General features: G+C 42.1%; 2 protein-coding genes across 2 annotated transcripts; both read right to left on the bottom strand.

Moving 5' to 3' along the window:
- Window positions 1-17,401: 17,401 nt before the first annotated feature.
- Window positions 17,402-17,909, bottom strand: LOC122050580. Its single transcript, XM_042611477.1, has 2 exons — window positions 17,516-17,909; window positions 17,402-17,412 (listed from the first exon to the last, which is right to left on the bottom strand). Exons 1-2 carry the CDS (start codon window positions 17,907-17,909, stop codon window positions 17,402-17,404), a joined length of 405 nt encoding a protein of 134 aa, XP_042467411.1.
- Window positions 17,910-65,761: 47,852 nt separating this feature from the next.
- LOC122052276 (RING-H2 finger protein ATL80-like) lies at window positions 65,762-66,523 on the bottom strand. Its single transcript, XM_042613727.1, has one exon. It carries the CDS (start codon window positions 66,471-66,473, stop codon window positions 65,943-65,945), a length of 531 nt encoding a protein of 176 aa, XP_042469661.1. The 5' UTR covers window positions 66,474-66,523; the 3' UTR covers window positions 65,762-65,942.
- Window positions 66,524-72,089: the final 5,566 nt, after the last annotated feature.

The raw sequence follows: 72,089 nt of genomic DNA, 5'->3' as shown, positions 1-72,089 counted from the left end.
TGGGTTGTCATGGGCAGCAGCTCAGCTCGATCAATTTGCAGTTGATCGAATGCCTTCTTGAATATGATATTGACCGAGCTTCCTGTGTCAATAAAAACGCGGTGAATAGTGTAATTGGCTATTACCACTTTGATGAGAAGAGCGTCGTCGTGGGGAACTTCAACCCCTTCCAAGTCCCTGGGCCTGAAACTAATTTCGGGTCCGCTAGCCCGTTCATGGCTGCAGCCGACCGCATGGATCTGGAGCTGCCGGACGCTCGCCTTCCTTGCTCGGTTGGAATCTCCTCCGGTCGGACCACCAGCTATGATGTTGATCTCGCCTCGGGAAGTATTACTTCTATTTTCTTCTTCTCGAGCGGACGGTCGGGGCCGTTCTCTAGACATCCGGAGATTCTCCCGCCTCGGAGAGCGATGCCGCTCGGGAGTCTGTTGTTGTCGCCTGTCAGCTTGCGTCTGATCGGCTTCATGAGTTCTCTGTCGCCTGTCGGATGATGGCGATCGACGACCGCCACTCCGGGGAACGGGATGAGCGATCAAGGGAAGACTTCGACAATCCCTTGTGTTGTGCGTGTCCGTCCGGTGGAAGGAGCAGAACATTGGGGTCTATTTCTTCTTTGGCTTGGGCCGCGCGGCAGTTACCTCTTGCATGTGGGACCTAGTATGGGGGGAGCGGATTGCTTCGGCACTCGGTCCTCTGGGTGGCTGATGAGCAGCGTGCGGCTTTCGCTCAGCAGGAGGAGCTCGATCGGTTGGAGTTTCTTTTTTCTGGGCCGCTTGGGCTTCCTCCACGTTGATGTATTCGTTGGCCCGGTGTAGCATGTGGTCGTAGTCTCGGGGCGGCTTCCGAATGAGTGATCGGAAGAAATCCCCATCCACGAGGCCTTGTGTGAAGGCATTCATCATAGTCTCCGAGGTGGCCGTTGGAATATCCATGGCCACTCTGTTGAATCGCTAGATGTAGGCTCGGAGTGATTCGCGGGCTTCCTGTTTGATGGCAAACAGGCTGACACTAGTCTTATGGTAGCGCCGACTGCTTGCGAAGTGGTGGAGGAAAGCCGTTCGGAAGTCTTTGAAACTTGAGATAGATCCGTCCGGCAGTCTCTGAAACCACCGTTGAGCCGATCCAGAGAGGGTGGTGAGGAAAACCCGACACTTCACCCCATCTGTGTATTGATGCAGGGTTGTCGTGTTATCAAACTTACCCAAATGATCATCCGGGTCGGTGGTGTTGGTTGCTACTCGGAAAACCTAGAGGTTCCACTGTACAAAAATTTTGTACAAAGGTCTGAACCTTTTCCTAGCTACCATGTGTTCTTTTAAATTAAATTTTGGATCGCCTGCGGAACTTAACACGTTTGATCCAAAACTTAATCTATTTGTTCTTTTAGGTTTTGACTTGGATCTCCTGCGGAACTTAACACGTTCGACCCAAATCACCTTAAGTTATTAATTCCATTAAATATTAATTTCCATAATTGGTTCCCAATACTGACATGACGAAGCACACGACCTTCTTGGATATGGGAGCAACCACCACCGACTAGACAAAACCTTTTATAGAAAGCTAATATTTAATTTCCTAAAATAACTTTAGGTTAACCGAAAAGAACAATCAAATCACAAGGAAAAGAAAAAACAAAAGAACACAACATCGAAAAACATATTCGAAATTCTAGAATCGTAAGCCTCTTGTATTTGGTATTATTTCCATAAATAACTATTATGATGCGGAAAGAAAAATTACTAGTTATACCTTGTAGAAAAACCTCTTGATCTTCTACCGTATTCCTCTTCTAACCTCGGACGTTGTGTGGGCAACGATCTTCCGAGATGAGAACCACCTAGCACCTTCTTCTTCCTTACAAGTTTCGGCCATCAAAACTTCTCCTAGGATGAAGAGGTTCGGCCACCACCACCATGCTCCAAGGGATGCTAGAAACAAAGCTTTCTTTCTCTCCTTCTTCTTCTTCTTCTCTAAACTTGATCCGGCCACCATATGAGTCTCCACAAGAAGGATGAGGTTCGGCCATCAAAGAGAAGAAAGGAGGAGAGGATGGCCGACCACACCAAGGAAGAAAAAGAGAGAGAAAATAGAATAGAGTTGTTAGCCTTGAAGCCTTCTCTACCCCTCTTTTATAATCCTTGGTCTTGGCAAATAAGGAAAATTTAATAAAAACTTCCTTAATTCTTTAGCCAATGAAAAGGAAAATTTATTTAATTAAAAAATAATTTTTCTTTTCAAAATTCAATGGCCGGCCACAACAATAAACTTCCAAGCAAATAAAATTTTAAACACCAATTAAAACTTCCTTATTTGCTTCCAGAAATTTATAAAATTTCTCCAATAATTTTTATCCCTTCATAATTGGTTTATAAAAAGGAAATTTAATAAATTAAAATCTTTCTTTTAACATGTGGATAAAAAGAAAGTTGTCTCTAAAAATTAAAATCTCTTTTAATCTACAAATAAGGAAAGATATCAAATCTTTTCTTAATCTTTTGTAGAAACTTATAAAAAAGAATATTTAATTTTAAACTCTCTTTTAAATCATGAACATGGTTAAAAAGGAAAGTTTTCTTAAAATTTAAATTCCTCCTTTAAACAACAAATAAGGAAAGATTTCAAATTTTAAACTCTCTTTTAAACATGTAGATGATTTACAAATAAGGAAAGTTTTTACCAAAAATTAAAACCATCCTTTTAAACTACAAATAAGGAAAGAGATTAATCTCTTCTCTTAATATTTTGTAGAAAGTTATAAAAGGAAATTTTTAATTTTTAAACTCTCTTTTAAAATCATGATATCCACATAAGAAATAATTTTAATAAAAATCCTTTTTAATATTCTAGTGGCCGGCCACCTAAGCTTGGGACCCAAGCTTTGGCCGGCCACCTACATGGCTCATCCACTTGGTCTTGGCCGGCCCCATTGGATGGGTAAGAAGGTGGGTATGCGGTGGGTATAAATCTCTATATACTAGAGGCTACGATAGGGACCGAGAGGAGGAATTGGTTTTGGTCTCCCGATGAAATTAAGCATCCCGTGTTCGCCCCGAACACACAACTTAATTTCATCAATAATAATTCATTCCACTAAAGAACTATTATTGAACTACCGCACCAATCCCAAATTACATTTTGGGCTCCTTCTTATTATGAGTGTGTTAGTCTCCCTGTGTTTAAGATAACAAATGCCCACTAATTAAGTAAGTTACTGACAACTCACTTAATTAATATCTAGCTCCAAGAGTAGTACCACTCAACTTCATTGTCATGTCGGACTAAGTCCACCTGCAGGGTTTAACATGACAATCCTTATGAGCTCCTCTTGGGGGCATTCTCAACCTAGATCACTAGGACACAGTTTTCTTCTATAATCAACAACACACACTATAAGTGATATCATTTCCCAACTTATCGGGCTTATTGATTTATCGAACTAAATCTCACCCATTGATAAATTAAAGAAATAAATATCAAATATATGTGCTTGTTATTATATTAGGATTAAGAGCACACACTTCCATAATAACTGAGATCTTTGTTCCTTTATAAAGTCAGTATAAAAGGAACGACCTCAAATGGTCCTACTCAATACACTCTAAGTGTACTAGTGTAATTATATTGTTAAGATAAACTAATACCTAATTACACTACGACCTTTCAATGGTTTGTTCCTTTCCATCTTGGTCGTGAGCTACTGTTTATAATTTATAAGGAACCGATAACATGATCTTCTGTGTGTGACACCACACACCATGTTATCTACAATATAAATTAATTGAGCAACTATATTTATCATAAATGTAGACATTTGACCAATGTGATTCTTATTTCTAGATAAATGTTTATACCAAAAGCTAGGCTTTTAGTATACACTCTAACAATCTCCCACTTATACTAAAAGACTAAGCTGCCATATCTGCTACCATACATCTGATTCCCATGCCTTTCAAAAAACTCTTGCCTTAAGGACCTTTTGTTATCATCTGATGCAATCTAGGCGGCAACAACTTCTCCTCGTTATACAATTTCTCGTATTGGGTAGTACTTGCGCTCTATTGTGTTTACTTTTCTTATAGACTCATGGTTTCTTTGAGTTTGTTACTGCACCATTATTATTACAATAAATTGTAATAATCTTTGGACAAACTAGAAATCATATCTAAGTCTATCTTGAGGTAATTAAGTCATTCAGCTTTTATGGCTACCTCAGAGGCTTGCCATATACTCAGCTTCTATAGTGGAGTCCAGAAAAACACCTATGCTTATCACTCTTCCATAGTTATGACTTTTCCTCCTAAAGTAAACACAAAACCCCGAGGTCGACTTATTATTGTCCCTATCCGATTGGAAGTCAAAATCCGTGTAACCCACAGGGACCAAATTAACTGCCTTGTAAGCTAGCATATAATCTCTAGCGCCTCTAAGGTACTTTAATATATGCTTTACTGTAGTCCAATGTCCTTGTCTAGGGTTACTTTGATATCTGTTAACTATGCCCTTGGCAAAACAGATTCCTGATCTCATGCATAGCATACATTAGGTTGTCTAACTGCCGAAGCATAAAGAACTGCCTATATGTCCTCAATCTCCTTTGATGTCATCGGAGACATCTCTTTAGATAAAGACACTCCATGCTTAAAAGGTAAGAAACCTTTCGAGGAGTTTTACATGCTTAAAATGAGCAAGGATTTTCCGATGTATCAAGCTTGGGATAAGTAAAATATATTTTTTCTTTCGATCCCTTATTACTTTGATCTCAAAAATATATACATTCTCCCAAGTCTTTTATATCGAATTATTTGGACAACCATACCCTTACTTCTGACAACATTTTGATATTGTTTCCAACTACCAAAAATGTTATCTACGTATAACACAAGAAATACCACCATGTTTCCATCACACCTTTTGTATACACAAGACTTATCCGTTTACTCAATAAATCCAAAGGTCTGGATTACTTTGATAAACCGGATGTTCCAAGACCTTGAAGCTTTGCCTCAGTCCATAGACTGATTGAGCTTGCACACAAGATGCTCTTAGCCCTTTGCAATGAACCCTTCTGGTTGCTTTATATGGATGCTTTCATCAAGACTTCCATTAAGGAATGCTGTCTTGACATCCACTTGCCAAATAGATAAAAGAATCCGGATAGACTTAAGCATGGCTACCAGTGAAAAAGTTTCCTTTTTCATCAAGCCTTGCTTTGAAAGTTACTACCTTCCTTTCTATCCCTCTTTTCCTATTATAGACCTTTTTACACCCAAAGGCTTTTATACCATTTGGTGGTTCTACAAGCTTCCAGATTTTATTAGAATACATATATTCTAATTCTGTTATTCATTACTCTTTGCCAAGATGTTGCATCTTTATCTTGGAGTGTTTCGTCATATGTCCGGAGATCAGGTTCATGTCCTCCAGGGATCGAGTCCAAAAACTCTCCCAAAACATGAATCTTTTTAGGTTGCCTAACAACCCTCCCACTACGACAAGACACTTTCTGCAATTGTGTATCATTTGTGATACGTGTTGCAGTTTCCTTGTGGTATCTCATCTTGTACAGTTGGTACTAGATTAGACATGTCTTTTATTACTTCCTTAAGAACAAATTTTCTTATGGGCACATGGTTTATTACATAGTCCTTTTCTAAAAATCGGTCATTGATGCTAACAATGACCTTCTGATTTTTAAGACTATAAACCTACTTTCATTTCACTAGGATAACCCACAAACAAGTGAATTCCTGTCCAACTTATCATTGTCTCTCTTCTGCATATGTGCTGGACTACCCGAATCCGAATATGCTTCAAAATAGGCTTACGCCTATTCAGCAATTCTATATGAGTAGAGAGTTTTGACTTTAGAAGGTACTATATTCACTCCCGTTTCCAGAGTACATCCTTAAAATGATTTTGATAATATTCTTAATAACTCATCAATCTACTTATTTCCATAAGAGTCCTATACCTTCCTTTTCCTATACCATTCTGTTGGGATGTACCAGGTGCAGTTAGTTGGGATTGAATCCCTACTTCTGATAAATGACTCCTAAATTCTCCCAAGAGGTACTTGCCACTACGATCTTACCGTAGTGTCTTGATACTTTTACTTTGTCGTTTCTCCACATCAACCTCGTACTCTTTGAACTAATCAAAGCACTTAGACTTGTGGCACATCAAGTAAATATATCCGTATCTCAAATAGTTGTCTATAAAATAGATGAAATATTTGAAACAACCTCTTGCCTGGATGCTCATAGGATCACATAAATCAGAATGAACCAATTCCAATATATCTTTGACTCCATACCCCTTAGACTTAAAAGCTTCTTGGTTATTTTTCCTTCCAAGTAAGACTCGTAGGTTGGAAAGATTTCCACTACTAATGAACCCAAAAGTTCATCAGCTACCAATGAATCCTACTCAAGTTAATATAACCTAGCCTTAGAAGCCAAAGATATAATTGGTTCATTTTCGAAGGTTACTTTCTCTTAAAGTTAGAAGATATGTTACTAATTTCCATTTGTTGCATCGTGAGAGTTATTGGATTTATAAATTGCCAACCAACGTATCAGAACAGATAACTTCCCTCTTTTTCTTAATAACAACTTTGTTATTAAAAGAGGCAGAATATCAAGTTCTTTGAATAGTTTAGAAACTGAAAACTAGTTCTTTCTAAACTTGGTGCGTAAAGACAATTACTCAAAAATCCATGTTTTATTCTTATCAAAAGATAAACATCTCTCACTGCAACAGCTACCATTTGTACAGTAGTGCCCATGTAGACGGTGTTTTAATTTTCATTTAGTTGCCGGGTTTCTTGGAACCCTGCAATGAATTGCGGACATGATTAATGGCATCTGTATCTACACTCCAGGTTCTGGTAGATAACACCACTAAACATGTTTCAACTAATTAATTAAATACACCTATATTGTTCTTAGTTCTAAGAAGACCGTCTACCTTAATGTCCAAGTCCTATTTCCAATATTTACAATTGGGATTACTAAGTCTTTCTTATAGTATGACTACTAGGGGATTGACAAACATTTTAAATCCTAAGAATCACAAAAATACTTGGTCAAGATCAACTCCTTAAAATCCCCATAAATTTTGTGTATACAAAATCGAAGAGGAGATTTTATTCATTAATTTTATTATCTCGTCAACTTTACTTTATGACGAATAAAATTAATAGTTGATCTGTCTTTGATCAAATATTTGGTCAAAAACTTTTGAATTTAAAAAATATTGATTCCTCAAACAATATTATTTAAATTCACCAACACCTCAAACACCGTGAATTTTGCATGCCACGTTAGTGTGGACGTATACAAATTCAACATTTGTAAAAGGAGGGTTTTAACCCATTAATTTTATTATCTTGTCAACCTAACTTTTTGACAAATAAAATTAATAGTTGGTATCATTTGGTCACACAAATAATAGCGTTGACTCTGATGGGAGGATACTATTAGATGTGTCTAAGTGTATACCATTACTTGACACTAAGTCCATTAATAAGATTATGCCCCTTCCGTTGGGGAAGATCACACGCTCTTAATTAACTTCCTATAGTCATCCAAAAATGGAAGTCTGTTCTAGTGATCCACAAACAAGCTCATCCGTTATGGAGGAAGGCACTCAGAGCCAACGCGCAAGCTTGTTTGCATCACTTACAAACCAGTAATGGAGACCATGGGATTTACTTAAAAATCCCTCTCCCACTTAGTTATTTATAAATGAGGAATTTTAACTATGCTAGCCTACTAAATATGTAAACTAACATGCACACACAGCACAATATAAAAGCAATAAATAGAAAATCTAATTTTCAACTATTATGACTTTTATCTCTTGTTGTCCTCCGTGTGTTGTCATCCCATGCTGCTGTTATATTTGGCCACTGCCACCGGGTCTAGCTGTCGCATCCATCTTGCTCCTAGTTCCGCTGCGCCTCTGGTCCTTAGAAGGTTCCACGCTTTGCAAGATTCGATCCGCGACATAAATAGAATTTTACATTTTGATCCTATATTCCTCGAAGGAATGTACATATAAACTAGACCGAACATAAAATAAAATTTACATCCATCGATCCTATATTCCATAAAAGGAATATACATGTAACTAGATCAAAAATAAAATCCTAATAAAACTAAATACAGCTCCTGCTGTATTTTATAATACAATCATGCACACACAATAAAATGCCCTTGACATGTCCAAGGGTCCAATCACACACATAATAACTATAAGCCATAATAGTTGGATCCTGCATCCACAAAGTTAGCACATCCTACTATTATCCTGCCTAAATTATGTATGACATGTGCATAATTAAACTAATACCAAATACACAGAGGCAAAACCCTAGCTCTGATACCAATTGTTGGTTGCTACTCGGAAAACCTAGAGGTTCCACTGTACAAAAATTTTGTACAAAGGTCTGAACCTTTTCCTAGCTACCATGTGTTCTTTTAAATTAAATTTTGGATCGCCTGCGGAACTTAACACGTTTGATCCAAAACTTAATCTATTTGTTCTTTTAGGTTTTGACTTGGATCTCCTGCAGAACTTAACACGTTCGACCCAAATCACCTTAAGTTATTAATTCCATTAAATATTAATTTCCATAATTGGTTCCCAGTACTGACATGGCGAGGCACACGACCTTCTTGGATATGGGAGCAACCACCACCGACTAGACAAAACCTTTTATAGAAAGCTAATATTTAATTTCCTAAAATAACTTTAGGTTAACCGAAAAGAACAATCAAATCACAAGGAAAAGAAAAAATAAAAGAACACAACATCGAAAAACATATTCGAAATTCTAGAATCGTAAGCCTCTTGTATTTGGTATTATTTCCATAAATAACTAGTATGATGCGGAAAGAAAAATTACTAGTTATACCTTGTAGAAAAACCTCTTGATCTTCTACCGTATTCCTCTTCTAACCTCGGACGTTGTGTGGGCAACGATCTTCCGAGATGAGAACCACCTAGCACCTTCTTCTTCCTTACAAGTTTCGGCCATCAAAACTTCTCCTAGGATGAAGAGGTTCGGCCACCACCACCATGCTCCAAGGGATGCTAGAAACAAAGCTTTCTTTCTCTCCTTCTTCTTCTTCTTCTCTAAACTTGATCCGGCCACCATATGAGTCTCCACAAGAAGGATGAGGTTCGGCCATCAAAGAGAAGAAAGGAGGAGAGGATGGCCAGCCACACCAAGGAAGAAAAAGAGAGAGGAAAAATAATAGAGTTGTTAGCCTTGAAGCCTTCTCTACCCCCTCTTTTATAATCCTTGGTCTTGGCAAATAAGGAAAATTTAATAAAAACTTCCTTAATTCTTTAGCCAATGAAAAGGAAAATTTATTTAATTAAAACAATTTTTTCTTTTCAAAATTCAATGGCCGGCCACAACAATAAACTTCCAAGCAAATAAAATTTTAAACACCAATTAAAACTTCCTTATTTGCTTCCGGAAATTTATAAAATTTCTCCAATAATTTTTATCCCTTCATAATTGGTTTATAAAAAGGAAATTTAATAAATTAAAATCTTTCTTTTAACATGTGGATAAAAAGAAAGTTGTCTTAAAAATTAAAATATCTTTTAATCTACAAATAAGGAAAGATATCAAATCTTTTCTTAATCTTTTGTAGAAACTTATAAAAGAGAATATTTAATTTTAAACTCTCTTTTAAATCATGAACATGGTTAAAAAGGAAAGTTTTCTTAAAATTTAAATTCCTCCTTTAAACAACAAATAAGGAAAAGATTTCAAATTTTAAACTCTCTTTTAAACATGTAGATGATTTACAAATAAGGAAAGTTTTTACCAAAAATTAAAACCATCCTTTTAAACTACAAATAAGGAAAGAGATTAATCTCTTCTCTTAATCTTTTGTAGAAAGTTATAAAAGGAAATTTTTAATTTTTAAACTCTCTTTTAAAATCATGATATCCACATAAGAAATAATTTTAATAAAAATCCTTTTTAATATTCTAGTGGCCGGCCACCTAAGCTTGGGACCCAAGCTTTGGCCGGCCACCTACATGGCTCATCCACTTGGTCTTGGCCAGCCCCATTGGATGGGTAAGAAGGTGGGTATGCGGTAGGTATAAATCTCTATATACTAGAGGCTACGATAGGGACCGAGAGGAGGGATTGGTTTTGGTCTCCCGATGAAATTAAGCATCCCGTGTTCTCCCCGAACACACAACTTAATTTCATCAATAATAATTCATTCCACTAAAGAACTATTATTGAACTACCGCACCAATCCCAAATTACATTTTGGGCTCCTTCTTATTATGAGTGTGTTAGTCTCCCTGTGTTTAAGATAACAAATGTCCACTAATTAAGTAAGTTACTGACAACTCACTTAATTAATATCTAGCTCCAAGAGTAGTACCACTCAACTTCATCGTCATGTCGGACTAAGTCCACCTGCAGGGTTTAACATGACAATCCTTATGAGCTCCTCTTGGGGACATTCTCAACCTAGATCACTAGGACACGGTTTCTTCTATAATCAACAACACACACTATAAGTGATATCATTTCCCAACTTATCGGGCTTATTGATTTATCGAACTAAATCTCACCCATTGATAAATTAAAGAAATAAATATCAAATATATGTGCTTGTTATTATATTAGGATTAAGTGCACACACTTCCATAATAACTGAAGTCTTTGTTCCTTTATAAAGTCAGTATAAAAGGAACGACCTCAAATGGTCCTACTCAATACACTCTAAGTGTACTAGTGTAATTATATAGTTAATATAAACTAATACCTAATTACACTACGACCTTTCAATGGTTTGTTCCTTTCCATCTTGGTCGTGAGCTACTGTTTATAATTTATAAGGAACCGATAACATGATCTTCTGTGTGTGACACCACACACCATGTTATCTACAATATAAATTAATTGAGCAACTACATTTATCATAAATGTAGACATTTGACCAATGTGATTCTTATTTCTAGATAAATGTTTATACCAAAAGCTAGGCTTTTAGTATACACTCTAACAGGTGGTTCCATTATATTCACCGATCGTCGGAGGCACATAGTGCTTGGGCAGAGGGTCTCGTAGAATAGCCTCTGAAAATTGGCGGTTGATCTGCTCGGGCGATGCGTCCGCTCGGGGGGCTTTCCCTTTTTTGTCGTCTCGTCTTGGCATTTCATCCGAAGAAGATCCCTGATCTCGATTAGTTGCTACGGCTTCAGGAGTGCGGAATAGGGCCCGATGGAATGCAACGGTGGCCTGAGGTTCTTCCGCTCGGCCTCCTGATGCTGATGTTGCTTGCTGCTCTACCCGCTCAGCTTGTGACTTTTGTCTCTGTTCCATAAGCTTGGCAGCTCTTGTCTCGATCAGAGCGTCGAGTTCCTCCGTGGAGAGCATCACCGAGTGCTGTCGTCCAGCTTCGTCCATTGCTTCCAATCGGATGCAGGAGCGTTCCCACAGACGGCGCCAAATTGATCCTGTCTGAAAGCTGAATCAACGGACGCTGGGCAAGTGGCGCTCTCCGAGTCGCTGACGTGGATCTCCGACCGGTCGTACGGTCCTCCGGCGAACCTCCAAGGAAGTCGGGCCGGGAAGGGGTTCCCGGCGACGAACCTCCGACGCTCAAGTCAGGCAAAGCTCAACAAGAAAGTGGCTCCAAGAATCGTAGAATGCGTACCTCCGGCGAAGGATGAGGGCCTTTATATAGGGCTGTGGAGAAGCGGGTGCACACATACCGAGGTGTACACGTGTCCTCAGCCCATACCCCAGTAAAGGCCTGTCAGTGAGCTTACCTGACCCCATACTGCTACAGTCCAAGCACGTCTTCGATGGGACAGCGGAACCCCCTGTCATAAGGTTTGGAGTACGGCCTAGTCCTAGAGCATGACAGCTGTCAGAAGATGTTCCTTGTCCTTCTCTCCCTACTCCATGCCGGGGCGTCCGGCCGGCCGGCACTCACATCACGTCCGGCCCTCCATATGCACTAGTATGCTTGGGAGATCCTCGATAATGTGCTATGTGGGGACTGTTTGCAGTATGCTACCTTATGTCTTCGACCGATCGTGCCATCCGCTCGGCCCTATGATTCTGTTCAGCGAGCGTCAGAACCCCGACTCCAGCCGGGGCACCTTTTGCCATCATTTAGACACCAGTCGCCCGACTGGGCATTCGACCCACCCATCTCAGGTCGGCCACCTAGCCCTTTGATTTCCACGTGGCGTTGACTCCCCAGAACGGGGGTCCCCTGTTCTTACCGCCGGATCAATAATTTTAAAAATCAAAGTTATATATAATCCTATGAATCAAGCATTCAAGTAATAGAAGAGAATTTGCAGAGAAGAAGATATAATTTTGAGAGAAGAAGAGAATTTGCAAAAAAATTTGAGATGGTACCTATTTAGAGAAAATTTTGAGATATATTTAAAATGGTACTTAAATGACCTAATAAATAGTCTAATTAGGTTATACTGGACCATAACAAATTCTCACATCAATGAAGAAGAAGGAAATCAAAGATGTTATAGGAGATCATGTAGAAGGCTCTATATAATTGACCGCTTAGTACCATAAAAACTTGATTGTTATGATTGTTGTATAGTTTATATAATCATAAAATGCATTTTCTTTATTTTTTACAGTAATTTTTTAAAAGAAAAAGTTCTTCATGATATAAATAATAAATAAAAAATAAAAAATAAAAAGGAGCTTTTTAGGTAGTTGTCATTCATATTTCCATTCACAGCATATTTTCAATGTTAAACTAAACTCACACTGATCCTGTTCGAATGTGAGTAGATGAATACTAGAAAAATGGTACTTACGTTGATTGAAGGTGATGCGGACCTCTGACGAGCTAAGCCTGCAACCACAAAGTCGTTAGTGTCGAGCCAGGGAGGTGTTCCCCGACGATGGCCCTCCAACGTTCAAGTCAGTCACGGGCAAGCGAATGAAGAATGAAGTAGAAAGAAGCAGTGTAACTGTAGCTACAGTGATCAAAACATACCTCTGTCGAAGTCTGGGAGTCCTTATATAGGGCTCTCGAGAGGCGCATGCACGCTCCCCAAGGCATGCACGCTTCTCAAAGCATACATGGAAAGGATATGTCAGAAAAGCGTGTCTGACGCCATACCTTAACAACCTAGCCATATTCCTGACGTGACAGTGAAAGCTTCCACCGTACGATTCTCTGTCTGACCATGCCGCCGACCACGCCGCCTGTCAATGACACTGATCCCCAGGAAGATATTATCACCTGCTTCCTTTGTCTGTTATTGGGTCGAGCGGGAGAGCCGCTCGGCCAGTCGACCGTCTGGGCGATGCAACGGCCGGGCCGAGCGTCCACTGGCCGATGAGCTGCTGCGGGCTACACCCCATCGAGCGACGGAGTCCTGCCTATCGGGTTAAGGTTGCATCCGCTGTTTGGCCGAGCGGGATGACCGCTCGACCTTTGTGCCTCCCTGGTTGAGCTTCATGAACGTCAGAAGCTCGATGTCTGACCGAGCTGTCGAAGTGTCGGATCGACTACTCTTCCTGCTGACCATGGAGGTAATTCGCCCGATCGGACGCCCGCCTAACGTTAACCACTTTGACCTTCTGTCGGTCGGGCCCTACCTTATCGTCATATCACATGCCTCCCCCTCAAGTCTAGTTGAAGGAGGTTGCAAGTATGACTAACTGAACATGTAGTCTGGTGACCAATTGGCTGATCAGCCAATGAGCCGGTTGGATCTCGATCGACCCGTGTAGGACTGGTCTTTCTCGGTCGATCGACGCTTTGAGCTTTGGTACTTGAATTTTTCCTCATCGTCCCCGGAGGGGCGTGAGCTGGGCGGTCAATACTGACGTTGCCCAAATCTCCTCGAAATACGTGTAAATCACCTCCATTAAGGCCGAGCACGCGCTCACACTCATTAAATGTTACTCTGTGGGAGGACGCCACGTGTCACCGGCGCAGGCACCGCACGTCCGAGGTGACAGCTGCTGATGTGACATTTGATTGTTCGAATTCAACGACCGGATGTGCGCTCCGAGTCCCGTGCCCTAGATCGGATGGCTCCGGTCGACCGCACCCATCTTTATAAAGCCTTAGCGTCGCCATTTCTTCCTCTGCGTTCTCTTTCTGCTCTTCGACAGTTTGCTCCGACGATTTTGCTTGCTTCCAGCGTTCTGGCGACTCTCAGCTTCCTCCTTTAGCGGCCTTTCTCTTTGTAAGCCTTTCGACCTTTCCCAATCTCTCCATTTGTGCGTAGTTTCCATAGCTTTCCAGTTTCCCGTGTCTGCCTGGTTTTTCTTGATCATCTTCTCCGTCGAACCTTCTGCCTTTTCATTTCCTGGCAATGGCGAGCTCCTCGCAGATGTCCGACCTCGCTCCCGGTCTCTGGTACACTACCATGGAGACTTGGTTCGACGCGGGCGACGCCGCGAGTCTCATAAACGTCTACGACATGCCCTCTGATCACAAAATAATTTTAGCCTCCCCGTCCGACCGGCTTGATGACCCACCAATCGACACAGTTTGTTTCTTTCGAGATCAGTTCGTGGCCGGTTTTCAATTTCCCATCCACCCCTTCATAACCGAAGTCTGCAATTACTTTCGCATCCCTCTCACCCAGCTTGTTCCCAACTCTTTCCGCTTGCTGTGCGGCGTGGTAGTGTTGTTCCGAGTGCACAACATCCCACTGACCCCTCAGGTCTTCCACTACTTCTACTATCCCAAGCAGTCTGAGCTGGGCACGTAACTTTTCCAATCTCGGATCGGTCTAGTCTTCTTCGACAAGATGCCCACCTCCAACAAGTACTGGAAGGAGTGCTTCTTCTATTTGAGACTTCCCGAGTGACCCTACTTCTGACCCAAGTGGCAGGTCGGGCTCCCTACTCAACGTAATCTGAAGAAATACAAGACCCGGCCGGATTACCTCCACGCTGCTAATATGCTGGCTGGCCTGAAGTTCAACATTCACAAGTTGTTGCCAAAGGGTGTGATGTACGCGTTCGGGCTAAGTCCGATCTGAACGAAGCTCCCGAGCAGCCTAGGTATGAAATTTCTCAATCCTCTTCCCTTAAGTCTAACTGATTCCTTTCTTCTTTTGTAGCCAACATCATGATGCGCGCTCGGGCAGCCGGGATAATGAAGGCCAAGCAGGTCGAGATTGAAGTAGTCGCGGCTAAGGAGATGGAACAGCTCGACCTAACCCCTGTTGGCTCACAGGAGGGCACAACTGGGGAAACAACAACTGCGGGTGACGGGACCGCTAAGCGGACGCCCAGCGCAGGAGGGGCGATCGACCCAGGATCGGTCCGAGAAGCGCCACCCGTCATCCCTACTAAGGGTTCGGGGTCCTCGGGCGATGAAGTACCGCTCTCTCGTGAGAGACGCCAAACGGATGTGCCTTCCCGCTCGGCCATCTCAGCCGTCCAAGCCTCTGCAGGGGGAGGCACCCAGTCTCCAGCCACTCCCGTAACGGTGGAGGCCACTTCCTCCGAGCAGACTCCATCCTTGGATGAGCTATCGGAGTCGCTCGCCATTCAACCGATCACATCTTTGCCACCAGCTAGCGGAAGATAACACGATCTATTGTCCCTCCCGTCCCCCCTGCCCAAACTTCAGGACCGAGCGCTTCTTCTCAATCAACGCCGAGTGGGCGACGATTCGTCACCGTCACTCTTCACCTGCCGACGGAGTAATTTCTTGCGCCAGGCGACCAACCCAGCTCTCCCCAGCATCAAGTCTATTTTCGTGGTTGGCTCGCTCGCATTTGGGAGGAAGCGAGGGCACGAACGACCATGAAACCCCCTGGCACGCTTGCTGATAGCCATATGGAGATGTCCATCGGGGTTAGTATTTTCAACAATCAATTCATAAGTTACCTCCGTTCGACACTAATATCTGCTTGCAGTACTGGGTGGAGAATATTACCATGTGCCAGTGGCTAGCACAAGTGGAGGACGAGCTGAAGAAGCTCAAAATTTCTGGAGAAGGCTCCTCCTCCCAGGGGCCATCGATCGCCCGTCTACCGGCCGAGCTGGCAAATGCCCAACAACTTCTGGCGGAGGAGCAGCAGAAGTCGGCCGAACAGGCCAGTAGGATGGGCCAGATCGAGGCTTAATTAAAGACCTATGATCATAAATTGAGTTGGCTACCAAAAGGAAACAACGAGCTATCGCCGACCTAGAGTAGAAAAACCAGGATACTCGGTAGTTGGCCGAGAAGCTGAAGAACACGGAGGGCCTGCTGACTACCGAGAGAGAGAGAGAGCCGCTCGACTAAAGAGGCTGAACTTAAAGACCAAGTGAAGCGCCTCGAAGAGGAGCTAAAGGCCTCCCGTGCTGCTCTGGCTGCCTATCAGGAGGTCGAGCCAGGTCGCTTCGCGGCCCTGAAGCAACAATAGCTCCACTCGGACCAATTCTTGGAGAAGGCGACCAACCGGATTATCCACTCGTTCGAGCTGGCCATTGATGCTACGCTCATCCAGCTTAAGGTGAATGACCATATTTCTGCAGCTCTGTCTGACAAGGACGTCGACTGCGTCCAGCTCCTCGAGTCCATTCCCGACGAAGCATTTGATTATATTGAGTGAGCGAGGGGCTTATAGAGAGCATATTTTTTGTAAGCTTTGCATGTACTCTTGCCGTTCGGCAATGTTTAACCTATCAATGAAATCTTTTTGTGCTCTCTCCTCATATGCTATCTTTTTGCTAGTATTTGGATGTATAGTTCCGATCGACTGTTACGACCGTACTTTCATTATTGAAATATTCATTGGGATCATACCTCCGAGGTTTATAGTTGCTGCTTGACTCTGGGTTTTACCGTCTCCGCTAGACGATCTTCTAAGGCAGGAGTTTAAGGTCGTCGCTCGACTGCCGATGGAGACATGGATTTAACGTCGCCGCTCGACGATTTGGTGAAGATCGAGGTTTAAGGTCACTGCTCGACCGTCGATGGAGACATGGATTTAACGTTGTCGCTCGACGATTTGGTGAAGATCGGGGTTTAAGGTCACCGCTCAACCGTCGATGGAGACATGGGTTTAATGTCGCCACTCGACGATTTGGAGAAGACCAGAGTTTAAGGTCGCTGCTCGACCATTGGTGGAGACATGGGTTTAACGTTGCCGCTCGACGATTTAGCGAAGACCGGGGTTTAAGGTCGCCGCTCGACCGTCGATGGAGACATGGATTTAACGTCATCGCTCGACGATTTGGTGAAGACCGGGGTTTAAGGTCGTCGCTCGACCGTCGATGGAGACATGAGTTTAACGTCGTCGCTCGACGATTTGGTGAAGACTGGGGTTTAAGGTCGCCACTCAACCGTCGATGGAGACATGGGTTTAACGTTGCTGCTCGATGAGTATTTGGGTAATCTTTCATTTTTCATTTCAGTCCTGCAATCAAAGGGCACAGGAAAAACGAAAGGTACATTTCAATTACATTGGCGCACCTTTCATCCAGCTCGGTACGGCTGGAGATGATTCGCGCTCCAATGACGTTTTAGTTGCCGTCTGTCTTCATCTTCTAGGTAGTAGGCGCCCGAGTGAAGCTTCTCTACGACTTTGAATGGTCCGACCCACGGAGCTTCTAGTTTAGTGACATCGCCGACCGACTTCACCTTTTTCCACACGAGGTCGTTGATCTGGAACGACCTCGGGATCACTCGTCGATTGTAGCTCTGCCTCATCCTTTGCCTATAAGCCGTCAGCCGAACGACTACTTTGTCATGCGTCTCATCCACGAAGTCCAGCTCCAAAAGCCTCCGCTTGGCGTTGACTTCGTCATAGTGTTGTATTCGATTGGACTCGACTCCCACTTCGACCGGGACGACTGCCTCATTACCATATACGAGGTGGAACGAGGTTACACCCGTGCCTTCCTTAGGGGCCATTCGGATTGCCCATAATACGCCGGGGAGCTCGTCCACCCAACTCCCTCCGATGTGGTCGAGCCGAACTCGCAAAATCCACAAGATCTCCCGATTGGCGACTTCAGCTTGTCCGTTGCTCTGAGGGTACGCTACGGAGATGAAGGCCTGCTGGATGCCATACTCCTCACACCACTCTTTGAGTTTCCGTCCAGCGAACTGGCTACCATTGTCTGAGATGATTCGACGCGGAATGCCGAACCGACAGATGATATGCTGCCAGATGAACTTTTGGACCATCTACTAGGTTATTTTAGCCAGTGGCTCGGTTTCGACCCACTTGGAGAAATAGTCCATTGCGACGAGCAAGAACTTTTGCTGTCCGGTCGCCATTGAGAAGGGTCCCACAATATCCATGCCCCATTGGTCGAACGGGTACGACACAGTGGAGGCCTTCATCTCTTCGGTCGGCCGATGGGAAAGATGGTGATACTTCTGGCAGGATATATAGTTGGCTACTGTCCGAGCGACATCTTCCTGTAGAGTCGGGCAGAAGTACTTGGCTAGCAGGATCTTTCTTGCTAGCGACCGACCGCTCGGATGCCCTCCACAGGAGCCTTGGTGTACTTCTTGCAGTATAGTCGGCATCCTCTGATCCGACGCATTTAAACAATGGCATGGAGAAGGCCTTCTTGTAGATCTAGTCCCCGACTAAGGTGAAGCGACCGACCCTTCTTCTCAATAAGCGAGCTTCCTCCCGATCGGAAGGCGAAGCTCCCGATCGCAGAAACTCTATTATGGTCGTTCTCCAATCGCTGGGGAAAGTGAGCCCCTCCATCCAACCGATGTGCGCCACCAAGGATACTTGCTTGATCGGTTGAGTAATGACGATCGGTGAGAGTGAGCTCGCCAATTTGGCCAGCTCGTCCGCCGCTTGGTTCTTCGCTCGGGGGATCTTCTGGATGATTACCTCCTGAAAGTTTGCCTTCAGCGTTTTGAAGGCTTCGGCGTACAACTTGAGCCGCGTGTTACTGATTTCGAATGCTCCAACCAGCTGCTGAGCGGCTAATTGAGAATCAGAGTGGATAAGAACTCTGCCTGCGCCGACGTACCGAGCGGCTTGTAAGCCGACTATAAGAGTCTCCTACTCGACTTCATTGTTAGTTGTCCGGTACTCTAGTCGAACGGATAACTGCACCCTCTCTTCTTGTGGGGAGATAAGCAGTATGCCGATCCCACTACCCTGCCAGGTGGACGACCATCCACATATATTTTCCCTACCAAGTCAGGCTCAGAGTTTTGCATCTCCGTGACAAAAATCGGCTAAGGCCTGCGCTTTGTTGGTCGTTCGGGGATGATATTAGATATCAAACTCGCTGAGTTCCATTGTCAATTTGATCAGCCGGCCGGATGCCTCTGGGTTAAGCAGGACTCTTCCCAGAGGGCTGTTGGTCATCACCATGATAGCGTGAGCAAGGAAATAAGGGCGAAGCTTCTGAGCGGCGAGTACCAAGGAAAATGCGAGCTTCTTAAGACTGGTGTAGTGAGATTCAGCATCCTTTAATATATGACTCAAGAAGTACACTGGTTGTTCTTTGCCGTTCTGCCAAACCAGCGGCGAGCCAACAGCGTGTTCAGTCGAAGACAGATAGATCCGAAGCGATTCACCGGCAGTAGGCTTAGCTAGTACAGGTAGTGAGTTCAAATATACTTTGAGTTCCTCGAAGGCCCGGTCACACTCCTCGTCCCACTGAAACTTGGTGGCTTGGCGTAAAATTTTGAAGGGAAGACTCCGGTCGGACGATTTGGAGATGAATCGTGACAATGCTGTTATCCGCCCGGTAAGGCATTGCGCTTCCTTCAAGTTTCTTGGTGGTGGCATATCCTGGAGTGCTTTTACCTTGCTGGGATTTGCCTAAATGCCCCACTCGGTGACGATATACCCCAGGAAGCGCCCGCTTCTAGCGTCGAATAAACACTTATGAGGATTTAACTTTATTCCGTACGTCTGAAGGGTCTGGCAGGTCCCCTTGATGTCTGCACAGAGATCGATGGCTCGGAGGGATTTAATTAATATGTCATTTGGTGTCAGCCTTTTTACATGTCACGAGGCACTCCAAATTAATAAAGATTGGAACTCATTTAAACTAAAGACAAGTATTGTAGTAAGGAGTCCCAAATCGTATTCTTTTCCAAGGGTAACTAGTAAACGTGTTTGAACTCTAGAATCAATACAAATTGAATTCGTGCATCTACATGGTCACTTAACTTTTCCATTTGATTCACATTGCAAATTGTCTTCATGTAATTAAATCAAGAATAGAGTCAAGGAAAAGAGTAATTTCATCTAAACAAGATTCTCTTCCATCTCATCAAGCTTGCAACAAGTAAATTCGGATTCAAAGCATCATTGAGATAATTGAGTCAATTACCAATTTCCAATTTACAATATCAGTAAGAACAAAACTCCTTTAGCCTAAACATATTTGTAGAAACCCATTTCACATCCAATTCTCAATAACAATCAAATTTAACAATAAACAACTAGTCTTCAATTCTTGATCTCATTCAACAGTGTTTAATAGAAGGTAACAAGGAAAAATTCAAGTTAAACATTCACATTTGTACTCCACCACATTCACAACAAACCAAGTGTATTGAACAAGTGTTTCTAAGTTTTTGAATTGAAACTATCTCTAACTTGTGAACCGAAACATTGAATTAAAAATTAGAATTAGATTTCAAACTAAGTTATCAGCTAAACACTAGTTAGAATTGTAAAAGTTCAAAGAAAATCAGAATTACAATTAGAAATCAGAACTGGGGTTTGCAAAGCAGTAAATCAGAATTAGGGACTGCAATAAACTGAAACAAGAAGCAATGATAAAGAAGATGAATCAGATCTGATGATCTGAGCTAGTTTGAGAACAAACTAAAGACAAAGATAAAGAAATAAAACCCTAACATTCCACAAACCAACACCCGAATCAAAATCTCTTCATTCTGCCAGAAACAGAGCCACCTCTGAGAAACACCCTTCGGGTGACCACCAGTGAAGAACAGAGCTTCCAGCTAATGCCACCTTTCGATCACAACCTCTGGGAAACACCCTTCGAGCTCACGGATCGGTTAGCACTCACGGCGTACGAAGAACAGTAGCTTGATTCTGGACTTGCGGACTCAAATTGATTGATCAGATCGATTCGAATGTCGCGGATGGAATGGTAGTCGGAGGAAGATCAGAGCTTCTGGGAAACACCCTTCGAGCTCCGGTGATGATGGAAATCGCGGACTGGGAACCGCCCTTGTCCGGATTGCGGAAGGAGATCAGAAACTCGGCTCACGGACTGGGGAAACACCCTCCGCTGCATCCTGACCTCGAACGACGAACAGCGGAAGCTAGGAGATCGCCGGCAATGAAGAAGGACTGCTCACAGATCTGGAATGTAGAAGGGAGCTGCGGCGTCACGGCGGAGAAGAAGACGCACACTGTAGAAAAATCGCGAGGAAGCCGAGCCCAACGAAGACACTGTAGCTTCTCAGGTTTTAAACATCTCCCTCTCTGATCGGACGGTCCACATGCTTCTGGGCTCAATCAATGGCTGGATGAACTCAGATCTGGATCAAAGTCTCTGGATCTTCATCAATGGCTCAGATCTACTCCTCATTAGGTTGGATAGACCAGATCTTCAACGGATGGCCCAGATCTGTTGATCTTCAATGGATGGCCCAAAATACTCCAAGGCTTGATCGCTTCGTTTAGCCCTAGATTTGAGCCCAAGTGTGGTCTGATCTGATCAGGTCAATGACCCTTTCGATGCCTACAAAATCATAATCAAATATTAGCATCAAAGACCATGAAAATAGGCTAATTTGTAATTAGGTCTAAGATAGAATGAAATTATGAAATATAGAGTAAATATGACTTTAGGCTATGAAAATATCATTAAAAACATGCATTTTGAATCAAGATAATATAGCCAAAATCATGGTTATCAAATCCCCCACACGTAGTCTTGGACGTCCCGTTCAAGTCAAGAAAAAACTAAAAATCATCTCCATAGTAATCCCCTAGCAATACCTAGAAGATCGTAAAAGGAATTTAATTAAGATCATCTAAAGATCACAAACAATCATGAATACAATCCAAACAATAATCAGTAAGTATGGTAGTTTCAATCCAATAGAAAAATTAAGCAAGTTGCAATCTCACAAGGTATTTACCTATTCTATCTCTCACACTCAAAAATTGCATATATGTGGAGCTCACTCAATGCAACTCACAACATTTCACTACCATAAGCTTGCTTATTTTCTACTTCTCCACTACCATAGAACATAGCATACATGAATCAAAAGGATTTTATCAACGAGAATTGAAATGGAATAAAAAAGAACAATGAAAGTGGATGAAATGGCAAAAGAAAAGGCATTAATGAAGAAAATGAGAAGATGAGAGTATTGGAGGAATATAATTGATGAGTTGACCATTTTGATGTGAAAAGAGATGAATACCATTTGTTTTTAACAATTCAAAAGATCAAACAAAACTCCCCTTCAATTTGATGGCTAACATAGAATCTTGATACTCAATCTCCAACTTTGATACTCTTTTGATTTGCCAATTTTTTTTACTATTTTTCTCTCTGTTTTCACTATTTTTCCACTTCAATTTTAGCTTTTTGAAACTCATGGAGAAGAATTCCCTAATCCCCCACACTTAAAATGTTGGTCGTCTCGGGCAATAAAACCACTCCTGCCATCCAATTACTTAACACCTTTTATCATTTTTTTTCCTCTCTGCTGCAGGTTTCTATTTACATTATTTCTCTGTTTCTATTCTTTTGGAACTCAAGTAACCAAGCTGCATTCTGAAACTTCCATCTTAGCAAAGATCCTCTGTTTAATGCTTTGGACAGTTTCCATCTTTTGATCAGTTTCAGCATTTCAGAAATATACTTTTTATTCACACTTATTCAATCCATCCTTCAGATTCTATTCCTTTTCTCCTTCTGTTATCAAACAAGTAGGGTGCAACATCAGTAGCAACAATATGGAATTTAGTCTCTCCATTTCTTAAAATTCAGCTAAAAAATTACTGCTAGGGCAGTACCACATCAAAACTCCAGTGATACTTCAATTTCAAAAATCTCACCAAGCATTCAATATATAAAGGACCAACTGTATTATGTAGTAATCCAGCTAATCCACTTTAAAACTGACTCGAATTATGATTTCAGATTTTAGTCTCATAGCTCGAATTCAAGGAGCTGTTGAAGGTTCTTAGATCTTCAAAGAAAATCCGAGTTCGGAAAACCTGCTAGAGAAGTTCAGAATTAAATCTGATAACTGAATTCTGGTTTCCATTACTAAATGCATTTGAATTTTAATTCTAATATCATGGAATTCACTTCATTCCTTGCATCAGATCAAAACTGGAATGAAAAATTGGCACAAAAATAGGGCTGATCTCCCTTCAAAATTCAAGCTCCATCATTTATCTATTCAATGAACTATCTCATCCATTTACTCATTTCAAGTTTGACCAAAATCGGTTCCAATTTGGAAACTCAGCTAAAACAAAACTAAAGAAATCCTAATGCTGTTCAGTTCCAGATTCTCCAATTCCAGAATTCTGTTTCCTGTTTTTGCTCCAGTTTTGCACTGCAATTTTCAAATGTAGATTGAGGATCATTCAGTTTTACACAAATTCCGGCCACCAAAAATTCCAGCATCATATTCATTTACATCAACATGTTTCTGTTCTGTTGCTTCTGCTCAGAATTACAACAACATATTTGATAACTCTGTCATGCATTTAGTAGAAGACATAAAAAGAATAGAACACCATTTGTTACTGAAAGTACAAGAGCTCCACTTGAGTTTTTCAATGACTTAGTGCTGCTCCAAAATTTTTGGTACTCATTTGATACACAAATTGTTCCAGCTTCCCAGCAGTGATCAGATGAATAAACCACCTCTGAAATCACTGCATTTCAGTTTCAGAAATCTGTCATTGTACAGATATTGCATGAACTCCATAAATCGCAAACCATAGCAACAATTTTGGAACTTGAAAATTTCCAATTCTGTATTTCCAAGTCCTGCTCTTGTTAACAACTTGGTTAATAGAAAGTTATACTTAAGAGGAATGAAATAACTTGAGCTTCCTTCAGACTTTCAGTACATAAGTATTCAGAATTGAATCTGAAAGCTCAGTTCTAGTTTTCAAACTCCACATTTGCATTTCTGTTTAAAGACTCAGCTCCTCAAACCAACTTGCATTCTGTTTAGTGCATATATCAGTTTCATTACTGCTTCTAGTTTCAAATGGTTGCAATTTCCTTCAAATTTTTAGAATTTATGTTACATTCTGAAGTGCTTCATGAGTTGAATAATACTCACCAATTGAATTTTGAATTCTGGCCTCAATGATCAGATTCCAGAATCTATCAAAGCTCACTTCTTGCAATATCAGAATTGAGTTACAATACAGTTCCAGAAACCTACATTGTGTTCGTCCAGAAATTCATTCCTGAACATCTTAATACTTCACAGGTCAATCAAAGTGTCATCAAACTTGTTTCCACCAGCATGTTGGTGCAATATTCCCTAGGTCAAGGTTGACCTGGTTGACTGAGCTTGAATTGGTTCAAGCTCGAGTCTTGATGTTTGGGTTTCGATGTTTAACAATACATGGAGACAAGACATGGAGATTGCAGGTGCAATTGTTCATGTGGTAGATTGTGAAGAAGAGTCGAGTAGGTCAAGGTTGACTGGATACTTGACTGGAAAATCCTGGTGAGTGAAGCCAGGTGAAAGACCTAGTGAGTGAAGCTAGGCAGAAGGAAAATCCTGGTAAGTGAAGTCAGGCAGTTAGTGAAAGTCCTAGTGAGTGAAGCTAGGCAGAAGGGAAATCCTGGTGAGTGAAGCCAGGTGAAAGTCCTGGTGAGTGAAGCTAGGAAGAAGGAAAGTCCTGGTGAGTGAAGTCAGGCAGTTAGTGAAAGTCCTAGTGAGTGAAGCTAGGCAGAAGGGAAATCCTGGTGAGTGAAGCCAGGTGAAAGACCTAGTGAGTGAAGCTAGACAGAAGGAAAGTCTTGGTGAGTGAAGCCAGACAGTTAGTGAAAGTTCTAGTGAGTGAAGCTAGGCAGAAGAGAAATCATGGTGAGTTAAGGCAGGTGAAAGACCTAGTGAGTGAAACTAGGCAGTATGGAAAGTCCTGGTAAGTGAAGCAAGACAAATGAGAAGTCCTTGTGAGTGAAGCCAGGCACAGGAAATCCAGATGGATCAAGGTTGATCAGACATCTGGTGCTGAGATAAGTCCAAGTGGGTTAAGGATGACCGGACACTTGGCACATGGAGAAAAGTCTAAGTGAGTCAAAGGGATTGACCGGACACTTGGTGAGGGGTTTCTAGCAGGTCAAGGGTGACCAGATGCTAGGCATGATGTACCAACAGGTCATGGTTGACCGGATGTTAGTTTAGGGGGTTTTGGACTTGATTTTGGGCGAAATCATGAGCTGGACCGATCAACCGATCGATTGGCTCATGCCCAATCGATCAGCTGATCAATTGGGTGAGTCTTTTCGACAAGCCACCTCCCAATCGATCAATGGATCGATTGGGAGAATCACGCAATCGCACAGAACAGCTCTGGATCGATCGGTGGATCGATCTAGAGCCTCCAATCGATCGGGTGATTGATTGGGAGGTTCTGTTTTCGCGCGATAAGGGTTGGATTGATCAGACGATCAATCCAAACAATTCCCAGAGCACAGAGGCGCTCTGGATCGATCGGTCGATCGATCCAAAGCCTCCCCAATCGATTGGGAGCAATCCAATCGATTGGGATTCGACCGTTGGCGCAGGATATAGCTGTTGGCGTGCGTTCGTCTTCGGCAGAGCTCACGATTTTATCTCAGATCTTCACAGCGCTTCTACAGCCTCTCTATAGAGTTCTCACCGCTAGTGCTTGAAGTTCTTGGAGGTTTTTCCAAGTCAAGAGGCGGATCTACAGCAAGAAGAAGAAAGCTAGGTTTAGGGTTTTCTTGTGCAAACTTGTAAGCTTTTGCTTATATTTTGTTTCCTTTCCCTTTCTTCTTGTAGTGTGAACTTGTAGGGCTTCTCCGCCTTCGGTAGTTACCGTAAAGGAGTGTTTTATTAGTGGAGGGTGCGTGAGTGTGTGGATCCTTGGATTAGTCACCTCTTGTGAGGTGGATACCAAGTAAATCCTCTTGTTAGCGTTGTATTTTGTTTCTTGTTTGTTTTCCGCTGCATATCTTTGAAAAAACAAGCAACGAAGAGCATGAGGAGCGCGCCGAGCTATTCACCCCCCCCTCTAGCTACATATTTGGTCCCAATAAGTGGTATCAGAGCGAGGTCGCTCTTCACTGGAATCATCGCTGGAAGGGGCAAAAAGCTAGAGGGTGAAGAAGTTGGAGAGAATTCATCAAGCCAAAGAATTCAAAAAGGCTCAACTTCAAGATGGAATTCCAAGACGGACTTGGATTCGATACGAGGGTGCCTCCACCATTTATAATGATGAGCTTCGATCTTTGGAGATCAAGGATCGAGAATTTCTTGATGGTGGAGATAGAGCAATGGTTTGCTCTAATGGAAGGCTTCGAAGCTCCAAAGAATTCAAAGGGAAAAATTTTCAAGAGGAGCAAGTGAAGCCAAGAACAAATCCAAAGATGTGAGGCCAATGACAAAGTGACCAAGCTTTTGGTCAATTTATTGCCAAGCAACATCTTGGAGCAAATTGGAGATTTTGAAGATGACAAAGAGCTATGGGGCAAATTGGCCAAGATTCATGAGATCCCCTCCACTGTACCAAATCAAGAAGAATCCAAAGAGGGTGATTCATTGAATCAAGATCAAAAGGAAGAAGAAGAGGGCTCCGAGCTTGAGAGGTGCTCAACATCGGAAGAATAAGTCCTAGAAGCTTCATCCTCAAAGGAGTGCAACCAAAAGAGTAAGGAAGGAGCATATTCCTTGTTTCATGTACAAGAGGATGAAGAAGAAGATCAAGCCTCCACCTCTAGGATTGAGGGGGAGTGTAGATCATTGACACCGGAGCAAGAAGAGGCCTCTACGTCCGGGTCGAGTGGAGAAGAAGATGATGCATCCTCCAAAAATCAAGAAACATCAAATGGAGGATCATGCGCCATCCCTACACATGAAGGTATAACTAGTTCAATTAAGAATAAAAATCATATTATATGTTTTGAGTGTAGGGAACATGGGCACTACAAAAGTAAGTGCCCAAAATTAGTCAAGAAGAAGAGCCAAGTGACACTAAAGGGCAAGTAGAAGTCCAAGGAAACCACTCCCAAAACAAAGAAGAGCAAGGAGCACATTGTGTGCTTCTTGTGCAATCAAAAAGGACATTATCAGAACTAATGTCCTAAAGGGAAGAAAGCGGTCAAAGTCAAAGGAGGAAGCACGAGTCAAGGGGGAGCTTCCAAGGTAAAACGTAAGGTATCATTTATTGAACCTATTCCTTTGACAAATGGTAAAAAGCATGCTAATTCAAATTTATATCATTTTAATGCTATTTACCATAAGAATAGGAAGCATGATAACATTAAATAAAAATATATGGCTCTCCATGCTAAGACTACCACACCTAGGGTTAGGAAGGTAGGTAAAAGTTTAGGTAATAACACTAAGGACCATAGTTATAAGTCTAGAAATAAAAATGCTCAAGGATTTAATGAAAAATTAAAATCTAGGGATTTATGGGAAGAAAATCAAGTCTTGAGGTCAAGGCTTGATAAAATGGAGAAGACTCTAAAAAGGATGGAAAATATCCTAAAATGGCAAAAAGAGCATAACCTAGGTCTAGAAGTACAAAAGTCATCCAATGGTTATAGAGGTTTGGGATACAAACCTAAGGCTAAGAGGGATGCAATTTCTTACCATAGGGTTCCATATAGCTATGGAACCAACTCTAAGTCTATGGATCAAGTCAAGGATACAAAGGAGGTTATTCCTAAGAGTATTTTTGCAACAAAAGTGACTAAGACTTCTAAGAAGTCCAAGAAAGTCACAAAGAAGGTCGCAAGGGAAGAAATCCCTAGGGTTGACTTAGAAAAAGTAACCAAGGCTTCTAAGAAGCCTAACAAGGTCACTAGGAAGGTATCTAGGGAAGTTATCCCTAGTGAATACCTAGAGCATCCAAGGAGCACCAATAGGTTTTGAGTTCCTAGGAACATTTTCTCTACCCCTTAGATGGGTTAGAGAGTGTCAACTCTAATTGAAAGGGTAGTTAACCCAATCATGATGAAGTTGACACTCTAAGAGCATTTTCAAGGTTATTATTAACTTTTGAAAATGAGAAGGATAAGGAGTTACTCTTGAAAAGAGTAAGAGGTGCCATAATTTGAGTATTTGTATATAATTATTATTGGCACAATAAATCATGTCTAAAGAAATGTCAAGTTGGGATTTTGACATTTCATTGGGAAGTTAAAGGCAAATCTAAGCCTTATTTTAAGTTGTCACTCTTGAAAAGAGTAATATGTGTCAAAAATTTGAGGAATATGCTTAATTTAAATTGGCACAAATTGGGAAAAGCAAAAGAAATGTCAAAATTAGATTTTGACATTTTCTTGGGAAATAGTGGGCAATCTAGGTTTTAAAATCTAAGTTAGCTAATGTTTAAGGATAGTTAGATATTTATTCTAGGTATTTTATTTATGCTAATTTGTCATGCTTTGTTTGCCCATCATATGCCATGGCATCATGCTTATGTATTCATGCTTTATTATGAAAAATATAAAAATATCATGTCATGTCATACATATAATGTAGTCATAGGAAATTTTCTTTTGAAAATTATTTATTTTTGATGTATGCCATAACATATGTCATGCATTATTTTTAACTCCTTGAAATTTAAGGATAAATATCATTCATTAACAAGTAACATCCTTGGTGGATGTTTATATTTCAAAATGCCTAGATAGACATGCATGATCCCTAGATTAGGGAAAAACCAAAGTTTACATCTCACTAAGAACTATAAGGTCACTTGTATGTGTTTTCATACACATTAGATGCAAGTGAGATGTTAGGATGATGAACAAAACTCAAGATGTTGATTTAGTGCATTCTTTTGAGTTTTAAGTTCATCAAAACACATAGTTATGTGTTTTCCAATCATTGGGAAAGCTAATGTACAAGTCATGTGCATTGAGCCCAAAGAACATGATTGGAAATTATTTTTGAAAATGATTTTAAAATGATTTTAGAAAATCATGGTGAATACTATCTTTTGATAGCAATCATCATTGAATAGTTGAGCACAAACTTGGAAGAAAACACTAAACTTTTTACAAGTTTCCAAGTTTGTGTCAATCTTTGAAAATAGAAAATATTTTCATAGAAAACTATTTTTCCTTGATAGTATATGCCCTAAGGAATGTCTACATGAATTTTCATGATTTTTCAAATTTTATAGAATTTTATAGGGGTTTCTGAAATTCACTGAAATTGAATTTCAGTTTTTCAGTGCCTCAATCAATCACCCGATCGATTGAAGTGCCTCAATCGATCGGGCGATCGATTGAGAGGAGTTTTCCCGCGAGCAGAAGCTCGCTGGATCGATCAGCCGATCGATCCACGCGGTCTGAATCGATCAGTGGATCGATTCAGCAGGGTTCAATCGACTGGGACCCAACTCCAATCGATTGGGAATGCTGATTTTGGTTGGGAAAGCTTGATTTCAGCATTCTGAACCACTTTTAGTCTAGGTAACCATTCCTTACCTCTCAAAACACATTTGTATACATTCAGGGGGAGTTTTCATGATGAAAACAAGGACGGATTGGTTAAGGGAGACTAAGTAGAGATTTAGGTTGAGGTTTGTTCTAATATTGAATTTTTGAATCTCAAAACTTCTAAATTTTGGGTTTCCTAAAGGTTTATGGATTCCAAGTCATTGTTGGTGCAATGACAGAAGTTATGTGCATGTCTTTAGGGGGAGTTACTCTTTAAGGATATGAAAATATATCTTTCATACACCTTGGAAGGTGGTTAACCTTCTTTAGCGAAAATACTCAAGGTTGGGCATTTGAATATAATGGAGAGTGGATATCTTCATTATTCAAGTGGCGTATGCTCAGGGATGAGCATTTGATGGCAATGAAGGGTATGAGACCTTCATTTGAATCATGTGTGAATATACTAAGTGGTATATGCTCAAGGATGAGCGTTAAGAATAATGAAGGGTATGAGACCTTCGTTATTGTGTTGTGAATAACGAGTGAAGTTGTAAACAATGTTGGGTAACTCTTCAGGGGGAGAGTTCTTGATGTGTGCCAATAGGGGGAGAATGTGTGGTTAAGTTAGGTCTTCATTACCTAAGAGGGAGTTTGCCCTCTAGAAAATGAGGATAATGAAGGAAACCATTCTTCTTACATTGGCATGAAGGGGAGTTGAGGCTATGAGATTAGCCTAACTTAAAGGATGTATTGTCAAACATCAAAAAGGGGGAGATTGTTGGTGCAATATTCCCTAGGTCAAGGTTGACCTGGTTGACTGAGCTTGAATTGGTTCAAGCTCGAGTCTTGATGTTTGAGTTTCGATGTTTGACAATACATGGAGACAAGACATGGAGATTGCAGGTGCAATTGTTCATGTGGTAGATTGTGAAGAAGAGTCGAGTAGGTCAAGCTTGACTGAATACTTGACTGGGAAATCCTGGTGAGTGAAGCCAGGTGAAAGACCTAGTGAGTGAAGTTAGACAGAAGGAAAGTCCTGGTGAGTGAAGCTAGGCAGTTAGTGAAAGTCCTAGTGAGTGAAGCTAGGCAGAAGGGAAATCCTGGTGAGTGAAGCTAGGTGAAAGTCCTGGTGAGTGAAGCTAGGCAGAAGGAAAGTCCTGGTGAGTGAAGCCAGGTAGTTAGTGAAAGTCCTAGTGAGTGAAGCTAGGTAGAAGGAAAATCCTGGTGAGTGAAGCCAGGTGAAAGACCTAGTGAGTGAAGCTAAGCAGATGGAAAGTCCTGGTGAGTGAAGCTAGGCAGTTAGTGAAAGTCCTAGTGAGTGAAGCTAGGCAGAAGGGAAATTCTAGTGAGTGAAGCCAGGTGAAAGACCTAGTGAGTGAAGCTATGCAGTATGGAAAGTCCTGGTAAGTGAAGCCTGGCAAATGAGAAGTCCTAGTGAGTGAAGTTAGGCAGAAGGAAAATCCTAGTGAGTGAAGATAGGTGAAAGTCCTGGTGAGTGAAGCCAGACACAGGAAATCCAGATGGATCAAGGTTGATCAGACATCTGGTGTTGAGATAAGTCCAAGTGGGTCAAGGATGACCGGACACTTGGCACATGGAGAAAAGTCCAAGTGGGTCAAAGGGATTGACCGGACACTTGGTGAGGGGTTTCTAGCAGGTCAAGGGTGACCAGATGCTAGGCATGATGTACCAACAGGTCATGGTTGACCGGATGTTGGTTTAGAGGGTTTCAGACTTGATTTTGGGCAAAATCATGAGCTGGATCAATCAGCCGATCGATTGGCTCATGCCCAATCGATCAGCTGATCGATTGGGTGAGTCTTTGTGACAAGCCCCCTCCCAATCGATCAATGGATCGATTGGGAGAATCGCGCAATCACACAAAACAGCTCTGGATCGATCAGTGGATCGATCTAGAGCCTCCAATCGATCGGGTGATCGATTGGGAGGTTCTATTTTTGCGCGATAAAAGCTGGATCGATCAACCGATCAATCTAGACAATTCCCAGAGCACAGAGGCTCTCTGGATCGATCGGTCGATCGATTCAAAGCCTCCCCGATCGATTGGGAGCAATCCAATCGATTGGGATTCGATCGTTGGTGCAGGATATAGCTCTTGGCATGCGTTCATCTTCGGCAGAGCTCACGATTTTATCTTAGATTTTCATAGCGCTTCTACAGCCTCTCTATAGAGTTCTCACCGCTAGTCCTTGATGTTCTTGGAGGTTTTCCAAGTCAAGAGGTGGATCTACAGCAAGAAGAAGAAAGCTAGGTTTAGGGTTTTCTTGTGCAAACTTGTAAGCTTTTGTTTATATTTTGTTTCCTTCCTCTTTCTTCTTGTAGTGTGAACTTGTAGGGCTTCTCCGCTTTCGGTAGTTATCATAAAGGAGTGTTTTATTAGTGGAGGGTGCGTGAGTGTGTGGATCCTTGGATTAGTCACCTCTTGTGAGATGGATACCAAGTAAATCCTCTTGTTAGCGTTGTATTTTGTTTCTTGTTTGTTTTCTGCTGCATATCTTTGAAGAAACAAGCAACGAAGAGCATGAGGAGCGCGCCGAGCTATTCACCGCCCCCCCCCCCCCCACCTCTAGCTACATATTTAGTCCCAATACAACACACTGTCTTCAACTACTTCCTCAATGAATTAAAATGTAAGCAATACTAAGTTGATACATAATTGTAAACTTCTGCTACTGCCCACAGCAGTGTGCAGGTTTGCCTTTCCTGCATTCCTGAGTATCCTCATCTTAGATGATCTCTCTTGTCCCCTTTCATTTCCTCAGCACTCAAGAATCAATTGAAACCAAATACATTTCAACTCCACTGGACAGCTCTCAGCCTTTGAAATCCTGCACAGTTACTAATTCTGAAACTCCCATCATAAACTGATCTACTTTGTACTCAGATTCATGTACAACCTTTTCACAATTGTTCCTCATTTACTCCTAGATCTTGGCACACCATTACTGCTGCATCTTCCTCTTACTGCAACCATTCACATTCTTGTAATCTGACTGATTTTTTTTTAATACTCTTTTGGCACAAAATTCTGCATTCACAGTGTTAAGGCTAACTTGAAAAGATGGAAACACCAATTGATACAATTAAGACATTCCAAAATAATTTCAAACTCATGCCATAGAATTCCAACAATGAATCACAAGATAATTTAGAAGAATGAAATACCACTTGTCTTTGAGTAATCAAGAACTTCACTTAGTCTTTCCACTTATCAGTAACTTGCCACAAAAGTTTGGCACGCAACTTGTCAAGGTTGATACTTCAATTACAGATTCACTGGCTATTCTTTTCTCCGTGTGTCATTTCAGATCTTAACTCAAGGATCTTGTTTCAATTTGAATTTTGTTTTTTTTTTTAACTTCTGATTCATGCATTTCTGCTTTAAGACTTAGCTCCACCTTGTGTATTGGCACCAAATTCTGCCTTGACAAACTCTGCTGACTAAGATAAAAAATCTATAGAACACCAACAACAACCTTGATCACAGTGAGTTTAATAATCTGGTTTTCTTTCTATTGAAGAGTTCATGGCTCGTAATAACTCATTTCCCAAAATTAGCCCAAAAACAGTGATCTACAGATTTCACAAGCATGCTAGACAGATTCTAGCTACACTTCCATGATCCTTCTTTTCTTTTCTGAAATTACAGATATTCCAACTCACTGATTTAAGCTCTGAAGTGCAGCTGGCCGATTCAGCAACTTTTGCATTTTGCAGTTCCAGCAAGCTCAAGAATTAGATTCAAGTATCAGATTTAAAGAAATTGCATATCCTCACAATTGCACCAAATCAGTAACTCTTCTCCTTTCCCACTCTTGTGACAATCTTTTCTCTTCCTCTTATTCCAACAGTTCAAAATCAGAACTGAAAACAGAACTAATGCTGATTTTTAATCCTGCTTCCCTTACAGCATGTGCTAGTGATCTTACTTACTGTCCTGAATTGTTATGATGCCTCCAACAGCTGCAAGAAAGCCCAGCAATTTAGAAATCTTCACTGGATCAGTTTCAATGAAATTACAAAATTAGGATTCTTCATTTATGAAACTCTTCTTATTGCTACCTTTATTGCATTTCAGCAGCCTTTCATATCTCTTTCAGCTTCTGCAAAGCCATCTAAACTTGTAATACTTTATAATATGCTTCTTAAATGGACTTGAAATTTATCTCTATCTGCTCTTTTCTGTTTGTGGCACTGAACTAATCAGTTATGTTGAAGAACAAACACTCCTGCATTTCCGATCCAATTCAGCTTCATAATATCAAATAAAATGTTTAATGCAATTCCAGAATTCCAAACAGATTCCTACACATTTCTGCCACTTGAAATTCAGTGATGTTCCTTAACTTCTGTTGTTCAGCTTTTAACAACTCCATTGATTCAAGAATTGCATCAACTTCATTTCCAGTTATGCTTCCATAATAACAGTTTGCAGCATTTTAAACAAATCTGCTGTACATATTTATCTTTTGGTAAAATTCTAGCAATTAGTTGTAAAAACTATTAGGATGTATACTAAAAGCCTAGCTTTTGGTATAAACATTTATCTAGAAATAAGAATCACATTGGTCAAATGTCTACATTTATAATAAATGTAATTGTTCAATTAATTTATATTGTAGATAATATGGTGTGTGGTGTCACACACAGAAGATCATGTTATCGGTTCCTTATAAATTATAAACAGTAGCTCACGACCAAAATGGAAAGGAACAAACCATTGGAAGGTCGTAGTGTAATTAGGTATTAGTTTATCTTAACTATATAATTACACTAGTACACTTAGAGTGTATTGAGTAGGACCATTTGAGGTCGTTCCTTTTATACTGACTTTATGAAGGAACAAAGACCTCAGTTATTATGGAAGTGTGTGCTCTTAATCCTAATATAATAACAAGCACATATATTTGATATTTATTTCTTTAATTTATCAATGGGTGAGATTTAGTTCGATAAATCAATAAGCCCGATAAGTTGGGAAATGATATTACTTATAGTGTGTGTTGTTGATTATAGAAGGAAACTGTATCCTAGTAATCTAGGTTGAGAATGTCCCCAAGAGGAGCTCATAAGGATTGTCATGTTAAACCCTGCAGGTGGACTTAGTCCGACATGACGATGAAGTTGAGTGGTACTACTCTTGGAGCTAGATATTAATTAAGTGAGTTGTCAGGAACTTACTTAATTAGTGGGCATTCGACATCTTAAACACAGGGAGACTAACACACTCATAATAAGAAGGAGCCCAAAATATAATTTGGGATTGGTGCGGTAGTTCAATAATAGTCCTCTAGTGGAATGAATTATTATTGATAAAATTAAGTTGTGTTCGGGGCGAACACGGGATGCTTAATTTTATCGGGAGACCAAAACCAATTCCTCCTCTCGGTCCCTATCGTATCCTCTTATTTATAGAGTACTATATCCACCTATACCCACCTTCTATACCCACCTAAAGGGGGCCGGCCAAGCTAGCTTGGGAATCAAGCTAGGGCCGGCCTAAGCATGGTTTATGGGTGGCCGGCCCTAGCTTGAACCCAAGCTAGAAGGGGCGGCCCTAATGAAATAAAAAAGAATTTTAATTTTAACTTTTTCTTATGTGGAAGATATAATTTATTGGAGAGAATTAAAATTAAAATATCTCTTCTACAAAAGATTAAAGAAAGAGATTAGATCACTTTCCTTATTTGTAGATTGGAAAGATATTTTATTTTTCTTCTTTATAAATTATTCACATGTTGAAAAATTAAAATTATAGAAATTTCTTTTTATCAACCATGAAGGGATTTTTGAAGAGAAATTTTATTTTAAAATTTCTGGAAACAAATTAGGAAGTTTTAATTTGTTGATTGAAACTCACCTAATTTGCCCCTTTTGATGTGGCCGGCCAAGACATGGAGTTTTAAGAAATTTTGTTTAATTTTTCTGAATTAATTCATGTCAAGGAAAATTAAGGAAATTTTATTGTAATTAAATTTCCTAATTTACCAAGGCTAAGGAATATAAAAGAGGGGGTTGGGGTGCCTTCATGAGAAAAACCTCTATTATTTTTCTCCCTCTCTTATTCCTTGGTGTGGCCGGCCATCCTCTCTTCCCCTCTTCCTCTTTGTGGTGGCCGAAACTCTCCTTGGCTTAGAGCTCTTGTGGTGGCCGGATACTACTTGGAGAAGAAGAAGAAGGAGGAGAGAAAGCTTGCATCCCTTGGAGCTTGGTTGGTGGTTTTTTCTTCATCCTTGGTGAAGCTCTTTTGTTTTGGCCGAACCTAGCTAGGAGGAGAAGAAGGTGCATTGGTGGTTTCTCATCTCGAAAGATCGTTGCCCACACAACGTCCGAGGTTAGAAGATGAATACGGTAGAAGATCAAGAGGTTTTTCTAAAGGTATAACTAGTATTTTTCCTTTCCGCATCATACTAGTTATTTTAGGAAATAATACCAAATACAAGAGGCATACGATTTTAGTATTTCGAATTTGCTTTCAATGTAGTGTTCTTTTGTTTATTCTTTTCCTTGTGATTTGATTGTTCTTTTCGGTTAACCTAAAGTTATTTTAGGAAATTAAATATTAGCTTTCCTTAAAAGGTTTTGTCTAATCAGTGGTGGTTGCTCCAATATCCAAGAAGGTCATGTGCCTCGCCACGTCAGTACTGGGAACCAATTATGGAAATTAATATTTAATGGAATTAATAACTTAGGTGTTTTGGATCGAACGTGTTAAGTTCCGCAGGAGATCCAAGTCAAAACCTAAAAGAACAAATAGATTAAATTTTGGATCAAACGTGTTAAGTTCCGCAGGCGATCCAAGTTTAATTTAAAAGAACACATGGTAGCTAGGAAAAAGGTTAAGACCTTTGTACAAAATTTTGTACAGTGGAACCATTAGGCTTTCCGAGTAGCAACCAACAATTGGTATCAGAGCTAGGGTTTTGCCTCTGTGTATTTGGTATTAGTTTAATTATGCACATGTCATACATAATTTTGGCAGGTTAATAATAGGATGTGCTAACTTTGTGGATGCAGGATCCAACTATTATGGCTTATAGTTTTTATGTGTGTGATTGGACCCTTGGACATGTCAAGGGCATTTATGTGTGTGCATGATTGTATTATAAAATACAGCAGGAGCTGTATTTAGTTTTATTAGGATTTTATTTTTGATCTAGTTACACGTACATTCCTTTTATGGAATATAGGATCGATGGATGTAAATTTTTATTTTATGTTCGATCTAGTTTACATGTACATTCCTTCGAGGAATATAGGATCGAAAAATGTAAAATTCTATTTATGTCGCGGATCGAATCTTGCAAGGCATGGAACCTTTTGAGGATCAGAGGCGCAGCGGAACAAGGAGCAAGATGGATGCAACAATTAGACCCGGTGGCGGTGGCCAAAGATGGCAGCAGCTAGGGTTGGCGACACACGGAGGACAGCAATAGATAAAAGCCATAGTAGTTGAAAATTAATTTTTCTATTTATTGCTTTTTATGTTGTGCTGTGTGTGCTTGTTAGTATGCATGCTAAGTAGGCTAGCATAGTCAAAATTCCTCACTTTAAATAACTAAGTGGGAGAGGGATTTATTTTTAAATAAATTCCACGGTCTCCATTACTGGTTTATAAGTGATGCAACAAGCTTGCGCGTTGGCTCTGAGTGCCTTCCTCCATATCGGATCAGCTTGTTTGCAGATCACTAGATTAAACTTCCATTTTGGATGACTATAGGAAGTTAATTAAGAGCGTGCGATCTTCCCCATCGGAAGGGGCACAATCTTATTAATGGACTTAGTGTCAAGTAATGGTATACACTTAGGCACATCTAATAGTATCCTCCCCATCGGAGTCACTGCTATTATTTGTGTGACCGAAGAAAACCAACTATTAATTTTTCAAATAAATAGGTTGATAAGATAATAAAATTAAAACCCCCTCTTACAAATGCTTGATTTTGTATACGTCCACACTATCGTGGCATACAAAATTCACGGTATTTGAGGTAATTTTATTTGTCATAAAGATTTATTGACAAGATAATTAATGGGTAAAACCCTCCTCTTACAAATGTTTAAATTTTGTATATGTCCACACTATCGTGGCATGCAAAATTCACGGTGTTTGAGGTGTTGGTGAATTTAAATAATATTATTTGAGGAATCAATGTTATTCTAAATTCAAAATGTTTTGACCAAATATTTGATCAAAGACAGATCAACTATTAATTTTATTCGTCATAAAGTAAAGTTGACGAGATAATAAATTAATGGATAAAATCTCTTTTTTGATTTTGTATACGTCCGCACTATCGTGACATACAAAATTCATAAGGATTTTAAAAGAATTGATCTTGACCAAATATTTTTTTGTGATTCTTAAGATTTAAAATGTTTGTCAATCCCCTAGTTGTTATACTATAGAAAAAACTTAGTAGTCCCAATTGTAATGATTGGAAATAGGGCTTGGACATTAAGGTAGACTGTCTTCTTAGAACTAAGAACAATTTAGGTGTATTTAATTCATTAGTTGAAACATGTCTAGTGGTGTTATTTACCAGAACCTGGAGTGTAGATACAGATGCCATTAATCATGTTTGCAATTCATTGCAGGGTTCCAGGAAACCCGACAACTAAATGAAAATAAAAACACCGTCCACATGGGCATTACTGCAAAAGTAGCAGCTGTTGCAGTGGGAGAGGTTTATTCTCTAATAGGAATAAAATATGGATTATTAGAAATTATCTTTACGTACTAAGTTTAGAAAGAACCTGATTTCAGTTTCTAAACTATTATAGAATAGATATTGTGTCTATTTTGATAACAAAGCTGTTATTAAGAAAAATAGAGAAGTTATCTATTCTGGTATGTTGGTTGACAATTTATAATCCAATAACTCCCACGATGCAATAAATGAAAATTATAACACATCTTCTAACTTTAAGAGAAAGCAACCTTCAGAAATGAACCAATTATATCTTTGGCATCTAAGGCTAGGTTATATTAACTTGAGTAGGATTCATTGGTAGCTGATAAACTTTTGGGTTCATTGGTAGTGGAAATCTTTCCAACCTGCGAGTCTTACTTGGAAGGAAAAATAACCAAGAAGCTTTTAAATCTAAGGGGTATAGAGCCAAAGATATGTTGGAATTATTTCATTCTGATTTGTGTGATCCTATGACTATCCAGACAAGAGGTAGTATCGAATATTTTATAGACAACTATTCAAGATACAAATACATTTACTTAATGTGCCGCAAGACTAAGTGCTTTGATTAGTTCAAAGAGTACAAGGCTGATGCAGAGAAACGTCAAAGTAAAAGTATCAAGATACTACGGTGAGATCGTAGTGGCAAGTACCTCTTGGAAGAATTTAGGAGTCACTTATCAGAAGTAGGGATTCAATCCTAACTAACTACACCTGGTACACCCCAACAGAATGGTGTAGAAAAAGGAAGGTATAGGACTCTTAAGTAGATTGATGATGAATTATTACCAAATTCATTTTAAGGATATACTCTGGAAACGGAAGTGAATATAGTACCTTCCAAAGTCAGAACTCTCTACTCATATAGAATTGCTGAATAAGCGTAAGCCTATTTTGAAGCATATTCGGATTCAAGTAGTCCAGCACATATGCTGAAGAGAGATAATGATAAGTTGGACAGAAATTCACTTGTTTGTGGGTTATCCTAGAGAAATGAAAGTAGGATTATAGTCTTAAAAATCAGAAGGTCATTGTTAGCATCAATGAACAATTTTTAGAAAATGACTATGTAATAAATCACGTGCCCATAAGTAAATTTGTTCTTAAGGAAATAATAAAGGACATGTCTAACCTAGTACCAACCGTACAAGATGAAATATCACAAGAAACTACAACACGTATCACAAATGATACACAATTGCAGAAAGTGTCTCGTCGTAGTGGGAGTGTTGTTAGACAACCTAAAAAGATTCATGTTCTGGGAGAGTTTTTGGACTCGATCCTTGGAGGACATGAACCTGATCTCCGGACATATGACGAAGTACTCCAAGATAAAGATGCAGCATCTTGGCAAAAAGTAATAGAATTAGAATATATGTATTCTAATAAAATCTGGAAGCTTGTAGAACCACCAAATGGTGTAAAAGCCTTTGGGTGTAAAAAGGTCTATAATAGGAAAAGAAGGATAGACAGGAAGGTAGAAACTTTCAAAGCAAAGCTTGATAAAAAGGAAACTTTTTCACTGGTAGTCATGTTTAAGTCTATCCAGATTCTTTTATCTATTTGGCAAGTGGATGTCAAGACAGCATTCCTTAATGGAAGTCTTGAAGAAAGCATCCATATAAAGCAACCAGAAGGGTTCATTGCAAAGGGCTAAGAGTATCTTGTGTGCAAGCTCAATCAGTCTATGGACTGAGGCAAAGCTTCAAGGTCTTGGAACATCCGGTTTATCAAAGTAATCCAGACTTATGGATTTATTTAGTAACCGGATAAGTCTTGTGTATACAAAAAAGTGTGATGGAAACGTGGTGGTATTTCTTATACTATACGTAGATAACATCTTTGGTAGTTGGAAACAATATCAAAATGTTGTCAGAAGTAAGGGTATGGTTGTCCAAACAATTCGATATGAAGGACTTGGGAGAATGTATATATTCTTGGGATCAAAGTAATAAGGGATCGCAAGAAAAGAATATTTTACTTATCCCAAGCTTCATATATCGAAAAAAAAAAATCCTTGCTCGTTTTAAGCATACAGAACTCTAAGAAAGGTTTCTTACCTTTTAGGCATAGAGTAGCTTTATCTAAAGAGATGTCTCCGAAGACATTAAAGGAGATAAAGGACATGAAGGCAGTTTCTTATGCTTCAGCTGTGGGAAGCCTAATGTATGCAATGCTGTGTACGAGACAAGATATCTGTTTTGCCGTGGGCATGGTTAGCCGATATCAAAGTAACCCTAGACAAGGATCTTAGTCTGCAGTAAAGCATATATTGAAGTACCTTAGAGGCACTAGAGATTATATGCTAGCTTACAAGGCAGTTATTTGGTCCCTGTGGGTTGCACGGATTTTGACTTCCAATCGGATAAGGACAATAATAAGTCAACCTCGGGGTTTTATGTTTACTTTAGGAGGTAAAGTCATAACTGTGGTAAAGTGATAAACATAGGTGTTTTTGTGGACTCCACCATAGAAGCTGAGTGATCCGGCGGTAAAAATCCGGAACCCCATAAGGAGTCAACGCTGAGGGGAGGTCAAAGGGTCCAGTGGCTCGCCGGAAAAGGGCGAGCCGACCGAACTCAGAAGAAAGGGAAATCTGGTAGTAAAAGGCACCCTGGTAGGGACCAGGGGTCCGACGCTCAAATAAAGCAGTGCGTAATAACCGAGCGGAAGGAGGTGCCGCCCGGACGGCGCAAAGAATCAAGGCCGTCCGACGGCTCATCGCCGGCGGGCTGTGCACCAGTCGCAACGTGGGTAAAAGATGGACATCTTCGACAACAAGTCGTATGGTCCGTGCATACTTAGTCCGACAACGGTGGTCTGCCGTCCCATCAAAGAACATGCTCGGACTATGGCAACATGGTGTCGTAAGCTCTCCGACAAGTGCATACCGTGGTATGGGTTGTCGACACGCACGCACCTCTGGGCGTGCATCGCCTTCTCCGTCTTATATAAAGAGGCTATTATCACCAAGGTACGCACGAATTTGGCGACCACTTTCTCCACCACTTACCGACTTGAGCGTCGGAGGACCGTCGGGACACCCCTCCGGCTCGGTTTTGTGCAGTTCGCCGAGCACTTGAGGATCCAGCGAGAGAGCACCGCTGCCCGGCGTCCACCGACTCTTGATTCGGACAGATCAAATTGGCGCGTCTGTGGGAACGCTCCGCATCCGATCGGAGACAATGGACGAGGTGGGACGACAACACACGGTGACGCTTTCAACGAAGAACTCGAGGCTCGTCGAGATGAGGGCCAAACTCATGGAGCAAAACAAAAGCATCCGCCGAGAAGCGTGAGCAACAAGCAACATTCTGCGTCGTGGTGGCCGGCGAAGCACCTCCAACCACCGTCGCATTCCATCGGCCTTATTTCGCACCTTCAAGCCATACCACCAAGAGATAGAGGATCTTCCTCGGATGAAATGCCAAGGCGGGATGACAGAAGGGAAAGCTCGAGCGACTCTCCCGAGCGGATCAATCGCCAATTTTCGGAGGTTATCCTATGAGACCTGCCCAAACACTACGTGCCTCCGACGATCGGCGAATACAATGGAACAACGGACCCGGATGATCATCCGGGTAAGTTCGATAACACAGCCCATCAGTATACAGATGGAGTAAAGTGTAGAGTTTTCCTTACCACCCTCTCGGGATCGGCTCAACGGTGGTTTCGGAGGTTGCCGGACGGATCCATCACGAGCTTCAAGGAATTCCGAACGGCCTTCCTCCACCACTTCGCCAGTAGTCGGCGTTATCAAAAGACAAGTGTCAGCTTATTCGCCATCAAGCAAGAGCCGAGAGAATCGCTTCGAGGCTATATTCAGCGATTCAACCAAGTGGCGATGGATATCCCAACGGCCACATCGGAGACGATGATGAATGCCTTCACGCAAGGCCTTGTGGATGGGGACTTCTTCCGGTCGCTCATCCGAAAGCCGCCCCGAGATTATGATCACATGCTACATCGGGCCAACGAATATATAAATGTGGAAGAAGCGCAAGCCGCTCGGAAAAAGGAAACTCCAGCCGAGCGCGCACCTGTTCATGCCGAGCGGAAACAGCACACCGCTCAGCAGCCACCCAGAGGACCGAGGGCCGAAGCAATTCGATCCCCTCACGCCAGACAAGAAGTGGCTGCCGCTCGGCCCAAGCCAAAGAAGAGGTGGACCCCTATGTTCTGCACCTTCCACCAGACGGATACGCACAACACGAGGGATTGCCGAAGCCTTCCCTTTGTGTCCAATCCTGTTCCCAGGAAAGCCGAACGACGGTCGCCTCCCATCGACAGGAGACGTAGGACTCATGAAGCTGACCGGACCCGCACCGAGGGGCGACATCAGCAGACACCCGATCGGCACCGATCCCCGAGGCAGGAGAATCGCCGGGCGTCCAGAGAACGGTCACGACCGTCCGCTCGGGAGGAGGAAAATAGGAGCAATACTTCCCGGGGCGAGATCAACGTTATTGCTGGTGGGCCGACCGGAGGAGACTCCAACCGAGCCAGAAAGGCGGGCGTCCGTCAGCTGCAGATCCACGCGGTCGGCTGCAGCCAAGAGCGGGCAAGTGGGCCGGAAATCACTTTCGGACCCGGGGACTTAGAAGGAGTTGAAGTGCCCCACGACGACGCGCTGCTCATTAAAGCGGTAATAGCAAATTACACCATTCACCGCATATTTGTTGACACAGGGAGCTCGGTCAACATCATATTCAAGAAGGCGTTCGATCAGCTGCAAATTGATCGAGCCGAGCTGCTGCCCATGACGACCCCGCTCTACGGGTTTACGGGCAACGAAGTTCAGCCGGTCGGACAAATCCGGCCACTGGGAGAAGAACCGCTCAAGAGGACCAGGACAATAAACTTCGTGGTGGTCGACTCTCCCTCATCCTACAACGTCATTTTGGGACGACCGGCGCTCGGCGAATTCCGAGCGGTTGTCTCAACCTTCCACCAGAAGATAAAGTTCCCCGTGGAGGACAAAGTAGGAGAAGTGCGGGGAGATCAGCTAGCAGCTCGGCGGTGCTATATAGAGATGATCCGAGCAGAAGCTTGTTCCGCTCGGAAGGCGCCCCGAATTGAGGTACACGCCATAACCGAGAAACCTCCTGCTTTAATTTATGATGAAAAGGAGGAAGTCCAGATCCATCCGACCCGATCGGAGGCCACGACTTTTATCGCCTCGATCGGGAAGAAGAGCAGAAGGAGAAGCAATGCCTCCAACGAAATCATGATGTCTTCGTTTGGTCAACACATGAGTTACCCGGAATTTCGCCGAGCCTAGCGCAGATGAATTGCATGTCCGACCGACGCCTACCGATGAAGGAGAAAAGGGACTTCAGCCACGAGAATGCCATTATCCCATGAGGTGGAAAACTTCAAGGTCGGCCACATACGCGAGGTGCAGACTCAAGTCGGCCGGCCAACGTAGTCTTGGTCTCCAAGCGGCAAGTGGAGGGTCCGATCGAATTTCAAGATTTAAACAAGGCATGCCCCAAGGATTTTTATCCTCCCCTGGATAGATCAGTTGGTGGACTCCACGGGCGAACTAATTTGCATGCTTGACGCTTACCAAGGATATCATCAAGTACCGCTCGCCCGAGAAGACCAAGAAAAGGTAAGCTTCGGCCGACGGCACATATTGTTACAATGTGATGCCGTTCGGATTGAAGAATGTCGGAGCCACCTATCAACGCTTGATGAACAAGGTGTTCAAGGAGCAGATCGGCGGAATCTGGAAGTTTATGTGGACGACATTCTTATCCCGTCCGAGCGGCCGATCTTTTCAAGGATATGGAAGAAACCTTCCGAACGCGCAAATATGGAGTCAAACTAAATCCCCAAAAGTGCCTGCTCGAGCCAAAGGAGGGCGCTCGGGTATATAGTGACCGAAGCGGGAATCAAGCAAATCCCAAGAAGATTAAAGCACGCAAGACATGCCGCCCCAAGAAATACAAGAGAAGTGCAAAGGTTGACCGGGGATAACCGCTCTATCGAGATTCATCTCCGGAATCCGACGAGCCTCGCCATTCTTCAAGATCTCGCGAAGGCTACTAAATTCGAGGATGAAGAATGTGACCGAGCATTTGAAGAGTTGAAGACATATCTTAATTCTCTATTAGCCAGCTGCCTTGGGGTGAGTCACTTTATATGTATCTGTCATCAATCGAGCATGTCAGAGGCTCAGACTTGTGAGGGCGAAGAACAAATGGTATTTTCTAAGCCACATTTTAAAAGATCTCAATCTCGTTACCGGGCTCGAAGTTGGCCTTTGCTTTAGTTCTAGTCGCCGCGCTACGCGACCGTATTTCTTGGCTCATACCATTATTGTCCGGACGAACAGTCCACTTGGAAGAGTCTTGAATCCAGAGCGTCCGGACGGCTTATCAAGTGGACGACGAATAAGTGAATTTGACATCCAATATCAGCCCCGCTCGGCGATTAAAGCCCAATCCTTGGCTGATTTTGTGACCGAAGTGCAAAGGCCAGAGCCGGAAGCTATGTGGAGAATATATGTGGATGGATCCTCCGCTCGGCTTGGAAGTGGGATCGGAATATTACTACTCTCACCTCAGGAAGAAAAGATGCACCTATCCGTCCGGCTAGATTACAAAGCTACTAACAATGAAGCAGAGTATGAGGCCCTCATAGCCGGATTGCAGGCAGCACGGCATGTGGGAGCAGGTCGGGTGACACTCTATTCTGATTCACAGTTGGCCGCTCAGCAACTTTCCGGCACCTTTGAAATCAACTGTGTTCGGCTCAAACTCTACGCTGAGGCCTTTGAAAAACTCAAAGCTACTTTCCGAGAGGTGCTTATTCAGAAGATCCCCCGAACGGAGAACCAGGCTGCCGATGAGTTAGCCAAACTAGCGAGCTCAATAACGTCGGTCGCCGTTCAGCAACCAATTGAAAAAACGCTGCTGGTGGCGCATGTCGACCGGATGCAAGGCCTCGCGTTTCCAAGTGACTGGAGGACACCTATTATAGAATTCCTCCGTTCGGGCACCACACCATCCGATGAATATGCAGCCCGGCTCCTCAGAAGAAGAGCCGGTCGGTTTACACTCATCGGAGATCAGCTTTACAAGAAAGCTTTCTCGCGCCCTTTGCTGAAATGTGTAAGCTCGGAGGACTCAGCTTACATCCTCCAGGAAGTACATCAAGGATCATGCGGGGGTCATCCGGGCGGACGCTCATTGGCCAAGAAGATCCTCTTGGCCGGATACTTTTGGCCAACTTTACAAACAGATGCCACTCGGACAGTATCTACATTCCTTTCATGCCAGAAGTATCACAACTTCTCCCACCGACCGGCAGAGGAGATGAAGGCATCAACCATCTCATGTCCGTTCGATCAATGGGGAATGGATATTGTGGGTCCATTTTCGATGGCGACCGGGCAGAGGAAATTTTTACTAGTGGCGGTAGACTATTTCTCCAAGTGGGTGGAGGCCGAGCCGCTGGCAAAGATCACTGAACAAATGGTTAAAAAATTCATCTGGCAACACATCATTTGTCGGTTCGGCATCCCTCGCCGACTAGTGTCCGACAACGGGCGGCAGTTCACAGGGAAGATGTTAGAGGATTGGTGCAAAAGCTACGGCATTGAGCAACATTTCACGTCCGTGGCCTATCCTCAGAGCAACGGTCAAGCTGAAGTCGCCAACCGGGAAATTCTTCGTATTCTGCGCGCTCGGCTCGACCATTTGGGAGGGAGTTGGCCGGATGAAGTGCCGAGCGTCTTGTGGGCCATCCGAACGACGCCAAAAGAAGGGACGGGAGTCACACCGTTCCATTTGGTATATGGCGGTGAGGCTGTCATACCGGTCGAAGTCGGCGTTGAGTCAGCCAGGATCCAGAGCTATGATGATGACAACGCCGAACGAAGAAACATGGAGCTGGACTTGGTAGAAGAGGAGAGGGCAAAGGCGTCCGTTCGGCTGATGGCATACCGTCAGCGGATGAAGCAAAACTACAACCGGCATGTAATTCCCAGATCGTTCCAAGTCGGCGATCTTGTCTGGAAGAAAGTCAAGCCGGTCGGCGACGTCGGCAAGCTTAAAGCTCCATGGGCAGGCCCTTTCAAAATCATCGAAAAGCTCCGCTCGGGCGCGTATTATCTGGAGGATGAGGACGGACGGAAGCTAGATAGGCCGTGGAGCGCGAACCACCTCCAGCCTTACCGGGCGGGGTGAAAGGTGTATCACTGTAAATCACCCTGTGTATTTCATTTTTCGACTAAATACTTGAAATGCAGAGATGAAAAGTCAAAAGAGCGAATATAAGGCATTATCATCGTAAACCGAAGGCCCCCGAGCCGATCGGGCGGGAGGTTTGTATCCGAGCCGGGAGCTCGAAACCGAAGGCCCCCGAGCCGATCGGGGGAGGTTTGATCCGAGCCGGAGCTCGAACTCAAGACCCTGTGCCGTTCGCCGGGCCGCGATAGAATATAAGCTGCTCAAATCAAGGCCCCGAGCCGATCGGTCCGGAGGTTTGTATCCGAGCCGGAGCTCGAATCAAGGCCCCGAGCCGATCGCCGAGGTTTGATCCGAGCCGGAGCTCGAACCAAGGCCCCGAGCCGATCGGCCGGAGGTTTGTATCCGAGCCGGAGCTCGAACCCGAAGACCCAGTGTTGCTTTCGCCGGGCTGCGATAGAATATAGCAGCTGAATCGAAGACCCCGAGCAGTTCGCGGCCGCATACTAGTGTGGCGAAGGAAACCAAAGCCTGCTACTGCTCGTGATGATAGAGGGAGGTTATTGCTCGAGCGAAGGCCTGAGCCGGTCGGGTATATGGTTTTCGAGCCAAGTGCTCGACAACGAAGGCTCGAACCGCTCGGAGGTATACGGATCAAATTGGCGCCAAACGCTCTAAAAACGGAAGCCCGTACCATTCGGACGGATATAAATTATCCGAGCCAAAATGCTCGACGCAGCAGACCCTGAGCCACGTTCTCCGTGGGTAAAAGGGGCATATGGATTATCCGAGCCAAGCACCCGAATAGTGAAAGCCTCCCTGCCGATCAGGTTCGCAAGCGAATGACCCGTGCTGTTCGGCCGGGCATAAATATTGTTCAAGCGCGGGATACGAAGGCCAAGGTCGCTCGACCTGGTAAGGAGTCAGCCTCGAAGGCCGTCTAGCCCAGACGTTAAACCGTAGAGACGAGCCGGCGTCTATAAACCCTCCGAGCGGAAGACCGACGAGCACCGTCGTTAAAGATCGAGAGCCGCGCCGATCGGCTATAAATATCCGCGCCGACGAGCACCGTCGTTAAAGATCGAGAGCCGCGCCGATCGGCTATAAATATCCGCGCCGTCTAGCCCAGACGTTAAACCGTAGAGACGAGCCGGCGTCTATAAACCCTCCGAGCGGAAGACCGACGAGCACCGTCGTTAAAGATCGAGAGCCGCGCCGATCGGCTATAAATATCCGCGCCGACGAGCACCGTCGTTAAAGATCGAGAGCCGCGCCGATCGGCTATAAATATCCGCGCCGACGAGCACCGTCGATAAAGATCGAGAGCCGCGCCGATCGGCTATAAATATCCGCGCCGTCTAGCCCAGACGTTAAACCGTAGAGACGAGCCGGCGTCTATAAACCCTCCGAGCGGAAGACCGACGAGCACCGTCGTTAAAGATCGAGAGCCGCGCCGATCGGCTATAAATAACCGCGCCGTCGACCACCGACGATAAATATCAAGAGACGAGCAAAGGATGGTTAATCGGAATTAAAGAGGCAAACAAGTTTGCGCGCTGAGCGGCTGATCAAGCGCGTAATGAGACATTAAAGATAATTCTCTTGTCTGGCATAGCGAGGTGCCGAGCGGAATGGTTATAAAGAATACTTAGTAAGTTCTTGCCACAATAAAAGGTGAAAGGAACAGAAGATCATCTACTACGCAAGCTAAAAAAGTCATTACAGAGATAGTCCGGGCCGAACGGCTGGAATACAAAAAAGTTTATAAAAACGCTCCTCAAACATCAAAATCAAAGAGAGCGTCGGGGATGGTGTCCATCACGCTCGCTATATCTTCGGGGGGGATGGTCAACTCGGCAGACAGGTGACCTTTGTTCTTCAGATATCCCACCGCCGCCTTGATCGCCTCCTAGAACGTGAGGGATATCTTGTCAGTGAACTTCTCTCCGAAGTCCTCCGAACAAAGGAACGCTTTCCTCACCTCGTCAGAGCGGGCCGACTCCCCCTCCTGGTATTCCTTGAGCGCGGCATGGGCGGCATCGCTGGTGGCTTGGAGCGCGGCCAAATCTCCGTCGAATCTTTGGAGATCCGCCGAGCGGCCCTCCTTCTCGGCGCCCAAGTCTTTGATGCGTTGTTCCAACCCCCTGATCTCCACCTTCATACGGTCCATATCATTGATGGCCTGTTGCTTCCGAGTGGTCGCCGTTTTGAGCTCCTTCTCTCGTTGCTTGATCATCGTTTCGAGCCGAACGACTTTGCTCGCCAAATCGTTAGCCCTTTTCCGTTCGGCATCCAGCGATTTTTTGGCCTTCGCCAGAGCGGCAGCCGACTGCCCGTTACCCCCAACGGTTTGTTTTTTCAACTCGTCCTCCAGCTCGGCCAATCGATTGCTAATAGCGATCTGCTCCACCCAGTTCTACCAACAAATGTCCACAGGTTAGAAACCTAATTCGAATATGCAAATAAAGAAAAGGAGAGCATACCCCGGTGGCCTGTTGAAGGTTGCTATCGCCGAGCTGCCCGGGAGTCATCGTGGCTATGCGACGCCGAGCATCTATCCAAGCTTGGGCAAGAGGGCCCGTCAGAGTAATCTGCTGCTCGGGGACCACTGGCCGATCAGCGGCAGCCATGTACGCCTCTGAGGGGAGGCGCAGAACGGTCTTTATCAAGTTTTGGCCGCTCGGCTCGCTCTGAGAAGCAGCGGCCTTATCGGACGGCCCACCGGCAGAAGAGGAGGGAAGCTCACCCATACGCCTGATACGGCGCAAAGTTCTGGAAGGGCTGGACGGCGGCACCTCCGAGCTGGCCCTCGGAGAGCCCTGAGGAGTTGGGGTACTCTCGAGCGAAACCGTCCCGGATAGCACCGGTGCGCCCGCGCTCCGCTCGGGCAGTGGCTCATCAAGGTTAGCGCTCCGCTCGGGCAGTGGCTCATCAAGGTTAGAGGCAGGGGCAGATTCTGGTCTTCGGCGCTTCCGAGTGCGTAGCGGCACATCATCGGCCGAACGGCCCCCTACCTCAGCCTCGGGAGGAGGTTCCAGGTCACCCGCGGCCTCATTGTGAAAGGCAGGGACATCTGAGGCTTCGGGGACAGTTGGTGCCCCCTCACTTTCTCCACCGGTCGGATCGGATGGAGCAAGGCCCCCACCTCCTCAATCTGAGCAGCTTTCAGTTTGAGCTTCTCGGTAGCCTTGGCACGCCACATGACTTCCGCTGCAGAAACAAAAAATAAATCAGTTAGAACAAAACAAATGAGAAGACAAGGAAACTTACTCATGCTGTAGGGCAGATCGGCGGGGATAGAAGACAAGCCGAATATATGCATTACTCCCGGAAGGAGCATCTCGTCAATATGATAGCGCTGACCGACTAGCCGCTCGGCTGCATGGAGATAGTCCGCGTCACCTCTAAACTTGCCGAGCTCCGGTTGCGCGGGCATAGCCGTCTGCCACTTGGTGCGGAAAGTCGGCCGCTCGGGAAAACGTATATAGAAAAAATGCTCCTTCCAATGTTTGTTGGAGCTCGGCATATGATCAAAAAGCACGAAGCCTATCCTAGACTGGAAAACAAAGGTACCCCACTCGGCTTGCTTGGGATAGTAAAAGTAGTGGAATATTTTTGGGTCCAAGGGGATGTTGTTCAGCTTAAACAAAACTATCACTCCGCTCAGCAGCCTAATAGAGTTGGGAACTACCTGGCCGAGCGGAATGCGGAAATAGTTGCAGACTTCTAAGAAAAATTTGTGAGGTGGAAAACGCAGTCCGGCCAGAAATTGGTCTCGGAAGAAAAGCACTGTGCCGGACGGCGGTTCATGAGGCCGAGCGGCTGGTGTGGCTAACACTATTTGGTGGTCGGTCGGCAGGTCATAAGTCCGGACGAGGCGCAAGGCGTCTTCCTCATCAAAACGGCTCTCCATGGTCGTGTACCACAGACCTGGAGCGCCGCCAGTCGACTGTGAAGTGCTAGTCATGGTTAAGGGACGAGAATATAGGATGCCGAGGGAAGGGGTGAGCAAAGAATGGAGCAGAAGCCGATTGAAGGAAACAGGTAACAAAAAGAAGAAAGCGCTGAGAACAAGAGAAAAGACCTTACAAACAAAGAAGATGATCGACGAAGGGCCGAGGTTTGCCGAAGAGTTGAGGGGCGAGAGTGCCGGAGGAGAATGAAGCAGCGAGGCGGCGGCGGAAGCGGAGCCGCAGGCTTTATATTGCCGCCCGGAAGCAACCTCCACCGTCCGATCCAGGTCGTTGATATTGAGGTTGTCATCTAGCCGTCCATTTCAACGGCGGCTGTCCCATCGGAAGTGACGCAACCGCCATACGCTGACAAATGCACGATCGCCACATGTCAGCCGGTTACTAGTCGCATTTAATGAGCTCCCCTTACCGTGCGCAGAGCACGTGATGGGTAGTGTGGGAGAACAACGGACATCGATTCCCGAAAATACAAGGCATGGACAAAGTGTCGCCGGACGGACAGATATCGCCGCACGGGTAAGCATCTTTATGCCTGGCCGAGCGGCCTAATGCGATGATCATGGCTCAGGCAGATCGGCAGTCCAGTCAGTCGGACTTTGCCTCCTTCGACTAGACTCGAGAGGAAGGCAAGTGATCCTGCGGTAAGAATCCGGAACCCCATAAGGAGGGGTCAACGCCACGGGGAGGTCAAAGGGTCCAGTGGCTCGCCGGAAAGGGACGAGCCGACCAGACTCGTAAGAAAGGGAAATCTGATAGTAAAAGGCACCCTGGTAGGGACCAGGGTTCCGACGCTCAAATGAAGCAGTACATAATGACCGAGCGGAAGGACGTGCCTCCCAGTCGGCTCAAGGAATTAAGGCCGTCCGGACGACGTTCATCGCCCGCTCGGCGGGCCAAGCACCCCAGTCAGACGGTGGGTAAAAGACGGGGACATCTTCTGACAGCCGTCAAGTCGTATGGCTGTGCCATACTTCTAGTCTGACAACGGGTGGTCCTGCCGTCCCATCAAAGAACATGCTCGGACTGTGGCAGCATGGTGTCAGGTAAGCTCTCTGACAAGTGCATACCGTGGTATGGGTTGCTGACACGTACACACCTCGGTGGGCGTGCATCAGTTCCTTCTCCGTCTTATATAAAGAGGCTATTACTTCGCCGAAGGTACGCAGAATACGAATTTGGCAGCCACTTTCTCCACCACTTACCTGACTTGAGCGTCGGAGGACCGTCGCCGGGACACCCCTCCCGGCTCGGTTTTGTTGCAGGTTCACCGGAGCACTTGAGGATCCAGCAGAGAGCGCCGCGTGCCCAGCGTCCACTGACTCTTGATTCGGACAGGATCACTGAGTATATGGTAAACCTTTGAGGTAGCCATAAAAGATGAATGACTCAATAACTTCAAGATAGACTTAGATATGATTTCTGGTTTGTCCAAAGATTATTACAATTGATTGTAATGATATTGGTGCAGTAGCAAACTCGAAGAAACCATAAGTCTATAAGGCAAGTAAACACAATAGAGCGTAAGTACCACCCAATACGAGAAATCGTATAAACGAGGAGAAGTTGTTGCCGCCTAGATTGCATCAGGTGATGACCTATAGATCCTTTCACTAAGGTCCTTAAAGCAAGAGCTTTTGATGGGCATGTTGAAGGTTTGGGAATTAGATGTATGGTAGCAGATATAGCAGCTTAGTCTTTTAGTATAAGTGGGAGATTGTTAGGATGTATACTAAAAGCCTAGCTTTTGGTATAAACATTTATCTAGAAATAAGAATCACATTGGTCAAATGTCTACATTTATGATAAATGTAATTGTTCAATTAATTTATATTGTAGATAACATGGTGTGTGGTGTCACACACAGAAGATCATGTTATCGGCTCCTTATAAATTATAAACAGTAGCTCACGACCAAAATGGAAAGGAACAAACCATTGGAAGGTCGTAGTGTAATTAGGTATTAATTTATCTTAACTATATAATTACACTAGTACACTTAGAGTGTATTGAGTAGGACCATTTGAGGTCGTTCCTTTTATACTGACTTTATGAAGGAACAAAGACCTCAGTTATTATGGAAGTGTGTGCTCTTAATCCTAATATAATAACAAGCACATATATTTGATATTTATTTCTTTAATTTATCAATGGGTGAGATTTAGTTCGATAAATCAATAAGCCCGATAAGTTGGGAAATGATATCACTTATAGTGTGTGTTATTGATTATAGAAGGAAACTGTGTCCTAGTAATCTAGGTTGAGAATGTCCCTAAGAGGAGCTCATAAGGATTGTCATGTTAAACCCTGCAGGTGGACTTAGTCCGACATGACGATGAAGTTGAGTGGTACTACTCTTGGAGCTAGATATTAATTAAGTGAGTTGTCAGTAACTTACTTAATTAGTGGGCATTCGACATCTTAAACACAGGGAGACTAACACACTCATAATAAGAAGGAGCCCAAAATATAATTTGGGATTGGTGCGGTAGTTCAATAATAGTCCTCTAGTGGAATGAATTATTATTGATAAAATTAAGTTGTGTGTTCGGGATGCTTAATTTTATCGGGAGACCAAAACCAATTCCTCCTCTCGGTCCCTATCGTAGCCTCTTATTTATAGAGTACTATATCCACCTATACCCACCTTCTATACCCACCTAAAGGGGGCCGACCAAGCTAGCTTGGGAATCAAGCTAGGGCCGGCCTAAGCATGGTTTATGGGTGGCCGGCCCTAGCTTGAACCCAAGCTAGAAGGGGCCGGCCCTAATGAAATAAAAAAGAATTTTAATTTTAATTTTTTCTTATGTGGAAGATATAATTTATTGGAGAGAATTAAAATTAAAATATCTCTTCTACAAAAGATTAAAGAAAGAGATTAGATCACTTTCCTTATTTGTAGATTGGAAAGATATTTTATTTTTCTTCTTTATAAATTATTCACATGTTGAAAAATTAAAATTATAGAAATTTCTTTTTATCAACCATGAAGGGATTTTTGAAGAGAAATTTTATTTTAAAATTTCTGGAAACAAATTAGGAAGTTTTAATTTGTTGATTGAAACTCACCTAATTTGCCTCTTTTGATGTGGCCGGCCAAGACATGGAGTTTTAAGAAATTTTGTTTAATTTTTCTGAATTAATTCATGTCAAGGAAAATTAAGGAAATTTTATTGTAATTAAATTTCCTAATTTACCAAGGCTAAGGAATATAAAAGAGGGGGTTGGGGTGCCTTCATGAGAAAAACCTCTATTATTTTTCTCCCTCTCTTATTCCTTGGTGTGGCCGGCCATCCTCTCTTCCCCTCTTCCTCTTTGTGGTGGCCGAAACTCTCCTTGGCTTGGAGCTCTTGTGGTGGCCGGATACTACTTGGAGAAGAAGAAGGAGGAGGAGAGAAAGCTTGCATCCCTTAGAGCTTGGTTGGTGGTTTTTTCTTCATCCTTGGTGAAGCTCTTTTGTTTTGGCCGAACCTAGCTAGGAGGAGAAGAAGGTGCATTGGTGGTTTCTCATCTCGGAAAATCGTTGCCCACACAACGTCCGAGGTTAGAAGAGGAATACGGTAGAAGATCAAGATGTTTTTCTAAAGGTATAACTAGTATTTTTCCTTTCTGCATCATACTAGTTATTTTAGGAAATAATACCAAATACAAGAGGCATACGATTTTAGTGTTTCGAATTTGCTTTCGATGTAGTGTTCTTTTCCTTGTGATTTGATTGTTCTTTTCGGTTGACCTAAAGTTATTTTAGGAAATTAAATATTAGCTTTCCTTAAAAGGTTTTGTCTAGTCGGTGGTGGTTGCTCCCATATCCAAGAAGGTCATGTGCCTCGCCACGTCAGTACTGGGAACCAATTATGGAAATTAATATTTAATGGAATTAATAACTTAGGTGTTTTGGATTGAACGTGTTAAGTTCCGCAGGAGATCCAAGTCAAAACCTAAAAGAACAAATAGATTAAATTTTGGATCAAACGTGTTAAGTTCCGCAGGCGATCCAAGTTTAATTTAAAAGAACACATGGTAGCTAGGAAAAAAGTTCAGACCTTTGTACAAAATTTTGTACAGTGGAACCATTAGGCTTTCCGAGTAGCAACCAACAAAAACAAGACCAGAACACTTCCATATCTCTACAAAAGATCATCATAGAATCCATTTCCAAATCATTTCCAAATTGTAAACTTCACGAAACATGCAACATCCATTCTAAACACTAACACTAACACTTCCCCCACACTTGCAACTTTGTCCATCATCAAACAATCTAACTCATCAAGATAGTCAACCAAAACTCTCAATAAAAGAATGACAAGCAAAGATTATCAAGAATTAAAATGCTAGATGAGAATGTATAAAGAAAATTGTGAGGAAAGGAATTGGAAAGTATGAAGGGAAACAAAATTGACAAAATCCTCAATTTTCGTGCATACCAATGTTATTGTGACTTTGAAAAGAAACTAAGCAAGTTCTAGAGTTTCAATTGCTATGAGTGCATGTCACACAAAGAAAATAATAGAGTGTAGGCTTAAAGTGGTCCTCTCTAGGTAATATTCATGCAAACAAGCTCAATTGATCAAAATTGAAATCCACTAACACACTAACCAATATCATGCAAGAAAAGCATCCAATCATGTCAAATACCTAAAATTGATGATCAAATTTAAGAGACTTTTACCATCTTAAAAATATTACTAGAAAATTCCATGGAGAATTTTATTCAAAATGAAAAGGCTATGTACTAACAAAATGTAAAGTATGGAAATAAAATGCAATTGCTAAGTATGAAACTAAAGAAATGTATGAAGCAAGAATTTATTAACAAAGCATGAATTAAAATGCTAAAGGAAGTGAAATTAGAACCAACTCCCCTCTCATTCCGGTGGTCGAAGAAGATTTAGCAAAAGAATCCACACCGGTAATGGAGTACTTTTGGTTGCAATCAATTTCTTTTTATTTACCGTTTTTCCATCAAAAGCTTTTTCTGGAGGTCGGAGGCGGTTCAGTTCAAGCATCCACTCTGGGAGCTTGTATTCTCCTACATAATCAACAAAGGAACGCACCTCCCACACACATGTGGGATGAAAAGTAAATAGGAGAATATCAGTTTGGGTAGAAAATTTGTCAATCGATGAATCACAACTAATAAAGTCAACTATTGGTACCTCAATTAGATTTTCTGAAAAATCACAAGAAATACTCACCTTTTCATGTTGGAAGGTACCTAGAGTGGTGATTATTACCTCCTCTTCATCAAGATATAGCTCAAGCTCTTATTCTGGTGAATGTACATCCTCATGTAGTGATTCTTGGGTGCTTGACTCCATAGCACAAGTCCCTACACTTACATCTTCAATTCTTGGTGATTCTTGAGGTAAGGCTTCTAATAAGCATTCCCCTACACTTAAATCATCTTCAAAAACATGTTCAGAACCTGAATCACTATCAACATCTTCAACAACAAAATCATTAGGATCAGAAATTTGCATAATTACATCATTATCACAAAAAATACTAGAAAAATCATGTGAAGTGATAGAAGTAGGGTCAGGCCTGACAGAATCACTACTTTCCATCTCTCCACTAGAGTTTTGTGCTTGCAGCTGATTGATGAATGATGCAATTTGGTCTAACTGTAACTGTAGGTTCTGTATCCTTGAGATTTGTTGCTCTTGATGCTCACTCATTTGTTGCATAATCTCCCTGAATTTCCATGTTGACTCATCCATCTGAGGGTCATTTTGTTGAAAAGGTTGTGGCATAAAAGATGTTGAAACTTCTTGGAACCCATATGAACTCTGGTAGGTTGGAAATGACTCAACAAATTGTCCTTGTGCACTTTCATACCTGAAACATGAATTATCCACCCAATTAGCATTAAAATCATTAGAAAATGATTCATACCTATTTTGTTGATTCATGCTTGGGTAAAACTGATACTCAGGTTGAAAACACTGATAACCCTCCATTCCACCTCCAAAATTCTGAAAATATGGATCCATGCTAAAGAAATCTCCTGTTCTTCACTACAACACTAAAAATCAAGATTAGAAGATTCAGAAGCATAAAGTTTCAAACACATGAAATTGTCAACAGTAAAGCACTTAAAAATTCAAAAACAAGTCAACATGAAAAAACAAAAAGAAATAAGCAATCAAATCAATCAAGAAAGATGCTAACAAAATAAAATCAATCAATGCACAATCTAAAATTAAACACACACTACTAGTTAGTTGTTCCCCGGCAACGACACCAAAATTTGGTGTCGACCTTTTTACATGTCATGAGGCACTCCAAATTAATAAAGATTGGAACTCATTTAAACTAAAGACAAGCATTGTAGTAAGGAGTCCCAAGTCGTATTTTTTTCCAAGGGTAACTAGTAAACATCTTTGAACTCTAGAATCAATACAAATTGAATTCGTGCATCTACATGGTCACTTAACTTTTCCATTTGATTCACATTGCAAATTGTCTTCATGTAATTAAATCAAGAATAGAGTCCAGGAAAAGAGTAATTTCATCTAAACAAGATTCTCTTCCATCTCATCAAGCTTGCAACAAGTAAATTCGGATTCAAAGTATCATTGAGATAATTGAGTCAATTACCAATTTCCAATTTACAATATCAGTAAGAACAAAACTCCTTTAGCCCAAACATATTTGTAGAAACCCATTTCACATCCAATTCTCAATAACAATCAAATTCAACAATCAAACTTAAACAACTAGTCTTCAATTCTTGATCTCATTCAACAGTGTTTAATAAAAGGTAACAAGGAAAAATTCAAGTTAAGCATTCACATTTGTACTCCACCACATTCACAACAAACCAAGTGCATTGAACAAGTGTTTTTAAGTTTTTGAATTGAAACTATCTCTAACTTGTGAACCGAAACATTGAATTAAAAATTAGAATTAGATTTCAAACTAAGTTATCAGCTAAACACTAGTTAGAATTGTAAAAGTTCAAAGAAAATCAGAATTACAATTAGAAATCAGAACTGGGGTTTGCAAAGCAGTAAATCAGAATTAGGGGCTGCAATAAACTGAAACAAGAAGCAATGATAAAGAAGATGAATCAGATCTGATGATCTGAGCTAGTTTGAGAACAAACTAAAGAAAAAGATAAAGAAAATAAAACCCTAACATTCCACAAACCAACACCCGGATCAAAACCTCTTCATTCTGCCAGAAACAGAGCCACCTCTGAGAAACACCCTTCGGGTGACCACCAGTGAAGAACAGAGCTTCCAGTTAATGCCACCTTTCGATCACAGCCTCTGGGAAACACCCTTCGAGCTCACAGATCGGTTAGCACTCACAGCGCACGAAGAACAGTAGCTTGATTCTGGAATTGCGGACTCAAATCGATTGATCAGATCGATTCGAATGTCGCGGATGGAATGGTAGTCGGAGGAAGATCGGAGCTTCTGGGAAACACCCTTTGAGCTCCGGTGATGATGGAAATCACGGGCTGAGAACCACCCTCGTCCGGATTACGGAAGGAGATCAGAAACTCGGCTCACGGACTGGGGAAACACCCTCCGCCGCTTCCTGACCTCGGATGGCGAACACCGGAAGCTAGGAGATCGCCGACGATGAAGAAGAACTGCTCACAGATCTGGAATGTGGAAGGGAGATGCGGCGTCACGGCGGAGAAGAAGGCGCACACTGTAGTAAAATCGCGAGGAAGCCGAGCCCAACGAAGACACTGTAGCTTCTCAGGTTTTAAACATCTCCCTCTTTGATCGGACAATCCACATGCTTCTGGGCTCAATCAACGGCTGGATGAACTCAGATCTCGATCAAAGTCTCTGGATCTTCATCAATGGCTCAGATCTACTCCTCATTAGGTTTGATGGATCAGATCTTCAACGGATGGCCCAGATTTGCTTGATCTTCAATGGATGGTCCAAAACATTCCAAGGCTTGATCGCTTCGTTTAGCCCTAGATTTGAGCCCAAGTGTGGTCTGATCTGATCGGGTCCATGACCCTTTTGATGCCTACAAAATCATAATCAAATATTAGCATCAAATACCATAAAAATAGGCTAATTTACAATTAGGTCCAAGATAGAATGAAATTATGAAATGTAGAGTAAATATGACTTTAGGCTATGAAAATATCATTAAAAAAATGCATTATGAATCAAGATAATATAGCCAAAATCATGGTTATCATCGTCCATAGTTTGTAGAATCACGACCTACGCAGAATCGATTTAGGGTCAGGATCGGATCGGTCAGGATCGGATCGTAGAATCGTACGATCCTACCAAAAACCCTTAAAATCTTATCATACATGATTAATAATTAGAAAAAATACATTAAAAACTCATTTACATATAAATAAATAACTAATTTTGTATATATATGCAATTATTTACACTCAACACCTCAAATTACATTACTACATGTACAAATTTAAATTAACTTGTAATTCAACTATCATTTTCGCATAGTAATAATATTTATATTTTCATATCATAAAATGAAAGAATATAAAAATTTTATTAACACAATAATAATAACACATTAATATCAAAAATATTTCCTTGGTTTATAAGATAATTCAATTTAAAGGCCAACAAAACACCTAACGTATATAACATAAGCTATTGAAACGTCGGAAATAATCTTCTAAAGATTGGTTGATGCCACACAATATTAGACAATAGGCATCCAAAAACTCATTATTTTGGAGAAAAAAATGACAGAATATTATTGATAAAAAACTAACTCAAAAATAATTAAACATATGTTTAAATAATTTAAAACTCTAATAAGATGAAAAGTAGATAATAATAAAAAAGGATAAAATCTTCTAAACATCCTAAAAGGATTTAAATGATATTTTTTGGGTTTGAAATAGGGTGGTTAAGGATAAACTTTGAAATTTATTAAAGATCTCTAAAAGAGTTTTGATTTGATATATTATAGGCCTCGTGGTTCAATCCGAGTCAAAGTTATGACCTCTCAAAACTTCCACCGATCCTGTTCTGATTCTGCTCCGATCTTGTTCTGATCCACCGATTCTGTTCCGATCCTACCGATCCTGTTGCGATCCTACTGCAAAAATGATTCTTCACGATCCTGGATCGATTTTGGGTCTCCGGATCGTGATTTTGCAAACTATGATGTAGTCGACATATACCTCCATGTTGCGGCCGATCTGCTATCGGAATACTTTATTCATCAGCCGCTGGTAGGTGGCTCCTGCATTCTTCAAGCCGAATGGCGTTACGTTGTAGCAGTACGTATTTTCGGCGGTGACGAAGCTAACTTTCTTTTGGTCTTCACGGGTGAGCGACACTTGATGATACCCCTGATATGCGTCCAACATGCATATCAGCTCGCACCCGGCCGTGGAATCTACCATCTAATCGATCCTGGGCAAGGGATAGAAGTCCTTCGGGCACGCCTTGTTAAGATCCCGAAAGTCGATGCAGACCCTCCACTTGTTGCCCGGCTTGGAGACCAGCACCACATTGGCAAGCCAGCTCGAAAACTGAACCTCGCGTATATGGTCAGCCTCCAGCAGCTTCTCAATCTCCGCCCGAATGATCAGATTCTGTTCAGCGATGAAGTCTCTCTTCCTCTGCTTCACCGGGCGAGCGTCTGGTCGGACGTGAAGCTCATGTTGCGCTATGCTTGAGGAAATGTCGGGCAGCTCATGTGTTGACCACGCAAAGACATTATGATTATGCTGAAGGCATCTGATCAGCTCGACCTTCTGTTCGGCCTCCAAGTCAGACGCTATGAAAGTCGTCGCCTCTACTCGGCTTTGATGTATCTGTACTTCCTCCTTTTCTTCATAAATTAAAGTAGGGGGTTTCTCGGTTATTGTGTTTACCTCCATCCGGGATATCTTCCGAGCGGTCTTGGCCTCGGTCATGACCATCTCGACATAGCATCTCCGAGCAGCCAGCTGATCCCCCTTTACTTCTCCAACTCGATCTTCTACCAGGAACTTAATCTTCTGGCAGAAGGTTGAAACGACTACTCGGAATTCATTGAGGGCCGAACAACCCAAAATGGCATTGTAGGCTGAGGGAGTATCTACTACGATGAAGTTGGTGGCCCTTGTCATCCGGAGTGGTTCCTCCCCGAGCGAGATGCGCATCTTGATCTGGCCGATCGGCAAGACTTTATTGCCGGTGAACCCATATAGAGGGGTCGTCATTGGCAACAGTTTGCCTCTGTCAATTTGGAGTTGGTCGAACGCCTTCTTGAAAATGATGTTGACCGAACTACCTGTGCCAACAAATATATGGTGAATAGTGTAATTGGTTATTACCGCTCGAATAATGAGTGTGTCGTCGTGTGACACTTCGACTCCTTCGAGATCATGAGGACCGAAGTTGATCTCGGGTTCGCTGGCCTGCTCCCGGTTGCAGCCCACCACATGGATTTCCAACCGCTGAGCGTGTGACTTCCTAGCTCGGTTGGAATCTCCGCCGGTCGGCTCGCCAACTATGATGTTGATCTCCCCTCGGGCAGCATTGCTCCTGTTCTCCTCTTCCCAAGCGGACGACCTGTTTCGCTCCCGCCCGGCTCTCGCCGGCTCTGCGCTCCTCCGATGAGGCGACCTCGGGGATCGCCTTGCTTCTTCTCGCCGCTCGGAACGTTGATACTCGTGTCACCGGTCGGAGAGGGGGATCGACGACGATAACTCCTAGGCGTCGGTTGGGCGACCGGATTGAACCCGCGATAATCGCAGGTGTTATAAGTTATAGATTGATGGAACGAGCGGAACAAAGGGGTCCATACCTTCCCCCTGGGTCTCGGCCGCTCTGCGGTAACATGCTGGACGGCGTGTGACCTTGTTTCCTGGTGTGGTCACACTCCTTGGCCCGTGGCCCTCTTGGCGGTTGATGGTTGGACAACGACCGTCGCTCGGTTGGCACCGATGGTTCGGATGGAGTCTCCTTCCTTCTGGCCACCTGGGCTTCCTCCACATTTATGTACTCATTGCCTTCTTCAACATGTGGTCATAGTCGTAGGGCGGCTTCCGGACGAGCGATCAGAAGAAGTCTCCGTCCATGAGTCCTTGCGTGAACGCATTCATCATGGTCTCGGACGAGACTGAGGGGATATCCATTGCCGCCTGGTTGAAGCACTGGATGTAGGCTCGGAGGGTCTCCATCTGACCCTGCTTCATGGAGAACAGGCTGACGCTTGTTTTCTGGTAGCGTCTGCTGCTCGCGAAGTGGTGAAGGAAAGCCGTTCGGAAGTCCTTGAAGCTTCTGATTGACCCGTCCGACAACCTCCAAAACCATCGTTGGGCCGAGCCAGAGAGAGTGGTGAGGAACACTCGACACTTGACTCCATCTATATACTGATGAAGAGTGGCGGCGTTATCAAACTTACCGAGCTGGTCGCCCGGGCCAGTCGACCCGTTATACTCCCCGATTTCCAAGGGAGCGTAGTGGCTCGGCAGCGGATCTTGCAAAATGGCTTCAGAGAACTGTCGATTGATCCGCTCGGGCGACGAATTAGGTCGGGGTGCTTTGCCTTTTCCTGCGTCCCACTCAGGGGCTTTGTCTGAAGAAGAGCCCCTATCTTGGTTGGCCTGAGCAATCTCTGAGGGTGTCTGAAATAACGCCCGGTGAAATGGAATGAGCTAGGGTTGTAAACAAGTTAAGCCGAACCAAGCTTTAGGGTGTTCAAGCTAGTTTGATAAGGTAACCAAGATGAGCCGAGCCGAGCTTAAAATGAACCAAGCTTTTGAAATGAGTGTTCAAGCTTGGCTTGGTTTATTTTTTATAAGCTTGAGCTTGTTTGAACCTTGGCTTGAGCTTGGTTCGTTTAGGTGTTATCAAACTCTCAATTCAAGCTTGGCTTGAGCTTGGTTCGAGCTTGGCTTGAGCTTGGTTCGAGCTTGGTTCGTTTAGATGTTATCAAGCTCTCAATTCAAGCTTGTTTGATTGTTTGAAACTTTTAGTTGTTTGATTGGTTATTGAGCTTGATAATTTAAATTTATTTTATTTTATTGTTTATTTAGAATATTGAAAAGAGTTTTATTAATAAATATGGTTCATGTTGTTCACGAACATTGTTCACGAACGTTGTTCACGAACGTTAACGAGCTGAACACATTTGTGTTCAAGCTTGTTTGTTTAGCTTAACGAGCTGTTCAAGCTTGTTTATTTAATTAATCTTATGCATATTGAATGAACATAAACAAGCTCTTACCAAGACGAACACCAAGCTTGTTCACGAACGCTTGGTTCATTTACAACCCTAGAATGAGCGCTGGTGGAACCTCTCTTGGAGTCCCGGTCGACATTTTATTCTGCCCCCATATGGAGAGTTGCTCCGGCCGGTCCTCGTGTGCCGCCCGAGGTCGACGTCGCTTGCTGCGCCATCCGATCGGCTAGTGCCTTTTGTTGCTGTTGTTTAGCTATCTTTGCCGCTCGCACTTGAATGAGCGCATCGAGCTCCTCTGGAGTGAGCGTCACGGTGTGGAGATGTCCAGCTTCTTCCATCTCCTCAGCTCGGATTTAGGTGCGTTCTCACAGACAGCGCTAAATTTGATCCTGTCTGAGTGTGAGTAGACGGACGTTGGGAAGATGACGCTCACGTTGACTAGATGCCGACTGAAGGCGATGTGGGCCTCCGACGAGCTAAGCCTGCAACCACAGAGTCGTTAGTGCCGAGCCAGGGAGGGGTTCCCTGACGATGGCTCTCCGACGCTCAAGTCAGTCATCGGCAAGTGAATGAAGAATGAAGTAGAAAGGATCAACGTAACTATAGCTACAGTGATCAAAACATACATCCGTCGAAGTCTGGGAGTCCTTATATAGGGCTCCCAAGAGGCGCGTGCACGCTTCCCAAGGTATGCACGCTTCTCAAAGCATATCAGGAAAGGATGTGTCAGAAAAACGTGTCTGACGTCATACCTTAACAACCTAGGCATATCCCTGACGTGACAGTGGAAGCTTCCACCGTACGATTCTCTGTCTGACCATGCCGCTAACCACGCCGCCTGTCAATGACACTGATCCCCAAGAAGATATTACCACCTGCTCCCTTTGTCTGTTATTGGGTCGAGCGGGAGAGTCGCTCGGCTAGTCGGCCGTCCGGGCAATGCAATGGCCAGGCTGAGCGTCCGCTCGGCCGATGAACTGCTGCGGGCTACACCCCGTCGAGCGACGAAGTCCTGCCTGTCGGGTCAAGGCTGCATCCGCTATTTGGTTGAGCGAGATGGTCGCTCGACCTTTGCGCCTCCCTGGTTGAGCTTCATGAGCGTCGGAAGCTCGGTGTCTGACCGAGCTATCGAAGTGTCGGACCGGCTGCTATTCTTGCTGACCATGGAGGTAATTCGCCCGATCGAGCGCCCGCCTAACGTTGACCACTTTGACCTTCTGCCGGTCGGGTCCTACCTTACCGCCGGATCACACACAATGTGGTAAAAGATCGTATGTTATCCTGAGTGCTCCACATGATCAACTCCATGGCCATGTGTAGGGAGGTAAATCAGAAAACTAAACTCACACAAGTTGGCCTTCTCTCATCATTCATGTAACCTTTTCAAAGACTTCACTCCCAAAAAATTATCCGTTGTGAATATTTCTAGATTTATTTTGAGAACCAATGAAAATTTTCTAGTTGTGAATATTTCTAGATTTATTTTGACAACCAATAAAAATATTCTATGGAACTAGATCTATCTAGGATTAGTATGCTCAAGGGGTTGAATACTTGGTGCTAGTTAAAAAAAAAAGTCAAAGGAAACAAATCATGATGGAAGAGATAAGTAAACATGATCGGAATGTTAGAACAAAGAACAAGATTACCCTTTTTCCAAAAATCATCACATAGAAAACCTTAGTTCTTTCATGTATAACCATTAGAAATCGATCAACAAATATGCGAAAGTATACATGAATCCATAATGCCTAAAACCTTTTTTGGAGTTGTACGATCAGTCTTCCAAATCAACACGATTCCTTTAGATACCCTTGAGCATTCTCTCGTCTCTCTCTCAATACATAATTATTTGGGTAAAATTAAAAAAAAAAAGTCCAATCATGGATGCTATTTTTTATTTTTTTTTCTTAAAAGGACGCCTCACCTTACCCTCACCCCACCTCTACACATTTTACTTTCCAAAATTATTTTTATTTTCTATGTTATTATAGTAACTATAAACTCGTAGTTCCTACAACAAAAATCCCTTTAACTTTGATTAACACTAATAAATTGTATTATGATAATTATAGTTCATAACTACTAGCATTTCATCTCTTATCAAAATTATGCTATAGCAGCACTTCAACTTTGATCAACACTAATAATACTTTATTTTGACAGTTACAATTTATAGCTCTTGTAACATAAACACTTCATCTTTGGTTAACATTTTGGTTAACATGGATAAACTCAAGTCAACATCATACTATAGTAATTATGAATTATAACTACTACAACATAGATAATTTATTTTTGATCAATGTTAATCAGTATGAAGTTGTAGTAGCACGAGATAATAGCTCCTACAATTGTGAAATTGTGCCCTCACGGGTTAACACAGTTGATATCTGGATGAGTAATTACTCCAATAGGTTTGGGGTCACTATTAGCGGATGCAAAATATCTCATTAAATATTTAACTTTTCCATATAAAAACCCATTGTGCTAGAATAATGTCCTCCATAATTTATTTTCTTTCCAAGAATATGGAGCCGTTCTTAAATCACCACTGAAGACTTCATATAAGAGGATCCAAAACAGAATTTGAATTCCAATAATTGTCAGAACGGACAAGATTATGATTGCAGTATCGATGCCATCAGCAACCAGCCGTTATGATTAACATTCATGGCTGTCCAACTCCAAAATCATGCTGTCCGTAGCAATTCCCTGCTTCTTCTTTTCCTCTCCTATGTAACTCTGTCTTTTCACAGACACACAAGGAATTAAAGTCTATTTCCCTAAACTGGTGCTAAAGATCCTTCATTCGTTATGTTAGTCTAGTTTTCTCCTGCAAAGACACAGAATGCCGGTAGTTGAACCAACTGTCCCATCTTTTCCCACCAGATTAAAGGCACCAACCCTGTCAAATCCCAATTGCTCCTGGTCAACAGATACTGCTTAATCTAACAGATACATCCCATAAATGAAGTGTTCAACCATAGAAGACTTGTGATGATATGTATCGAGCCAATTATTCCACTTTTTGTTCAGTGATTCGTAGATTATGCATGGATGCATGATGCAAAGCGAAATGAACTCCTTAACAGAGAGGCTTTACAGAAGCATCATCAAAACTTTGAGTAGTAAAAGGTTTATCCTGATGAAGGTTTGCCTTAAGTTTGTAGTTTAAGTTCATTTAATGGTTTACGAATATGAAGCCTCCACTAGAAGAAATCATTAGAAGAAAAAAGAAAAGTCGCATGTAGTGAGAAATAGGAACAGAGAAGACCAGCTGAAGCAAGTAAGTTGGTTGGATTCAGGGTCTGAGAGCGCCAGTGGGGGCCGACGGCGTTGGCTCGGCCGCGTCGATGGAAGCCTCGCCGCAGCCCTGGCAGCGGGAGGGAGGCAGGGGGAGGACGAGGAGGCGGCGGCAGGAGGGGCAGCTGGAGTGGTGGCGGAGCCAGGCGTCGACGCAGCCGACGTGGAAGCCGTGGCCGCACTGCGGGAGCACTCGGAGCTGGTCCCCCTCCTCGAACTCCGCCAGGCAGATGGGACACTCCGCTGCCGGTCCGTCTCCCTCGCCCTCGCCGCCGCCGTACGAGACCTTGGGCAGCCGCCGCAGGACTTCCTTCTCGAGGCCCTTGCCAGGCGCCGCCGCTTGAAGAGGGAAGCGGCCTGAGCAGAAGCAGCGGACGACGAGGGTGAGGCCGGCGACGCTGACCATGGCACAGAGCAAGGAGACCAGGATAACCACCAAGTCGATGTTGGTGGTCTGCCCCGGAGAAGGGATCAGCGGCGGCGGAGGCCGCTCGACGCCGGGGGCGAGAAATCTAGAGGAAGGAGGCATGGTGACGGAAGAGCAATGATTGGGCTCCGCCTATAACGCCGCCAGCAAAATAATTAATAATAATGATTAAATAATTAAGGTTATTTGCATATTGATCCCTTTATATCTGGATGGCAACTGTGAGCGATACTTACAACTACCACGCACAGTGCACCCATAAACTTTTGCCTTCAGGATTTCAGGAATTAAGTAATGGTAATAAACACTTGTTGAGGTGGTCATCTGCACATTATTAATCAAAATGTGTGTGATGATGATCAGTGTTCGGGATTATGCCACCACAGCATATGCTTGGTTGTGCAATATATACATATATAAAATTGGTATACTATGTGCTTATTTGGTGTGCGATTGTGTATGGTCGGGCACCTAGATTTGATCTAAGCACATAGGTTAATATAATTTTTTTTAAAAAAATTTATCCTTAGGATTCAGACCTCCCAATTGAATTATAATTTCAAATTAAAATTTTTTAAAATTTTACCTCTAAAGTTTAGATTTTTTCAATTAGATTATAATATTTAAATTAAAATAAAATTAAAAAAATGAAAAAATGGAAAAAATTTAGACATTTATAGATTATAGTAATATATTTAGAATTTACATTTGAGAAAATATTGATTTTTAAAAAATTAAAAACAAATATAAGTCGGGGTGCCTAGATTGAATCCAGACACCCCGACTAGCGTTGCGAATAGTCACGTAGGCGATTGTCGTGCAGGGTATTAAACTTATATATATAACAATGTTACCCTAAGGACCTTATGTCATACATCACGTACACATCTGAAAAAATTTTCGATTAATTTTTTTTTATGTTTAATACTATAACTGAACTCCTAAACTCTAAAAACAAAATTTTATTGGTATAACGGAAGCTTAAAAAAATCAATATACTTATATATATGAGAATATTACCATTCACATCGTTAGATGAGCGACCGTAACATTCGACATGGGCCATCTGACATGGCATTGTGGCAAATCTCATCTCTTTCTTCTCTCATTCGCATGTAACAAAATAAAATTCTCTTTTGCTCTTTTGATTGCATGCAATAATCACTATGATATTGATAAAAATAGTAGTATCTTGGTATTGGTCTTTAAAGACCAACACTAAGACTAGTATACCAACTTTGGTGCTAGTCTTTAACACCAACACCACCTCTACAATGATGGTTAGTGTAATTAAACTGTGATGTGATTTTTAAAAATTAGTGTGATTATTACCTGCAATCAAACGAGAAAGAAGAGAAAATTTTATTTTAATTTAAGAGGAAAATGAGAAAAATTATTACATACAAATAAGAGAGGAAAGAGATAAGATTGATCACAATGCCATGTCAGATAGCCCAAGTCGAATATTGCCCACGATCATTATATATATACACTCACTTATCGAACTATTCACCAAACTTCTACATATTCAAAGTTTATCGCTAAAAAAAAAACTAAGTCGACCAAAAGCCAAATTGAGATATTAGATTTTGTAGTTGTTTTTAATTCATATATCTAGGCCTTCCGTTCAATTAGATCTAAAGATAACTAATTTGGTCTCATAAATTGATCATCAGATAAATTTAAAAGATTGAGTGGCTCCTCGCCAAACAATTAATGTTCTAAAGTTTTTATTTCAATAAAAAAAAAATCTTACAATACGTCGTAATTAAGATTCAAATTATGAATACTTGGGTAGATTACAATAAATGTCATCTAAAATTATTTTCCATTTAATCGATCTCATTTAATTGTTGTAACTAGAGCAAGGGAGGTGTGAAATAAACAAGCATGAGAGGATAAAAGAATTCGAAAATAAAAAGGCAAATTAGTAAAGAGGTCTACTATTAGAAATTTTGAAAGTAGAAGGTCTTAAAAGAAAATCGTAGAAATCCAATGGCCCTTCGTGAAATTTGTCTATTGTTTTCATAAAATATATAAGCAAGCAAGATAATCGGAGAGTGTGGTCCCAACGAAAAGAAAAGAACTTCCGCATCTTCGAAGAAGAACTTGAGATGGAACTTGGAAGAAAGTGAAATGGATAAACATCCATTGGAATCTAATTTTGTGTGTGTGGATGAAAATAACGACCAAGAGCCCCTATTTTTAAGAACTCCTCAATTTGACATGCACATATAATATATATTATATATAATTAAATTATTTTAATAAAGATTCAATAAATAAATAAATAAATATATATATATATATATATTTTGTTGAATTATTTTAATAAAGGTCCAAAAAAAAATTATTTTTTCTGTTAAAATTTAAGAAAAAATTCTAAAAAAGAAAAGAAATAAAAAAAAGAAGGAAGGTAAATGTTCATTTTTTTTTCTTTTTCCAAGATTTTATTTTTTGTACAACTCTTTCTTCGTTAATTTGTTTACCGAAGTCATAAGACTCTGAAGAGTAAAGTATGAATTATGAACGCTAATTTCCTCCTTTCTTCTCTTTTGAATCTTTTTTAATTAAATCAAGAAAATTTATTCTCCAATTGAAATTTTAGTTTCATCAATATCATCATTCATCAATATATAAATTTACAATGTAAGTTACCTACTTATTTATATTTTTTTTCTTATTGCCAATATTCAATATTGATTTTTAATATTGTATTGGAGCTAATATTTTATGATTTTTCTTACCAATTTGAAAGAGTTTAAATAAATAATCCTAATTTTAATCATCATAGAATATATTATATCGATTACTTCAAGCATAAACTAGACTTTATTATTCTTTGACTATTATTTTCACTGCGTGTGTTTGTTTTATTATTAGCTTTGTTACTGATTTTATGTGTTTTATTTTTACACTTGAAATTTATAGTACAGACATGTTTCCAAAGAAATACCAATCTTAGAGTCAGAAAAGAAACAATGGAAAAAAGAGTGAAACAGATTAATAAAACTCACAATGGTATTCTTCATAAGTTTTTTAAAGTCAACTCATCAATTGAAGATTCAGTTGATGAATTACAAGAAAGTCAAGAAGAACTAAATGATCATGCAACAAATGAGTAACAATCGAGTAATCAAGAAGAACTAAATTAAATGGTCATGCAATCAATGAGCGGGAATAATTGAGAGAAAATGATGATCATAATCATGCAACGAATGAGCAGGAAAAATTGAGAGAAAATGATGATAATGATTTAAATGTAAATGACTTGACAATTTTATGTATCGAAAATGAGGTATTAGAAAAACTTGATTTTAACACATTATTGATGATTTTGGTTCTCAAAATGCTAGAAGATATAGTTTTTTTCAATAATTATTTCATACTTATTTTTTTTGTATTTGTAGGTGATCCTGTCTGAAGGTAATGAGATGGTGCGCTGGCTCCGATAGATGGTTGCTCGATGAACAATAAGCTTCTCAAGATTTGAAGGAAACTCCTCAATGATCCTATGCACAGTCAGACGAGCCAACAAAGCGTTAGTGATCTAAGACCAGGGTGGAAATCCCTAGCTAGGCCCTCTGACGCTCAAGTAAGTTCCTTCGCTCCAAAGTGAAAGAAGAACAATAACCGGAAAGAGGAAAGTAGGGCTTCAGATGCAAATATTTGCATTTGCATACCTTGACAGTGGAGAGGATTCCCCTTTTTATACCACCTTGCATAACCTCCGCAATCGTGAGGTGGTCCCTAGTTTGTTAGAATTTGTTAGAAGGTGAGAACAGTATAACCTAGACGTTGTACAATAATCCTCTTAGGAATCTTTTTCCTACCCCAGATGTACCTCTTTTGTAGTTTATGACTTGGGCCCTTGGTGGAATACCTCAACGAGTGTATCATTATAACTGATTAATGAAGAAGTTTCGAGGGAATATTCCTCGACAAGTTTGCCAAGCTATTCTATTGTTGTTGACTGCCTGTCTGCTGAATATATCGCGGTCGCTCATTGGGCCAGTCATACGTTGAGAATACCTTCTGCTGAATATGTCTCAGCCAGATATTAAGTCGGATGTATGTTAAGAATAACTTTTGTTGAATATGTTTCGGTCGGTCATTAAGTCAGTTGTATGTTAAGAATAACTTCTATTGAATATGTCTCGGCCGATCATTAAGTCAATCGTGTGTTGAGAATAACTTCTGTTGAATATGTCTCGACTGGTCATTAAGTCGGTCATATGTTGAGAGTTTTATAATACTGAGTACCCTTAAGCTCGCCCGAGCTTTGCCCGATCGAGCGCACACTGGAAGCTTTATATTCAATCGGTCTTCGCTCGACCGCATATATGTAAAGAATCTTCTAAAGTTAAGTATCTCTGAGCCCACCCGGGCTATGCCCGGCCGGATGTTCGCATAGAACCTTATATTCGTTCAACCTTTTATTGGTTGGTCCTAGGAAGATCGTACCAGTTCCACTGTACAAAAATTTTGTACAAGTATTGAACCTTTCCTAAACAACCTATTATGTTCTTTAGAAGTTAAATTAGGAATCGCAAACGGAACTTAACATTATTGATTCCAAATTTAACTTATCTGTTCTTAATGGTTTAGACTTGGATCGCAAGCGGAACTTAACACTATTGATCCAAATCCACCTATGTTATAAATTTAATTAAATATTAATTTCCAAAATTGGCTTCCAGGACTGCATGGCGAGACACATGACCTTCTTGGGTATGGGAGCATCCACCACCGCCTAGACAAAGTCTTTTAAGGAAAGCTAATATTTAATTTCCTTATATAACCCTAGGTTTAACCAAAAAGAACAATCGAATCACAAATTCAAAAAATAAAACAAAAGAAACACAAATTCGAAACAAATTCGAAAACTCTAGAATCATATGTCTCTTGTGTTTGGTATTTCCAAAAATAACTCTATATAAAGAAAGCTAGTATGATGCGGAAAACAATTACTAGTAATATCTTTCTTTGTAAGCAAATAACCTCTTGATCTTCTACCATATTCCTCTTCTTATCCCAGACGTTGTGTGGACAACGATCTACCGAGATGAGAACCACCAAAGCTCCTTCTTCTCCTTGCAAGATTCGACCACCACAAGTACTCCAAGAATAGATGTGGTTCGGCCACCACCACCAAGCTTCAAGGGATGTTTCCTTTCTCTCCTTCTTCTCCAAGCTAGAATCTGGCCACCTTCAAGCTCCATGAGATTATAAGGTCCAGCCAATGAAGAAGAAAGAAAAGGAAGAAGGAAAAAATTAATAGGGTCGACCACCACCAAGGAGGAAAAGAGAGGAAGAAAAATAAAATAGAGTCGTTCTTTTTGAAGGCACCTCTACCCCCTCTTTTATAATCCTTGGTCTTGGCAAATAAGGAAATTTAAATAAAAACTTCCTTAATTCCTTTGCCATGAAAAAGAAAATTTAATTAATTAAAAATTAATTTCCTTTTCTCACATAACATGGTCGGCCACCTATATTTCCTTCAAGGAAAGTTTTTATTCATAAGAATTAAAACTTCCTAATTTGTTTCCGAAAATTTTTAATAAAAATTTCTCTAATAATTTTTCCCTTCAAGGTGGATTATAAAAATAAATTTTATAAATTAAAAATTTTCTTTTAAACATGTGGATGATTTCCAAAAAGGAAAGTTATCTCTAAAATTAAAATCTCCTTTCAATCTACAAATAAGGAAAGATATTT

The sequence above is a fragment of the Zingiber officinale genome, chromosome 3A (genome assembly GCF_018446385.1).
Source record: "Zingiber officinale cultivar Zhangliang chromosome 3A, Zo_v1.1, whole genome shotgun sequence".
NCBI classification, from domain to species: Eukaryota; Viridiplantae; Streptophyta; class Magnoliopsida; order Zingiberales; family Zingiberaceae; genus Zingiber; species Zingiber officinale.
The sequence above is the reverse complement of the archived record's forward strand: the minus strand, read 5'-3'. Positions and strand labels throughout refer to the sequence as shown.

What these genes read in the sequence shown, in the direction of transcription:
- LOC122050580 (XM_042611477.1), bottom strand. Translation starts at nt 17,909, where the DNA reads ATGGCCCCTAAGGAAGGCACGGGTGTAACCTCGTTCCACCTCGTATAT.
- LOC122052276 (XM_042613727.1), bottom strand. Translation starts at nt 66,473, where the DNA reads ATGCCTCCTTCCTCTAGATTTCTCGCCCCCGGCGTCGAGCGGCCTCCG.